The sequence below is a fragment of the Hesperophylax consimilis genome, chromosome 20, assembly GCF_061612785.1.
Source record: "Hesperophylax consimilis isolate HC1 chromosome 20, BYU_Hcon_1.0, whole genome shotgun sequence".
In the NCBI taxonomy this organism is placed as follows: domain Eukaryota; kingdom Metazoa; phylum Arthropoda; class Insecta; order Trichoptera; family Limnephilidae; genus Hesperophylax; species Hesperophylax consimilis.
This window is the reverse complement of record NC_142855.1, coordinates 29,247,822-29,319,910: the sequence shown is the minus strand read 5'-3', so window position 1 is coordinate 29,319,910 and position 72,089 is coordinate 29,247,822. Positions and strand designations below refer to the sequence as shown.

The following is a 72,089-nucleotide window of genomic DNA, read 5'->3' as shown; positions in this document are numbered from 1 at the left end:
AAGTAGATGTCCGATTGATAATAATCGTTCTGATGATAAATAGGAATCAGGTCATATAATTATATAATACATTATTTCGAAAATAATGGGTCGAATTTGTCATTAGAATTGATAAAAAGCGAAACTGAGAAAGATAATGAATTAAGTCAAATCAAAAGTCATCTTATCGAAGGTTGGTCGAAAAAGATATAAAATGATATTTAAAAAAAAAGGTTTTGAGACAAAATATTAGAGTTGTTTTTAACTAACGGATGTATTATATGTCAACATAGAGTTGTTATTCCAGAATTATTAAAAGAAGAGGTTTTGTAAATGTTGTTTGTTGGCAAATATCACTTAACGCACATACGAAAACCAAGATATCAGTGAAATGTGTGAGGATGTTCACAGATCAGAAAAAAGCATTTTACATCATCTCTCGCATAAAACTAATAAGATACTATTAAAAACTTCATAACATAGACAGTTTAGCAAAACACTACTTTCCACAATATGTCAAGAGATATCCGAAAAAGGACTAAAACAAGGTACGGTTCTCGGTCCGATATAATTCAATATATATATAGGTATATATTTTTTTTATTATTTTAATATAGATCATAGTTATATTAATACATACATATTTTGCAAAATATAATATTTGGGTTCATAATTGGTCATGTATACCTTATCAGAAAAGAGGAGCTCTTGTGCTTGATAAGGGAGCCACGATTCTTACTTAGATTCAATGTTATAATATTATGTTATGTGTAAAATATAAATATAATGTACTGAACGGGAGTCCACACAAGACTGTAGATTTGGGCGCCGGTTCCAAACCGTGTCTTCAACCGATGAGAATGCTCCTTAACGGCTGATGATGATGATAGGAGTAATATTTGATGATGAAATCTGCCTCCCGCACCCAGGCTTGGTGAATGTTGGGCACTGGGTGTGCTGTCGTCTCTGCTCGCTTCTGGCGTTGGCGGTTTTCCAGAGGAGGGCCGGCTGGTCTTGAAGAGGTAACACCAGAAGGATTGGAGCAGAAGACTTGGCGAGGTGAGGCAGATGTTGGGCAGGAGTCACTTGTAGATAATAAAAGGCTTGGTTTCGGTGGTAAAGATGAACTAATTTTATTTATTTAAGTGGCTGCTTATATGCAATAAGCATGGCTCGCGCCCGACATTGGGCTGGGGGCCCAAAAGTGGTGGGGGATTTTACCCGCGCCAGTAATGAGTTTATATACCCCGGCAAAATGTTGCATATTCATTTTGCCGGTAGCATAGTCGAAGGTAGTCGCTTAAATTTGCGAGTTAGAAAAGATTTTGAAGGCTTACATGAATAACAATTACATAGTTTAAATGCATAGTAGTTATAAGAATGTGTATCTTGACAACTAGATTTTTTGTTTGTCAAGATACGACAAAAAATAAAAAAAAGTTTAAAAATAAATGTGTAAAAATGATCTCAAAGCGATCAAATTTGTAAACTATTGTTAAGTTGGTATTTGATCAAATTTGTAAACTATTGTTAGTTGGTTTGGAAGGGAGATTATTGTAGTTTTTTATGGCTTGGTAAATATAATGGTTTTGAATTTGAGTTGTTTTAAAGATTGGCCTAATAAATTGATTTCCATTTCTTATCAGTTTGTAAAATTCTTGATATTCTGTGTTATTTTTTTCTTTACAAATTTTTATAATTGAAGTTTGCTAAAATATATCATCATAGAGTTGTATATTTGGTACTGGAAACAATTTAAAAAGCATTTGTGTTGGGAAAGTGGATTTTTTTAAAAGTATTACCTTTAAAATAATTTTTTTGCGAGACTTTTACTGAGTTTAGGTTGTTTTTATAAGATCCTCACCAACCTATGATTCCGTAAATAAGCAGAGAGTGGACAAGAGCATAATATACATTTTTTAGTATTTTCACATTTAAAATATTTCTTAACCTAACAAATATATATATATACATTTCCTTATTCTCTTTACTAACTCCGTAATATGGCTTTTCCATTTCAAATTTTCATCGATGATCACACCAAGATATTTAATTTCAGAAGAAGAGTTGATTACAGTACAAATAGGATTAACTTGTTTACAGTTGACATTGTCACAATTTTCATCATGGATTATGATATTTACTTTGTGTTTAGGTATTTTTTGTAGTGAAAATAATACATATGTTGTTTTTTTGGCATTAAGTGTGAGTAGGTTATTATCAAACCATGATTTTAAGATATTAATACATTCATTTGCAAGTTTGTTTACTAGTTCCCATGTTTGACCTTTTATTAATAAAACAGTATCATCAGCATAAGAGATTAATTCACCTTTGATTTTCTGTTGGAAAATGTCATTTACATATATTAGAAATAGTAATGGTCCGAGGACCGTGCCTTGAGGAATGCCAAATGTACTTGTTAGTGGTGTACTAAAGGTTTGGTTTAATTTAATTAAGGGCTAAGTGGTCAATGCCATTTTCTTTTAATTTTAATATAAGTCTTTCATGGGAAATGCTGTCAAATGCTTTCTTTAAGTCAATAAAAATTCCTATACATTTATTTGATTTGTCCAGGGCACTCTGAATACTAGATGAAATTTTTGCAATGGCATCTTGGGTACTTTTTCCCTCTGTGAAACCGAATTGATTTTCATTTATAATCGAGTTTTTTTTTAAGAATGCAGTTAGTCTTTTTTTAGCAATTTTTTCAAAAATTTTCGATATATTAGATAAGAGTGAAATGGGTCGATAATTAGAAATGTCCTCCGGGCTACCAGACTTAAATATTGGAGAGATTATGGTTTTCTTATACGTGCTCGGGAAAACTCCTATCTTAAAGCTATTGTTTATAATATGAGAGATTGGTGTAGAAACATAATTTTTAATGATTTTTAGTGTATAAAGCGAGACCGTCAAATGCCGGAGCAGAACCACCTCGCATTTTTGATATATTTTGTACAATTTCAGACGGATTGGTTGGTTCGAAGAGGTCAAGTTTAGTTTCTATATTCGGAATATTTTCAATATACATATTATTTATTTTTTTTACGGTAATTTTTTCTGCTAGACTCTTTCCGATGTTTGCAAAGAAATCGTTAAAAGCGTTTGCTCCTTTTTTAGGTTCTTCAATACAGTTAATTATGTTATTGTTTTGTATTTCACTCTTAATAGTATTACTTTTGGTTTTTTGTTTATTTTCCATGATTTCATTGATTATATTCCAAATTTTCTTACTGTCATTTTCAGAATCATCAAGTTTATTTTTATAACAATTTTCTTTCGTGTTGTTTATGAGCGTGGTTAATTTATTTTTGTATTCTCTAAAATGAACATTTAATTTAATGTCTAGTGGTTTTTTTTGTTTCTTTATAAAGCCATTCTTTGTGTCTTATGGACACAACAAGCCCATGTGTTATCCACGGTTTGATTTTACGAAATTTTGCTGAATTTCCTTTTGGAAATTTTTTTTTTGAATCATTTATAAAGTTCGTTAATCTATTTTCAAATATTTTACAGCACTCGTTGACGTTATCACTTCGGAGAATATCTAACCATAATTCAGATGACAATTTATTTTTCAAAGATTCGATATTAACAACAGATATTTCTGTCTTATTATTATCAGTTTGTCCGCAATGTTGGTATATCGCCTGAGGTATTATTGAATTGTAATGTAGCAAAGTCATGTAATGGTCGGTAATTGAGGTTTTTATATTTCCCGAGTTTAAATTATTTATATCCTTGATATTTGTGAAAATGTGATCAATGCATGATGGACGTTGCCCATTGACGTTTCTGGTGTAAGAGTTTATACACGACACACAATTCAATTCTGCCATCATATTTAAGTAATTATCTTTATCGTTCGATGTATAATCGTGCGATATATTTAAATTAATGTCACCTAAAACTATTGTATTCGCGTTTCTGTAGTTTAGTAGCACATGTCTTAATTCTTCTATAAACAAACAGACAGTAGACGAGTGCGTTCTGTATAGAGAGATAACATCAATTTTTTTGTTATAACACTTCATTTGTACATGTAGGCAGTTTGTTCCATTCACATTAATTTCTTCCTCGCACAATATGTCACAATTATTTTGTACGAACATAACGATTCCACTGTTTTTGTTAATTCGGTTTGTAGTAGATACAGGTATATCCCGGTATATAGTACGCCACTTCGCCACTTGAATGTGTTTCCGTTAACACAATGCAAGCGGGCTTCCTGAGATCATTTTTTATTGTTGTCAAAAATTCATCCATGTTTCGTTCTAAACTTCTTATGTTCATGTGTAGAATTAAAGGGCTGCAATTGAGATCGTTTTGGTGGGAACGGTATTCTTGATAGCTGTCATATGTTTTTTCGTCAATATTATTTTTTTCGTCTAGTGCGTTATATAAAAAAATCTGTCATTTTTCTTCGAAATCTATTTTGTCTCTTGCTACTTTGAGCATTTTATTTTTGTAGGGACATAAGTTGCTGAAAGCTGCGTGGTCTGTTTTATTTTTCTCGCCATATTTCTTATTTTGCGATGTGCAATTTGCACAAACCGGTGTTTTTTCTCTTTCAGGGCATTTAGCAAAAGTATGATCACTCGTGCAAATGCGGGCACACCGATGGATTCGTTCGATTTAGGCATATGGAGGCTGTGTGCATGAATTTGCAGCAGTGGTAGCACTGGGTTAAAGGATCACAATCCACTATGTTAACCCTTTGGTACTGGATATTTATCTTTTCTAATGATAGCAAATTTTTTCGTGTTGTACCGCTGGTTTCCACGATATAGTTCGAGAATTTGTTTTGTTCTTCATCTTCTTGATCCCGAGTACCACGTTGGTATTTCTTAGAATGTTTGTATTTTATTTCAGTAATCAAATTTATTTTATTTTCTTCGTTTTTTGTTACAATGTCTTGAATCCCTTTGTTTTGTGTGAGTATCCCATTTACTATTTCCTCTTCCGTCAAGTTCTATTTGAGTCCTTTCAAAATTAATTTGGGTTTTTTCTTTTTTATTTCATTTATTTCCAGGTTATAATTGAGTTTTTTAATTTCCTCCGTAAGAGTGTTGGTATATTCTTTTTTTGGGCAGGATATGATTACTTGCGCTTTATTTGTTTTTCTTAATCCATTTATTCCAATTTTAAGTTGGTCTAGTTTGAAGTCTTTCTGTATCTTATCACATATTTCTGTAGCTTTTGTTGTTTTTTTAGTTGATGATATTATTATAGAGAACCTCTCTTCTTTTGAAATTTCTTTTTTATTTGCTGCTAGAACTTGCGCGTAAGATGGTATTTTATTGTTTTTTTCTACGACTTTTTCTATTTTCTTCGTAAGTTCTTCGTAATTTTCGATAATTTTTTTTTGTAGTTTGATTATTTCTTTTTGGTGTTTAATTTTTTCAGTTTTCCAAAGCTCTTCTAATATATAAACATTTTGTTCTAGGTTCGTTTTTGCCTTTGAATCTTTCACTGTTGTAATTTTTTGTATTTCTGTTTTTATATTATCAATGGCCGTGTCCATAATGTGTTAACTCGCTGCGCTCGGCGCAAATCACTAGGCGCTCGGCAGCGCTTGTAATTTTTGCGACAATACTTTACTTCGCTGCGCGCGACCGTTCACGATGATTATAGAACTGATATCTATGAATAGAACTGATAACTGATACCCTGATAGAACTGATAACTGATACCCTGATGATATTATATATGAATTATATCGTACCGAGTACTGATTGATATGTTAACAGTCTTTCCGTTATTACATGGTAGTATCACCTCTTATGTAGGCGATAGATATTGTAGGTACCTACTCATTAAATCAGTCAATGATAGGGATACATTATAAAACCGATGTTACACCATTAGCAACACAATGAAATAAATTACATTCCACCAAATTTGCAAATAATTCTAGTATTCGTTTAGAAACCTCTTGTTTTTAGTAACGTTACGTAAGTCTCTTAATACGGTGAAATGCGGCTACTTTGATGGATTTTGATTTTATTTTAACAACAACTTGGAAATCGATAAAACAAGTGGTTGGAAAATGAAACTCTAAGATGACACAATTATTGCTTATCGAATAAGACCTGCCCTTGATGTTTGTAGACTTGAATTTATAAAAAATAGGGCTGTTGAACGCTTTGTGCCTCTTTTGACAGCTAGGTCAAAGACATAAATATACCACTCTCTAGATCAATATCTTCGGGCTTTTTGTATACAACAGAATTATACAGTACTTAACCACAGATATATAAGCAGTACTTACCGGGCGGAGCAAAGCAGTAGACAAGATAGAAAAAACTCAAGGCCATTTAAAAGTAAGATGCAACCATAGACAATATGACAATATAATTGCTCTCGGTCTACTCCATTCATTATCTAGCCAAAAAGACTATTTTAAAAATAAAAATTTCCTGGAAGCAGAAAAATGTCGAAATGTTTTCCACGGGCAAAAGTTCATCTGACTAAGAAAATAAACATTTACAGTTTATTTCCCTAAGATGAAACTTGTTAATCGGAGAAGAAGAAACCCAAAATGACGAGAAATTTGCAAAAAACACTGAAGAAAATTTCCAAACATGACTGTCCGACAGGACGACGATGAATTCCGACATTTTTCTGTCTATTTTGAAGTCATGGTTGCATATGTTTAAAAATCTTTAAGATAATACAGGATAACACTAATCAATAACATGAATAAGTTGGTCAATATAGTAAATAACATTTATACGTTGTGGAGGAAGACTAATCTAAAAACTGTCAATTCACTTTAAACATGAACATAAGTAGGTAGAATGAATATATGCTTGTAACTCGCTAACACTATACTGGCTTATATTCTATTTTTATCACGAACAACTTTAACACGCAATATTTTCGACGCGAAATTACAGTATTTCGGCAGCAAATAACAACCCGCGTGTATAAATAAGAATGATTTGAAAACAGTCAAATGACAAAATTCCGTCATCTCTTTCTGTTACACGAGTCATAATGGTAGAGAGCGAGAGATCAAACCAATCCTTCTGCTCTAACCAATGAGATCTGAGCTTTTAGCCATATTATTCGTTTTCCATAAGAATATTGAGGTGGGCGTGGCGGTTTCAAATGGGTTTCAAGACCAAAGCTTAGTTAAATGGGTGCGCCTGTTCTCACATTGCTGGAGGGTTGGGGGCGGAGCTACGATGTTTGCCGAGTGAACACGAAGGCTCAAAGCGGCTCGGAACTACGAAGTTTGCCGAGTGTACACGAAGGCTGGCAATAATCATCTTGATTTTGAATAATTTGTTTGAAGTCTAACTGTGGTTTGACGTTCGAAAATCTCTCAAGTATGAGGGAGATTTTGAGTTGAAAGAAACGAAACATGGAGGTCGTTATTAGTAAACATTTACAAGACATAATCAACCCTACGGACGAAAATAAGTATTATTCTGGATACTTCGACAGCCAGGAGAAATACGCTGCATTCAATACTGACTTGAAGGCTTCAGGGTTTTCATTCTCAACCAGAACCAGTTATGGTAGAAAAGGTATGTAGCCCTACCCTACTACAATCACAGAGCGTGCAGCGTCTAGCCCTGCCCTTTTGGCCAACATAAACTAATTTGTATTCCATTTTTTAGGAGAGAAAATCTTCTTTTCATCCCTTAATGGTATCGTTCCTATACCTTTCTTTGGTTCACCATTTTGCATCGAGAAGTCAGAACATCTTCAGTGTTCACAAGGCGAAAACTATTTTAAGAAGAAGAAAAACCTGATGATTTGGTAAGTATTGCCAGCTTAGGGCTTACGTAGGGCTAATTTAGTTGTCCTCTATATAAGATAAGCAATAGCCTATATATAGGCCATTACCGTGCATTTATGGCAGGTGTAATACGTACCTATGCTACACCTGTTCTATCTCTGTTTCTATCTCTGCTCTATATAGCCCTATAGCCTATATGCTGTGCCAACCTTGACCTAGCTAACCTAGGGCCTAGGCCTACCCCTGATAGCCCTATAGGCCTACAATCACATATACGTATGTATTGCTGCTTATAGACCTCAGAATAATTAATTAAAAGGTCCAGATCACACGTCAAATCTACTTCCTATACTGGCCTCCCGGTTGTAAATGCTGAATGGAAAGCGCCCGCATGAGCTATTATTTTGTAGAAAGTTACATATTTGCGTTATTTTTACAGACTGACCACCCGTCATCAGTAAAAAGACGATTTCTGATGCAACCGTCAAAGAAGATTGGGTGCCCGGCTTACCTTTCGGTGAAATGCATCCGTGTTTTTGATGGGTCAGAGTATTCCCTTCAAAAGCAGATTAAAAATGATATAAAAAAGGTAAATTTTCACCAAGAACACATACAGGGCGATTCCACCATTTGTGGTCCAGATACAGTAAATATCTAACTATATCTCCTATGCAAATAAGCAAATCCTATAGGAAATTTCCTGTTCTTTCCAATGAGACTAATTAGAAGAGTGTAAAAGAATTATTTCTAACAATATAAGACATATTGTTACAATGGTTGTTTTCGTGCAAACGAGCGAATTAAAGTAAATCCATGTTCTAGGACTAACAAATGGTGTAAAAATTAAAATAATTTCTAGCTTTGGTAATAAATCAAATTTTGATATACATATTATGTAAGGGACAAAAATATGTTTGAATTTTTTTGTAATATATAAATACTTGTTTTCTTATAAAAATGAGTTTTACTTTTTATCTGCGTTACACACGTAACTTTTATAGCATAAATTGTATGAAACATCCACATTAAGGGCTGCTTCACAAGGTTCATAATTTAATTTGAAAGTAAGTTACATACAAGGATAATGCCTGAAAAAATTACAACTTAAAATGTTTAGTCCTTTTTGACTTATGCCCTTTAGAATATCTGTCACACACGTAACGATGCCTTGTGACATAGGGTTATTTGCACTGAAACTCCCTAACATTTTTCAAATTAACTACCAAACTTATAAAAATACAACCCAGATTAATTACTAGTGTGATTTTAATGCCCTAGTGTATCATTAACAGTTCTCTTTAAATCACGGATCAATTGTAGATGGGTTTTACGTTATATTTACATAAAATCTATAATTTTGCACTTCAAATATAATGTAAGGTTAATGAACTGCAATCGGTGAATGTAGAACTAGAAGACTGGTGCTTCATTATGTTACAACAGTGTTAATAATGCCAGCAAAGTGATGACCGCTCACTGAACCGAAGTTGACGTAACCGCGTCATGATTCCCTCTGGGAAATACTGGAATCGGCCGTAGAAACCGGATTTTATCCTAATGAGAATAATCAATAAAATATCTCCGTTGGCTGTCATTGATTCCAGTGGGCCACAATTTACTTTCGCACTAAATTCAATAGAAAAACCTAAATTATGTTACATAAGCCTATAATTTGACATTAGCGTAGGTAGGCCTAGTCATATTATTATCTATCTCATACTAGGGAGTACTTTCTATATCAGGGCTGTCCAAACCACGGCCCGCGGGCCGCATGCGGCCCGCGGTTTAGATTATTGCGGCCCATTGAACCTTTTTTTAACCGACTTCAAAAAAAAGTCCGGAAACAGGAATTGATTTTTTGAAGCTCCTCGCTGAACGTTTCCCGAAACTGACGAATTTCGGGCAAAAAATGGGCTCGATGATGGGCAGTACCTACCTTTGTGAAAGTGCATATTCAACAATGAAGTTTATTAAATCGAAATACAGGTCTTCATTGACAGATACTTCACTTAAACATGCACTGCGCCTAGCTACCACTAGTATTGAGGTTGATGTTGACAGAATTGTAAAAGACAAATTAATGAAAAAGTAGATAATAAAATAACGATATTACGTATTATTACCAGTATTTTATTTTTATAAATATTTTGCGGCCCACCAATGTATTTAGTCTTTTTTATTGGCCCTGGGTCCCATCTAGTTTGGACACCCCTGTTCTATATCATACTAAAGCATACAAATTTATTTCACTTCCATGTTATCAATGTTTTCCTAAACAATAATGTTTTGGGTGGTCCACTGGTTCTGAATTGGTTCTTCAGACCAAACATTTAGAAACCAGTTTTCAGGAACCAGTATAATTATTAATTACTTAATTAGGCTATAAGAATTTTAAAAAAGCCTTTTTTTTAATATGACATTGATGATTAATTTGTTGATATAAATTTTAGATGTGATATTGAATTTTTACTTTGACATTGATTTTCAATTTCTACATCGAAAGGGAACCCTAATATACCATGATAATTCACACGCTCACACTATACCATGCTTATGTCACACACACATAACACTGTTAATTAATTTTATATCAATGTATTTTATTTTTTTTAAATTTAGGTAATCATTCCTATGTGTAGTGTATAGCCTTAACAGCGGCGTATTTAGGCCTAGGCAACATAGGCAATAGCCTGTGGCGGCAAGTTTCAGGTGGCGGCATTTCGCCGAATGGCGAAATGCGTTTTCCACAAGTTTCCCACAAAAAGGCGTTTTCCACAAACACCAGAAGACAGAAACTTGAAATGAAATTATTACCAAAAAAGAAAGAGTTTAGTCCACAATTCATCATAAGGTTGCAAATATGTTAACTGCCTTTACGACCCGCCACAATACCGTCTAGTTCCACAATATGTACGCTTGTGTCATCCGAAAACTCATTATATTTTGAATTGACTGTATTACCACAAAGCAGTCGAGTTTATAAGAAGGTTTATAAGAAAGTAAAACATTTATGAAAATTAGGACTAGAAAAAAAAAATGAAGGGGGGCGGCAATTTTTTGTTTGCCTATGGCGGCGAAATACCTAAATACGGCTTTGAGCCTTAAGCACCACAAATTTTCATACATTTTTATTCCCATAAACTTCACAGAGTTCTCAGTTTAAAGTCAAAAAATAAAAATACGTGGTTTTTCTGATGTCACACACGTAACGCCGACTAGAACTTTTATAAAAAAGTAAATAATGTATACAATACATTTCTCTTTGAATGTCAAACCCCAAATCCTTACCCTAAATGACAGAATTTTTATTTTAGGTCTGTGCACATTTTGTATGCCTGTTATATTGGACTGAAAGTTGGAAATGTGTGTGCCAATGTCACACACTTAAATCTTACTTGTGACTAACACTCAAACTTGTCTCACACAGGTATTGAAGAAACTCAACGAAGATTTGGCAGCAAGTGTTCCACTGAAAAGTACTTTGCGTTACATGATTGTAGTGTCACCTGCAGCGGAACATACACATGCAACTCTTTCGTCCAATTTGAACCAGACTTTGCACCCGAAGTTAAAGACAGAACTGAAGAACATGGTGAAGAGAAATGTTTGTTGTGTTAAAACCATGAAGTTTCATTTAAAGGAATTGGTTAGAAGAATGATTAAAGACAAAAACATTCCTCAACCCGACACACTGAACAGATGCTTTTATCCATCAGATAAAGTTATACAATCTCACACGTATAAGGCGCTCTTCCAAATAAAAAAGAGTAAGTTTGATCAAGAAGCAACAGAAGAGTTAATTAAAACTGGAAAGCGGACGCAGTAGACGACAACTTTTTCTTCCGCCCATATGCTGCGGAGGTCGAAGATGCAGAAGAGGACTCGACGCCGACTTCTTTATCTACAATTTTATTCTGTCACCAGACCAAATGGCAGCGTGAACTCCTGCGGCGCTATGGCAACAACATATCTCTTCTGGATGCCACGTACAAAACTACAAAATACAGTTTGCCACTTTTTTTTATAACAGTAAAAACCAATTGTGGCTATTCTGTTGTTGGCACTTTTGTGGTGCATAGTGAGGCATCTACGCTTATTGAGGAAGCGTTGAGTGTTTTTTCGTTGTGGAACCCAGAGTGGAAACCAATGTATTTTATGACCGACTTCTCAGAAGCTGAGATCAATGCTCTTGAGAGAACGTTCCCAAAATCGGTGGTGTACCTCTGTGCGTTCCACAGGGAACAATCATGGAACCGATGGTTGAAAAAGAAGGGTAATGTGCCTAACGATGCAGAAGCTACTTTGAAGAAATTGTGGAGAGGGCTGGCAAGTTCGCAGTCTAAAGATGAGTATCTCTGCAACTTGGAGAGCATGAATAACGATGAAGTGTATATGGAGTGCACAAATGCCACAAGCTATTTTCAGAGGGAATGGTTACCATGCTACCGTCGGTGGGTCCAGGCGTTTCATAGACCCGATTTCCTAGCCAAAGTCACCACCAACAATGGCGTAGAAAGCCAGAATAAGGTTTTGAAACACAGTTTCTACACACTTTCTAAAACATTGGTCCGACAAGTCTCTTTCTGGCATTTTAAGGATAATCATTGAGCAGTATTTACCTGAGTCATTGAAGAAATACACGGTGTCCAATGCTCAGCTGCATTCTTCATATAAGCCTTTCAATGAAGAAATCCCGCCTTTCCTTAGGAACCGTCCGAAAGAGTTTGTTCAACGTGTTATGAAACGATACATGGCTGCGAAGGATGAATATGACGCGTCGAAGATCGTTGATATGTGTGAAGGACTATTCATGGTTAGAAGTGAAACGGACTTTGATTGCTGGTACACTGTAGACTTCGCCGAATCGTGCTGTTCTTGTTATGACTTTAAAACATGGAGAACTCCATGTAAGCACATGTGCGCCATTTTTCTTTATACGGAGTATACTTTTGATCATTTGTCAAAAGAGTTCCGAGATAATCCATACATTTCTCTTGATGAAGAGTTTTCTTCGGGAATGCTTTATGACCAAGCAAATGAGACGACAAGCCTATCGCCAAGAGATGACTCTGCCAGTACGACATCTTGTGACGATGCTATTGATGGCATAGAAGCTGAGACTACGAGTAAGCCTTCTTCAGTGGAACACAACAGAAATCTGGCGCAGAAATACCGTGAAAGCTTGAAGATGATGGCCGATTACTCGTACCTCCTAAACGATGACCCCACGACTATGCTGAAGATGTTAAATTTCAATAATGAAAATTTGGCTGAAATGAAGGCAAAACTCCCTACATCCAATGAAGGGCTTATTTTAGAGAATTCTCAGAAGCAGGTTCAAAGGTCACGAACAAATGCAATAAAGAGCAAGTATCTGGAACTTCCACGTAATCAAAGAAAAAAGAAGAATGAAAACAAGTTTGTTGGGCGTGTTGGAGCTGTAGCTGACAGTTGGCGAACAGCCACAGACATTGTTATTCACTCGGATGATGATATGTGTTAGAAACAATCATATCGAGTCATTCCTCGCCACTTGCTATAGTGCAGTGCAACGTGTTCGCATGTTGTGCAACGTGTCCACGATTTCAAAATGTCTTCAAGTTGACCATGTAGGTCTTATGCTTGTAAATAAGCTATTTTAAAGTGAATTATATGTGAATTCTTGTTTGAGATGCAACAAGTTTAGTCTATACTCCTATAGGTCCTGTGCTTTTAAATTTTAATAAGTTATTTTCTGTGAATTATGACAATGTGAATTCTTGTTCGAAATACAACGTGTGTGCGTCCTCTACTGTATCTGCGTACTTATCCTGTTCATCGTTTGAACCACTTTGTAAATAATTTGGTGTTGCATGAAGGCATTATAGTGTACTTCTGTAGTTCCTATTACTTCTGTAGGTCTTCTGTAAGATGTGCGTGGGCTATAATGCTCTTCTTCAGACCGCAGTTTCAATAAACGGAAGTTTTCCGATGTGACGTCAAGCTGTCTGGCCAGGCCTACCGAATTTTAGTTGATAATATAAATAAATAAACAAATTCTTTATTTCAGTTGAACAATACATTGTTATATAAAGCGTCAAATTAAAATAGATTTATAAATATATTGTAGAAATATATTTGTTGCTGTTATGTTATGTTGTTGGTATATTGCCGGTTCAGTTAGGTCAAAGAGAAGTATTGTAGATAATCTAGCCTTCTACTTCCTGGTTACGAAACCATTACTAGGATAGGTTATTGTACTTTTTATTACTAACCTCCAACTTACCTAGCTCTGGTAGTTTGTATTGATATTTGAAGGTTATGTTTGTATTATTTAAGGAAGAAGGAGGAATCTGAACGAACTGAAAATGCTCAAATTATATCCGAGAACGTTTTCCACATGAAGCAAACTGTTCAGAATGCGTGTGGAACCGTCGCCCTGCTTCACAGCATCGCGAACAACACCGACAATATCCAACTCTTCGACGGCTGGCTGAAGCAATTCCTGGACGATGCCAAAGAACTGGACTCCACCGCCAGAGGTTCTCTGCTTGAAAACTGCGAGGGAGTAGTCTCTGCCCATTTCGAGCTGGCCAAGGAAGGCCAGTCCAACACTCCCGGAGAAAACGATCCTGTCAACCACCACTTCATCGCGTTTGTACACAAAGATGGCAAACTGTACGAGCTGGACGGGCGCAAGTCCTTCCCGATTAACCATGGAGACACGACCCCCGAGACGCTCCTGGAAGACTCTGCCAAGGTCTGCCGCACCTTCATGGAAAGGGATCCCAACAATGTCAACTTCACGGTGGTTGCTCTGAGCGCTGCCGATTTGTCTGAATAAATTATATATCTTCAGGATGACAAGAATCAAGCGTGACTGAATTTACCTCCACCGTATTTACCATTAACATTGAGCCAGTTGATTTTTATTATTTTTATTTATGTGATTCATTATGTATGTACGTAAATCACATTAGTTTTGCCATTATTTAAATGCTATTTTTAAGTTATCGCCATTGTTCAATGTTTGTGGCTTGGGTTCAAACTGCTTTCTGCTTGTCATCTTCAAACTCATAATTTTAAAAATCTCAATAATTATATCACTTTGTGCAAGTCACAATAGTTGTAAGGTTTGATGGCTATTCTTAGCTTTTTGTTTTATGTTGTGAAAAAAACTCTTTATTTTGGTTGGATTTCTGCATGATTCTGCTTAGTACTAGGAATATGATGGATATTGTATTTCATGGCATTGTGATACTGGTAAATGATTGTCATACTTAATATTATATTTTTTACATTTTCTATTACCTAATAAAGTCGCTTTTATGAATATGATTGATTATTTTATTTGTCTTGATATTTTCTGTAAACACTACTTCTTTTGAACAACTTGTAATCTACCGAATAAGTTGAACCACAACTCTGTCTTGGGACACGCTTCTTGCTTCTTTCACATTCTTACTTTTATGTTTTTCTGACTCTTGTCATGACCTGATTCAAGTGACTTCCTTCATTTATCCTTTTGACCTGTCCCAACCATAGTATTTAATGGCATCCCTTTTATAAACTTATTCATTAAGCTTACATTAGTTTTACATTCTGTCTGGATCTTCACAAATAGGTAATCAAAATTCGGAAAACAGCCTCAGGGACCTCATTTTATAACTTGAAAAATGGTTAGACAATAGTTAATGTGCAGTCTATCCTCTGATTACACTTTTGGCTCTTTGCACAGTAAGTACTGTGATGATGGATTTGTTTATGTAATCATCATAATATTGAATCCTTTTCAATCTAATCTAAACTAATATGTAGTATAAGAAAATTAAATTTCAGTAAGAAGCAGCTTTCCGAATGCACAAAATATTTGATTACAGAATGTTATTTACTCTGCCAAAATCATTTTCAGCAAGCCCACATACTTGATCAGCTATTTCAGTCCTGCTCTGCTGTTTACAAAAAGGTCACATTTTATCCGTTCATTATTCGTGGGGGTAGGCTACAACCAACAACATGCCATTTTAAAAATCAATAATGGAGTTGGAATGAATCATGTTTTCTTGGCTGACATGCATCATTCTCATTAAAAAATAGTTTGGATTATAGGAGTAGGTAGTAACCAGTTGTCATTGACATTAATATGATGAACTTGTATGTCTTCTTGAAAATATGTGTTAATAAGTTTACCTTAATGTTCTACCTACACATTCGATTGTAAAAGTTTTACTATTTTTTCAAATTTTTGTAAAATGGTCCATGTCCATAACATTATTGTCAATTCTATATCTACCTACAATAAGTTGTTTTATGTGACACGCTTCGTGTACACTCGGCAAACTTCGTAGTTCCGAGCCGCTTTGAGCCTTCGTGTTCACTCGGCAAACTTTGTAGCTCCGCCCCCAACCCTCCAGCAATGTGAGAACAGGCGCACCCGTGAAGGCGGGCAGGCGGGTGACGACCGCTCTGAAGTCCGCGATATTGCAGCAGATACTGAAGCCCATGCCCACGTTGGTGTTCTGCCAGTTGAGCCAACTGAATGCGGTGTTGCCGGCGCACCGGTCGGTGCAGAACGCCAGAGCTCGCGCCTCGGCAAGAGTCACGTGCGGGTTGTTCAGTCCCAGGAAGGCGGTGGCCTTGCCGGTGCTGGGCTCGTGTACTACCTGCAAATTGTAAGTAGCTTTTAATGTGATGTGAAATATTTCATAGTCAATAGATTGTAATTTACACAGTGTTTAATCTTCGAAGACAGGTGATAATGAAGACCAACAATATCAGGAATCTGTCATTTAGATTGTTCCTTCTATCTAGATTGCTATTGGAAATGCTTTCACAGAATTTGTGGATTTGATGTGTTCGACTACACGAAATGAAGTTACAAGAAGGCTGTAATAACATAACTCAATGAAACAGCAATATCAAGACTCGGTCATTTAGAAAGTTGCTTGTACCAAAATTGCATGCTATTGGCGATGCTTTCGCAGAAGTTGTAGATGTGTTCAACAGTACGGGATAAAGTTACAAAAAGGCTTTAATAAAATAACTCAATACCTCGTACAACATCTGTACCCCGCTAGGCGTTGCTGTGGCTCATTCTGTCTGTGCGAAGAGAAAAACAATAGCGCGTGTTGCTTTATATCCAACAGATTTTTTATACTTATTCATTTTGTTAAATAGCATGTCTGTCCAACAGATTACGCTGTTTTTTTTAATCGTGTTTTTACCGGTGACATCCATATTTTAAAAGCACATACGCGTAACGCGAATGCAACGTTGTGTCAAAATTTCAAAACAATCTGAAAAATAAATTGAAGCTATTTTTTTTTATATCCTGATAACAACGCCAACTATCAGGTCTAAAACTGTCATATCTTTCAATTTAGAACCAACTATACACGTTCACAAAATTTCATTAAAATCGGTTTGACGATTTCGGAGATAAGTGTGTATGAACGCAATGACACGTGATTTTTATATATTAAGATATAGGTAGATAGATATAAATGTACAGTTGTACTATATCTTACCTTTTAGTACCACAGTGGCACAGGGATCTTACTTCCTGAAGGACTGAGGTAAAGGTTCCTTGCAGTTCCACTGTTGTCCTTCAGTTGAAGGATGCCCCAAGTGCCGGTGTAAATCTTAGTCCTTACGTCTGCGTCCCCAATACGCAGTAGGGTGTATCGATTTTTAACTTTTTTTTTGTTTTCAAATTCCAAGTTGAGAAAAAGTTGCTACTAGGTACCACAACTTACGACAAAAAGTTTTGGATTTTTAAAAAAATGTTTAGGTCTCCCGCACAAGGCTTAAAGTTTTAATTTTTTTCAAAAAATATAAAAAAAAATTTAAATTTAAAAAAATAAAATCGTAACTTTTGTGTTCTGAACTCATTTTATGCCTTCTGTAAGAAAATTAAAATTAATTCCGGTGGTTTAAGCTTTAAAAAAAACACGGTTCATATACGTACACAAAATTAAAAAATTTCATCAAAATTAACAAACTTTAGGGCTTGTGCGGGAGACCTAAAATCCATTTTTTATAAAAAAAAATCGTTTCTTTCTTATTTTTATGCCTTAATATTACTGTTTTTTAACTTGGAATAAACACAAAAGTTTCGATTTTATTTAAAAAAAATTGTATATTTTTTGAAAAAAATTAAAACTTTAGGCCTTGTGCGGGAGACCTAAACATTTTTTTAAAAATCCAAAACTTTTTGTGGTAAGTTGTGGTACCTAGTAGCAACTTTTTCTCAACTTGAAATTTGAAAACGAAAAAAAAGTTAATAATCGATACACCCTAATACGCAGTCTCAAGTTCTGAAACGTTAAAATTATAATAAACGAAGTTAAAAGATTACTTGCGAGATTAACGTTTTTAAATTTTTGCGGTTTTTTAACTAATTCTTCAAATTTTGTTTAAAAAAATCCTTGGAACCACATTTTTTAGTATATTAACTTTGTTTCGTACAATATGCTTCTGTTGTCTCTGTTACTTATTAGATTACGCCTTGGTATAGCAAGCCCGAGCAACGCCGGAGACTTCAGTTAGTGCTGTACATTATATTTAATGAATAAGTTGAGAAATAACTCAAATTAATGACATTACATTAAATGATCGTAACCACGAGGGAGGCCGTTAACCCCTCTTTTAATTGCTGATGTGTTTAATTTATACCTTATTTAAAACAGCGAATGGTTTGAGAATGGTTGTTTTTTAACAAATTAAGGAGATTATCGCATCTGACCAGCGCTACATCCGGACCAGCATCCACCTAGACCACGCAGCATCCTCCCTGGTCTACGCACCTCCTGTACAACCGCCTACAAGGTCCACCGCACCTTCGGCTTTCCTGTCAGAACTGGAGTACCTGAAGACCCACGTTCTTCGCCAGTTCCTGACCGTCAACAAGTCCGGTCACCAGCAGCGGCGTTGACTCACTGACCCGCGCTTGACCAGCACATCACCGCCTGCATCCGGAGTGTACAACATCGGTCCTTAGTCTTCTCTCATCACGGCAACTGACTCAAATAAACACTGTGACCTTCACGACCTCTTTCATTTAGTATCTCCTCACCAGATCCCCAAAGAATTATCAATATAATCTCCATGTAAATGTGATTAAAATCTCTAATGATGGATGGCAGCTTAAGATTATTCTTTAAATAAACTGTATTTCGAGATGGCGTAATGATGGCATGTTTGGTGGGTGGTGTGTAAGAAGTTATGAAGTTGTTTTTATGATAGTGTAAGAAATGATTGTCGAAGGACCTTGGATGATTGAGCAATGACCACTGCACATACGACAATATTTGTTGTACGGATAAAGGAAGGACTCACCATTAGGAAAGGGCACTCGTTTCTTCCAGTCTTTTCTCCTCACAACAATGTCACTTAACACGGAGCGGCTTGCACGATATCGGCGCGAATAATTAGGTAATAAGATAAGGGAGATGAAATCTCGCGGATGCGGTTTTATTGTGAGCGGTTCGGGTTATTGCAACATACTGACTGATTACCAAAGGGCACATAAATTAGCAGGAATGGAAAGAAAGGTAGGACAAAGGACAACAATACTATCTCAGTACAGTGGTCGCAGGTATGTGTATATGTGTGCATGAGATGTATGTATAAATTAATGTCTATTGCGCATTGGCGCAACCAGTGGGTGTGATTTAAACAGAGCGTGCTTGCTTTGTGACTACGGGTCAAGTGTTCATTTTCAACAATCGCACAGATTAAATAAAAATAACTTAATCTTTAATCTTACGTTAGGGAAAATGACTGCGACCTTCAGATATCCGCAGAAACAGGCGGTGCGTTTGACACTTTCCCCATCTTAACAAACGAATTGCTATCTTTAGGGCATAAGCGTCAGGTGGAAAAAAAATCTGTACTTGTTCTACCAGTATTTCGATGGAAGATTCTCCGACGAACGGCGTTATTGATCCCATATTATAAGAAGTACTATTATATATTACTGAAGTACCAGTGTAAAGTCTGGATAAACGCTAAGCGCGCGCAAACGTTTGTACACTGTTAACATTAAATTGTCACATGAGAACGAGTCGTTTCTTCGACCAAAAGTTCTATTTTCAATAAGAGGAACTGATGCGTGGCCTTTTTTTTGTGCAAAAAATAAATTTATATTTGATTAAAATACCCAACCCAACCGAAAAACAAGTTTTTGACCAAAAGGTATAGAAAATATCTAGTACCGATATGTCCTACTTTATTCATTTGTGTTTTAAATGATCAAATATAGGCTATTGAATAATAATATTTAATCGTGATTTTGGTTAATGAACATAATTAAAAAAAATAATTTTGGCCTTTTTGCTATAGTATTAAAATTGTTTTTTGGGGATCTGGCGAGAGGCACGAAATGAAAGACGTGTCGTGAAGGTCACAGTGTTTATTGAGTCAGTTTGCCGTGATGAGAGTTGACGTAGGACTGATGTTGTATTCACCGGATGCTGGCTGTGACGGCTGGTCAAGCGCGGGTCAGTGAGTCGACGCCGGGCGTTGGTGACCGGTACTCGAAGACGGTCAGGCACTGGCGAAGAAAGTGGGTCTTCAGGTACTCTAGTGCTGACGGGAAGGCCGAAGGTGCGGTGGACCTTGTAGGCGGTTGAGCAGGAGCTGCATAGACCAGTGACGATGCTGCGTGTCCTCGTGGTGGTCATGGTGCATGGATGAAGCGCTGGTCAGATGCGCTGGAACCAAGGCGCTAGGATCCGATGGTGCGCTGGCCAGGGACGGTGGCCAAGGCGCTATGATGATGTCCCGATGGAGTCCATAGTTGGGCCGGGCGGAGCCGGGAATATTGTCCTAACGCGCGAGTAAGAGGAGCGGGACTCGTGTTGCCTTGTTAACTGACGGCGGATTGATGACTGACTGACTGCTCGCTGCGTCGGGCTTATTTATACTGTACAGCCGACGGCAACAGTAGGATTTTTTTTTTAGTTAAATTACAAATGATTCACGTTGATATACAAATTTATCGTTGATGAATTGAAATTTCAACCCAACAAAATAGGTAACGTAATGTTCCATCTTGGATACAAGAAGATTTTTAGAAGATTACCTGTTCCAGAGTGTTCCAGTTGCCTTCGTTGAACGGTAACCACTGCGGGGCCACGTTCACAAATGTAAAGGTAGCTCTCTGCGCCGGAGAGAACACAAAGTCGGTCTTGGCGGCGAGGTGTCCTCGAGTAAGGAAGTGGGTGGTGTTGATGTACTTGTCGGCGGCCCCAGAGCCAAGGATCGTGTCGAACGCGGCCTTCTGTGAGTTCTGGGTATACAACGTGTTCACGCTCAGGCCGGGGAAGTAGATGCCCTCTATGAACAAAGAAGACAAAGTCATTTGAAAAGGTTCACACTGTGGGAAAAAGGCAAACTCCAAGACTTTATGAGGTCTGCGAAAACCTAGTTTCCTATTGAGATTTTATAAAATCAGCTGTTCCGGGTCTGGCAAGGTTTGGGCCAAAGAGAACAGACCGTCTCCAAAATCGTCTCTGGAGGTCTATTCTAAGCCCTATTTCAATACCATATTGACAAAATCTGTCATCTATGGTCAGATAGCGATATTTGCGAGCATTGTCAGAGTATGATTCCGAAATTCGGTAGACAAAAGCCGCTACTTTTAGCGCGGCCTCCAAGGTGACGGATCCGCTGTCAATTTGCACAGTTCATTCACTCCGTTGCACACATTTAATTATATCCTTCGTTATGCAAAGTAGCTGTCTTATTATTGAGTGGGGGTGAACAAACTAAGTTCTTGGAACTGAAAGAAATCGTATACACAATCCTTAGCTAAGGCGTGATCAATTGATTCCGTTCGTTAACAGTTAATATTCGAAGTGAATGCCGGTACTATTAAAATAGGATTTGGTAGAAGCGGTATTGACTCCAGTTTATATGTTTGTAAATTTGCTACTAGCTGGCCCAAGAAAAGAGAGTAAGATAACCTTGTTTTCTATTTAGTCGACTTTTTTCCATGTAAATAAGCAACAATTTTTGGCATATTATGCTGAGTTTGCATTTCAGATTTCTTTATATTTTTTTATAAATACTAATAATTCAAAATAAACGGTAAAATATAGGTAAATTCATTGGCCATATAGCACCATAATCAGTTTATACGTATCAGTATTAATATTTGGAGGTATGGATTATTTTTAATGAGGGCACAAAATTTGAATGCCAATCACTCAACTCATATTCCAGTTATTGGTGCGAGCACTCGAGTGGTTAGAAAAAACCCCACACAACATCCCCAAAGATGACGTAGACTATGTGTAGAGTAATGCAAAAATATGATTTTTTAACTCACGTGAGAAGGTGAGAGGTCTATCTACACCAAGCATGTATTTAGCGTTATCAGGGTTCTGGTCGTAAAGCACATAGAACACCTCGGCCTTGGCCTCGTGGAAGCAGATAGTCATGATGGTGTGCGCCTTGCCTGCGGCGGCCAGACCCACAGTGATGATGGTGCCTCCGTCCACGCAGCTGCCTCCCCTGGCCTCGGTGGGCTTGGAGTGTGCTGTGCAGGCCACAGTGGAGAATAGATCGTGCCGGAAAACCAGCTCAACGCCGAGAAGAAAGTTCCTCCGTTGCAGACGAGATTCTGAAAATAACATTCAGTTATGCTAGTTTGGGGGTTGATGCTACAAGCTAGGTCAGCCCTAGACCAAACGCTAGTACAAGAGCTCTGTATTAGGTATTAGGTTCATGTAGAAACATGAGGTCTGCTAATCTATTAAGAAAACTAAATTAATCGTAAATCGTTTATGAACTGGATTTCTTTGATAGGTTTAAGCTTATAAACATTTAGTAAACAGGAATGTATTATCACAACCTCGAAACACATTTTCTTAGGTATTGGTAGGTTTCCTGATAAAGTATTGGTATAAACGAATTTATTATTAATAACATAGTAAATATATCATCTATCATTAGCGCAATCCCTAATACGATGTGAAATAACTACATTCGGATATAAAATATTAATTTAGTTAAAAACCTAAAATATTCTAACATTAATTAGGAATTCAAATGAATTCCTTGCGAAAATGTACTACTTTCCCTTGTACAACCCTTAATTTTTATTCCAAACTTGTTAATAATTAACATTTTAGATAGAAGTTTCAATGCTTAGCAAAACTAAAGAGGACTCAATGACTCCTTGAAAAATCTCTCTTTTAATTGTTCTACTTTACCGTACATGTGGAGAAGAGATTCACACTTATATATAGACAAATTAAAGAACTGAGAGTCTTCGGAAGAAAACTCTGCTATTTTGTCAGCATCCATCACAAATAGTCTGGAGTTGTCTTCATGCGCATCCAATTGCACCCGCACCAGCAGAAGGTATTTAAAACCCTTCAAACGTCACTGCTCTCCATTATCCCTTACGACGAACAAGGCAAACCGCTGAGCATTGGAGTATATTTTATACTTGTCTAGCATGATGTTGATGACCTCCTGGGTGGACACCAGCGAGGTGACCCACACAGACATCTGGCTGCCGTAGGGAGGGGTGAAGAAGGACGTCTCTCAGTTTTAGAAATGTCCATTGATGGAGCAGTGTCTCCTCAGTGCTGCTGCCCTTTGACTTATTTTGTCTGTTCTCCTTTTGATAGCCGTTGACCCCAGCCGGGAGTTATGAAGTCTTCTGACCACCACCGACCCCTGCGCGGGTATAATGATATGGTCATCGATAAGATACTCTTAAAGCTAACTTTCGTATAGATCCTAAGAAGATAAATGATTGGCTTAAATTATACAGTGATATAATTGTGAGTAGTATGACATCATCTCTATTAACATAAATAATAAACCAAAATAATTATAAAAACTACTCACGGCTTCCACCGGCTTGGTGGTCGCTGAGGGATGACTCAATGTGCTACCGGGGCAAGCCATGGTGACCACCTGTCCGTCAGAAAAGGCGATATTGCTAGTGTTGCCCGAGGGGGCCAGCAGGGCTCCACCAGTTGCGTACACGGACTGTGGTTCTGTCAGAGACGACACAAGCACTGAACACGAGGCTAAAACAGAAAATACACCCACAATTAATTCCACACTTGATCACATGATTAAATTAAGGACTTTCTCGCTAAAGTAGGAGATTTACGGATACTTATGACCAAAAAAATCATAAGTTGCCCTGGAGATGTGATTTTCGTGAAATTTCTTCGTAACCTCTCAAGTTCCCTCATATAATCCAATACAAATTGTGCTGGATGTTGGAAACATAAGTCAACATTTCATAGACGATTCAACTATTTCTATTTCCAGCATCAATATCATTCTAAAAACAACAGTCTCACTTCTCGGTGTCAATTTAGATTAGGACTTTTGGCTTAAAAGTCAAATAAATAGTATCTAAGACAACTGGTGGTGCGCAAAATCTTTCGTTCGCAATTGTGCGGAGGTTGCGGGAAGTGCGATAAAGTCTTAACAAAATAACAAAACGAAGTGAATTTGCCTTATAGTGTTTACAAGAGAGGAAAAGAGTGGAAAAGGCCAATGACTTACCCCTAGGTCTCGTCCTCCGTAGCCGCTGGTTCCTTTTACACCTATCAGTTTGCAAATAATTAAGGCAATTCCTTTTAACACTTGTTCACATAACATAAAAACAGTGACATTCACTGTGACGGGTAAAATGTTTCACTGGACGATGTGATGTTCCAAATAATCACAGCCGAGTTTAACAATTTTCGGATATTAACAAAAAATGACACGACAATGTTCGCGGAGACCAAAATGCAACGATAATAATGTTCCTTGTCGTTTGGCCCGGGTCAAGGAAAGGGGTCAAGGGGAAAAAAAGGGGGGGGGGGGTGAAGGGTACACATTTTACATTACAGGCACAGGCTATTCAATTAACCTCACGCGCAACTAACAACTATAGTCTGTCCGAAGAAACCTCCCTACAGAGGTAACAAAACTACTCATCAACTCTTGCGAAGTCTCACGTCTCGATTTCTGCAACGAAATTTATGCCAGCCTTCCAAAATATCAAACGGACGAACTTCAAACAATGTTTAATACAGCAGCACGGCTCATAACCGGGGTCTCTAAATAATCGCACATTTTAGAACAACTAAGTGGATCAAATGCCCTGAAAGAATCCAGTACAATGAAATGGCCCTATATCTCTGAACTATGCGTCCTGGAGAAGACTGGTCTGAGACAGTTGAAGCTTAGATCACAACGTCATCATCCGACTTATGGAACCTAAGCGCAAGCCAAAAACTAAGTTTGAGATCGCGCTTTCGGAGTATCTGGGCCGAAGGCATGGAATAAATTTCCAAGCTCATAATTTGAAATACTTTGCTCAAGAAACTGTATTAATGTCCAAGGCCTTTGCCATTATATCTCTAAAAGACGATGTCAGAAAGTCAAAGAATTTGAATGTACTATGTTTATTTCTAAATGTATTCGAAAACTTAAAACTGTTTTTGAAAGGTGATGAAATACACTTTCATATTCAATTATTAGATATATACAATTTTTGAAATATTCAAATTCTTAAAGAAAATTTAAAAAAAAATTAAACAATGGTTTGCCTTAAGTTTTCTCGTCGAAATACTGATCTAAAATTACTGATAATAAAATAAAATTGAATTTTCAACAAATATTCAATCAAATTACTAAATATACTTAAAATACATTTCCATTACATTAGAAAACAGAAGAAAAATAAATGACCAAACTGTTTTATTTAAGATTATTAACTCCAAACTAGACTGTTGTGAACTCCTGCAATTCATAGATTTCAGAGTACCTACTCGAGCAACTAGGCAAAATATATTATTCTGCAACAATAACTTTAGTACCAACTATCACATACATGCACCTATTTCTCGCTTTCACACACTTGGAAACAAATTTGCTCGGGCCAGTTATTGTTGCATAGTATTTGGTTCGAGTTGTTTCCCGCCCGCGTTCCGCGCGTTTACCTACATCAAGTCAGTTGTTAAAGTATCGCGCCGCCCGCAAGTACAACCGCTTTCCGCATAACCTATCTTGAGTTATTAAAACCACCGAGCCGCGCTGTTATACCGCAAAGAACGCCGTGAAATAGTGCATAAAAATAGCAATCTATAACGCATTGAACCATTTCGCAAAATCCAATATCACTATTCCCTTTCCTTGACCTCCTCCAATACTAACAATTACCCCACCGGTGATTACCGCAGTGCAGAGTGGAAAGGTGCCGACAGCTTGGAGATATTGGTAAGTCAATCAAACAATATCACAAATACCGCAATTACAGTCCAATCACGCCGCAACATTTGGTCCTATTCGAGCCGCATTATTTAAATTGAGAATTACATTTTGGTAATTCTAGAACCATATTTGTTCCTATTCAATCGCAAATTACATTCATTTTGTGTAAGAATTCAGTTAGCAATACTCGCCCGCTATTTGAAATTACATGCCTAGGTATAGGTACTCCTTGATATCTTGGGTAATTAAATTATTTATCGATGTTGTTGTAGCAAATTTATTCGGTGCAAATCGCAAAGATATTCCAGCGTAATATATTCGTCTATGTATTAATGCCAACCTAAGTACGTACGTAAACATCGCTTGAGTTTATGGCACAATATATTTAATTATTTGGAAAATAACTTCTCCACTATAATTCGTCAGTACAAATTGTCGCCCAGTACACTTGTGTTTCTTGCGCATTATTTTATAAATAATTAAACTTTTAGTTTGCAAATAATTCTAAAAATGGAAGACAAACTAAAAAGACAATTAGTTTTACTAAAAGGTAAAAGAGATATTATTCTAAAAAGGGTTCAAAATCTAGTTTTGCTTGCAAATAATTTGCCAATTAATTTCGAAGCGTCACGCTCAGGTGAGGCGTTTATGTCAGAATCTGAAAGTATTTTAGAAATTAAAAATAAATTTGAATTAATTATTGATCAAATTAACGAGAATACTCTTACGTCAGACCCGAATTCTGAACCAGATTATTCAAGCTGGGAACAGTTTGAAGAATTATACACACGTATTATTCGCGCACGAAATAATTTAAAACCAAATTTAGCTACAAAACCGCAAACATCTACATCTGCATGTGCTGCTACGACTAATAATAATAATTTTATTAAGTTACCCGCTATAGAATTACCTACGTTTGATGGACGGATGGAAAATTGGCACCTATTTTATGAAACATTCAAAACAAATGTTCATTTAAATTCACAACTATCTGATTCGCAACGCGTACAGTATTTAATTGGAAAATTAACTGGAACCGCGAAAAATGTTACGTCAGGTTTAGTGCCAACTGGAGACACATATAAAATAATCTGGGATACGCTAGTCAATAAATATCAAGATAAGCGATCTCTTGCCACTTATTACCTGAATAACATATTTCATTCAAAAACCGTAGCTCACAATGCAAACAATCTGACAGTTTTTATAGAAAAATATTCAGCATCTATCGCCGCACTAAAACAATTGGGAATAGAAGACCTTTCGGATTTTATATTACTACAATGCGCTTTGCAGAAGTTAGAGTCGCAAACTGCACAAGCATTTGAGCTCTCAGTTCGAGAAATTGAGATTCCCACCTGCAAGCAATTGGTGTCGTTTGTGCAAGATCAGGTCAAAATTCTGCAACGAACTTCAACAACTCGTGGACCTAACACCGCCAACACACATTCAACCAGTTCCGGTGGAACTGGTCGCACAGCTCAACTCCGCACACATCATACTTACACGAGTACGCAATCAAAATGCCTTTATTGTCAAAATGAGAACCACACGCAACTGTACACTTGTACACAATTTTTAAAATTATCACCAAAGGAAAGGTTTTCCTTCGCAAAGGAAAAATCTTTGTGTTTTAATTGCTTGAGCCCGCAACATACATCTACAAAATGTAAATCAAAAGGCACTTGTCATAAGTGTCATGGCAAGCACCATACTTTTCTTCATTTTGATAAACCCAGTCAAGCAAACGCCTCCACATCCAATGGAGAAACTCAACCTAACGATGCAGAACCGCCGATATGTACTATGTCAGCAACCACGCGACAAGGGGCAACCACTGAAGTTTTTGCTACCGCCAAAGTTCACACTGTTGATCGAAACGGTGAAGAGAATACCGTCCGCTGTCTTCTAGACCCAGGCTCACAAAAACATTATATAACTTCACAATGTTGTGAAAAATTAGGCCTGGCAGTCAGTTCAGGAACGCGCTTCGCAGTCCAGGGTTTAGGTGGCAAAACGCAATCAATAAGAGGAAGTGTCACATTGACAATTCAATCTAGGATTGATCCCTACTTCAAATACTCCATAACCGCTCTAGTTTTAGAAAAAATTACCGCTCATTTACCTACTTGCAAGGTGGACTTGACGTCATATAAATTTATAAATGTTCCGCTGGCAGACGACACCTGGGCAATGCCAGGCCCAATCGATTTGCTAATTGGCGTCAGTCTGTTCTCTCAACTGTTGCTACCAAATAAGATAATCACCCCCGGGTTTCCAGTCGCGATTCAAACCACATTAGGTTATGTTTTTATGGGTGACGCCCCAGTAAATTCTCAACCAAACACCGCATTAACTTTCTGCGCTACGCACGAAATTGAGAACTTAATGCAAAAATTCTGGGAAATCGAAGATATTGGTTCGGAACCAGTTCACAGCCTCGAAGAAAAAGAAGCTGAAGACATTTTTAAAGGCACCACAACTCGCCTCGAGGACGGTTCTTATGAAGTGGCTTTGCCATTCAAAAGCAACCCTTGTGACTTAGGTGATTCATTGCAAGCTGCGCAAAATCGGTTTTATGCACTAGAAAGAAAATTTAATCATCTGCCAGAACTAAAACCGCTTTATGATGAAGTAATAAGAGAACATATTCATAAAGGTTATCTGTCCCAGGTGGAAGCCTTACCGTCAGAAAACGCATACTACATCCCGAATCACGCAGTTAGGCGTGAAGATAAAATGACAACAAAGGTGAGAGTGGTTCTGGACGCAAGCGCAAAGACAAAAACTGGTTTATCTTTGAACGATATTTTACACACGGGACCAAGCCTACAGAATGATTTATTTTGCATTCTTCTGAATTTACGCCTTTTTCCTATCGCAATATCCGCAGACGTTCGTCAAATGTATTTATGTATAAATGTTCGCAAAGAAGATCGTCGTTATCAACGAATTTTATATAGATTCGATCCGCAAAAGCCGCTTCAGGCTTACCAATACAATCGCGTAACATTCGGTCTTAAATGTAGTCCGTTCTTAGCCCTTCGAGCAATCAAACAATTAATGTTAGATGAAGGCGCTCGCTTCCCTCTTGCAAGGGATATTATTAATAGAGATGTTTATGTAGACGACATCGCTAGCTCTGCTTTAAATGAGCAAGAAGCTATCCGCGCGGCTGAAGAGTTGATTGAGCTCTTCCAGTCAGGAGGTTTTCAACTCGCTAAGTGGGCATCCAATTCCAGCACAGTTTTAGAAAACGTTCCATTGGAACTTCGCCTGTCGCAAAGTGTAACTTTCGATAATGATGCATCGCTAAAAATCCTTGGGCTACGATGGCATCCCTCGGATGACATTTTCGCATTTGAAGTTACTCCAGACAATCGAACTTGTACGAAACGCAATATTTTATCATCTGTCGCTAGACTCTTTGACGTGATGGGTCTGGTAGCACCTATAATTGTACAAGCCAAGCTTCTAATAAAGGAGCTGTGGAATTTGAACATCGATTGGGACGAAATCCCACCCGCAAGGATATCACAACAGTGGCAGCAGTTCAACGCGGAATTGCCGTCAATATCGTCGATTCGTATTCCACGTCATATAGGAGTCACGGAAGGATGCACGTTAATACTTGTTGGATTTGCGGATGCCAACGAAAAGGCATATGGAGGAGTGGTATACGCTCATGTGACCACTCCTGATAACCGAATTAAGGTTCAATTAGTTTGCGCAAAATCAAAGGTAGCGCCGCTAAAAATCGTTTCCTTAGCACGCCTAGAATTATGCGCTGCATTATTGTTATCGCACCTGTTAAAAAAGGTAATTGATAATTACTCCGCTAGGTTTACTATTCATTCAACATTTGCCTTTTCTGATTCGACTGTAACTTTAAGTTGGATTCATTCATCACCTCACCGCTGGCAAACCTTTGTTGCCAATCGCGTAGCAAAAATACACGAAAATTTAAACAGTAGTCATTTTTATCATGTCGCAGGTGCTGATAACCCTAGCGACTGCCTGTCAAGAGGTATGCTACCATCGCAATTGATAGCAAATGACATTTGGTGGAATGGTCCAAAATGGCTTTGCCAGCCGCATTTCGAGTGGCCTATTTCACCATTTAAGCACGCAAATTCAGAACAGTTACCGGAATTGAAACCCAATCAGTATGAACAGCCAACTACTTTTGGCTTGTGCTCTCGTGTAGCTGATCCACCCGAAATGAAACCTAAAACCGATAATCGCCTCAAGACAATCGTGTCACCTTTATTATGCACGTTGGCTTCTCGCATTCATTCGTGGTCGAAATTAATTCGAATTGTCATTTACGTGTTTCGCTTCATTAGGAAATTGCCGCGTAAATTTGAGTTAAGCCATATTGACATTGCAGAAACCGCTATTATAAGGGCAGTTCAGCAAGTACATTTTTCCGATGATATGAAGTCAGTGAACGACGGCAAGAAAGTACGGCAAGTTCTTGCTAAATTAAATCCATTTATTCATGACGGTCTCCTAAGAGTAGGAGGCAGATTGAGAAACGCCGAACTCGAATTTGATAGTCGTCATCCTATTTTATTACCCGCTCATGATCATATAGTTGATTTAATAGTAGATTATTACCACACTAAGAACTTGCATACGGGACCCACCTTACTTATGTCTCTGTTGAGGCAAAGGTTTTGGATACTTTCTTCGCGCAATTTGATTCGGAAACGCGTGCATCAGTGCAATACATGCTTTAAAGTCAATCCCAAACCGCAATTCCCAATAATGGGAGATTTACCCGCTTGCCGCGTCCGCGAAGCTAAGGCCTTTCTGCACACGGGGGTCGACTACGCTGGGCCACTTCAAATAATCCCGCATAGACGTCGGGGTGTTAGAAGCCAAAAGGCATACATTTGCTTATTTATCTGTCTGGTGACCCGCGCGGTTCACATTGAACTCGCTTCAGACCTCTCGACTGAAGTCTTTCTCAACGCGTTCAAACGTTTTCTATCCCGTCGGGGGCCTGTAAATGTAATGTATTCTGATAATGGGACAAATTTCGTAGGAGCTAAATCGCATTTGAAGGCTTTATTCGAACTTTTAGAGTCACCGGACTACAAGAAAGAATTCTCAGAAAATTTGTTGGAAAACCGTATCGAGTGGAAGATGAATCCTCCACAAGCACCCCACTTCGGTGGGATCTGGGAGAGTAACATTAAGTGCATTAAATGTTACTTAAATAAAGTTGTGGGTACATCTCTTCTCACGTACGAAGAGATGCAAACGGTTCTTCATCAGATTGAAGCTATTCTAAATTCACGCCCATTATCAGTGCTCAGCGTTACCGATGTTTCGGCTCCATTTCCTTTAACACCCGCGCATTTTTTAACGCTCACTCCATTACAATCTTTACCCGCTGCTGATTTGTCAGATGCGCCAGTAAATTTGCTGCAACGAAAACATCTTGTCGATCGTCTCGTCCAGACTTTCTGGAATCGATGGCGAATGGAGTATCTGAACACGCTGCAATCGCGTCAGAAATGGAATACAAATTCGAATCCAATAACGAAAGGCACCGTGGTAATAATTAAGAGTGACAATATCGCACCACTACAATGGCCTATTGGCGTAGTGGTAAACGTCCACCCCGGCGTAGATGGGGTGATCCGCGTTGCGGACGTTAAGACTAACTCCGGAACATATCGCAGGGCAGTCGTTAAACTCTGTCCCCTGCCTACACAATAACTTTAACGTTATCTTAGATTTAGTTAATTTAGAATTTAGTTCTACCGCGGGTTCAGTATTGTTTATTGAATCCTTTCATAACGTGTTTTTGTTTTTCATTTTTTTTCTTTGTTGTATTAGTTACTTTGACCATTGGTCAAGGCGGGGGGCATGCTCGGGCCAGTTATTGTTGCATAGTATTTGGTTCGAGTTGTTTCCCGCCCGCGTTCCGCGCGTTTACCTACATCAAGTCAGTTGTTAAAGTATCGCGCCGCCCGCAAGTACAACCGCTTTCCGCATAACCTATCTTGAGTTATTAAAACCACCGAGCCGCGCTGTTATACCGCAAAGAACGCCGTGAAATAGTGCATAAAAATAGCAATCTATAACGCATTGAACCATTTCGCAAAATCCAATATCACTATTCCCTTTCCTTGACCTCCTCCAATACTAACAATTACCCCACCGGTGATTACCGCAGTGCAGAGTGGAAAGGTGCCGACAGCTTGGAGATATTGGTAAGTCAATCAAACAATATCACAAATACCGCAATTACAGTCCAATCACGCCGCAACAAAATTCATTATTTAATATAAGTTTGCCTGTGTTCAAGAGATACCTGAATGACATTTTTATGTAGCATATTTAAAAAGTAATGGCGTATGTTTGATGTTTTCTTGTAGATATGTTGTGAACTTAAAAAAATTGTTATTTTTGTGTTGATGTTTTAAAAATAAAAACCTTCTGTTGTCTCTGTATTATGCAGTAAATTATGTATAATGTAAAAGCTAATCAAGGCGTTTAAATTAATAAATAAATAAATTACGGCCACCTCCGTTTTTTATCAAATTGCTGTCGGAACCTTTGATTTGATAGAGGTGTGAATTTGAATTATTCGGTGGTTAATGTCGATATTTGAATTTAAAGCTTGGTGATTTTTTCTTTTTGACGGTAAGGGAGGTATAACGATCTCTGTGAGACCTTTAAAAAAGCGAACAAATTTACTCTACGGGTTCTAGTTGTTTGTGCTGAGGAGTTCAAAATTGACCAAGTTGTCAGGTAGACTAAAACTCCAACAACCTACAAACTTTACTACACACCAGTCAAAACCCCGTGCAACGACGGGACCACGTCACCTCGTAAATAAATAATACAAGTATTTTTTGTATTAATTTAACAAACAATCAATGATTAGACTAATCCCCGTATTAACAATGTCGGATATCTCCAATTTTAATAATTAATCCAATCTGAAAAAATTAAATATACTCGTAGCAATAACATCATTTTTATCAAATTAAACTGAGATTAAAAAACATATTCTCTAATTCTTACTTTATTTTGTTTGTATTGCTTGGTTACATAACTGCGGGGATTTGAAATATTGCTAGCATTGAAGTATTGGAAGCATGGAACAAACTTCAAGAATATGTCCTCCATTTTACCAATTTAAACCTATTTAAAGCTCTGTTTGATTCTTATTTGGAGATAAGAATTGGTTAACTTATTTTAAATTGAAATAACTCAATTACTGTTAAACTACTTGTGAAATCTGATATGAGTACATAAACAGGATGCTGCCTGCTTATTAAATTATAATATAAACCGTTCAACCCTGGGGACTTCAGCTAGTTTTAATATAATGTGATATAGAGCAACTGACCTCTCGAATCAACTTCATTCTGAATAATGGTACTTTTCAGAGTCAATTCCATCTTCTTTTGTAGCCAGAAGTCCAAATAGTCCTCAAATTCGTCTTCAGACAGTTCGAAAGCCAAGTCCGCTGGAGTCGGCAGTTGCTGGAAGTCCAGAGTGTGCCAGCCGAGAGCCTTGACAGTCTCAGGAACCTCGTATGCATTACACGCCACCAAAAAGGCCAAAAAAATTACACAATTCTTCGTCCACGTTTTGAAAATTGATATGTTTCGAAAACTAAAAGGCGGATATTTAGACTTTTACAAAAAAGTGATTTTAGTTTATTTTTGATTTTGAAACCATGGAAGTCGGATTCACAATGATGTAAATTAATATTGTAGCAGTTTTATATGTTTTGTTTGGAAAATTTGTTATCTTTGTTATCAAAATATGTTGTGGAGTGGATTTTATTCAACTTTCTCATTTGGTTTGTTTTATTGTGAATCTTAGAAATCGAAAGACAATTTTTTCTCTCTTTATTTATAATATATTTCATAAACAAGGTTACAACCTCAATATACAGGATACACGGTATCCGGAAACTTATAGTACAATTGGGAAACTGATAAATCTACATCACATTTGCAGTCGGTTTTGTGGAATGTCTTTTTATTACAGCTTTCCTTTTCGAGTAAATCAAAATGTCAGAAGTTTAAAATCTAATTTTTAGGGGGCTTATAGCGTGAATTAGACCCCAATTTTAACTTATGCACCCCTCAGTTGCAAAAAGTGAGAAAAAGTAAAAATAAAATTTAAAAATTAAAAAATTCTTTGTTTCTCTTTGTGACCGCGTATAGTATATTTGCAGTACGGTAGATACTTTCAGTGTCGTTCCGGTGAAAGACAACAATTCAGAATCGAAACGTTGCTTGAATTGACTTTACCCACTTCTGAAATCAGAATTGTTGCTTGAAATGGCTTTGGCCATGTTTGGTGACCAGCTCGGTACAGCTTAGTCGGTCATCCCCAGCTTCATTTATCCCATCTCCTTTTCCTCCCATTTACCTTCCGCATCACAAAATACCACAATTAGGGATTCCATAGTCGAATAAAATAATTAAAATAAACACTTCTATGAAACCAAAGGTTCCGACAGCAATTTGAGAAAGATTTATTAAATTTTGTTTTATTTATTTTTATATAAAATCACAAAAAAATGAGATACCAATAAAATATTTGTCTGATGAATTTTTTTTTTCATATTAGTTCAATGTTTAGACGAAAAAAGGCGAACCATGTAAACTTTTTTATGTTTGATTTCATAATATTCATATTACGAAAATTATGTTTATTTCCAATATTTAAAATTTAAAATCGTATTTTATCACCTTTCGAAAATAGTTTTTAGTTTTCGGATACGTTCACAAATATTCCATTTGGATTTTATTGAGAAACGGACGTACATCGGAAAGCATCTTTAATAAATCTATAGGACCTGAAGGTTACGTTTCAAGATGGCCTCATGACGATTTTGGTTAGGTTAGGTTATGAAACCGTAACAACTGTGGGTTGGATAAATTATGTTTTAGAAAAAAATAACATGATATCTGTAGGCAACAGCTTTTTATTGTTTTGAATGCAAGATTATAAAAAATATTAACTTTGATATCAGATCAGGTGGTCAATCTTAGAATTTGTAGTAGAAAACGCCTTAAAAATGTAAGGTTAAGTTAGGTTGTACAAACTTTAGGTCACGTTGCGCAGATGTCTACTAGATGTCCAATGAGAGCGGTGAGTAACCCTTAGAGTAATGAGTAACCTAATGACTGATTTCGGCGATGTTATTGTGAATGCTGAATACCCACGCAAAAATTTTGCCAGTTGGAAATGGAATTAGGTTATTAATTAGGTTGGGTTCCACAAATCTTAGTTTGAGTTGTAAAACGCTTAGGTTAGGTTGCACAAATCTGAAGTCAGGTTGCACAGACGTCTAGGAGAAAAGTCCGCCGTTAGCGGTGAAGGCGGGCAGGCGGGTGACGACCGCCCTGAAGTCCGCGATATTGCAGCAGATACTGAAGCCCATGCCCACGTTGGTGTTCTGCCAGTTGAGCCAACTGAATGCGGTGTTGCCGGCGCACCGGTCGGTGCAGAACGCCAGAGCTCGCGCCTCGGCAAGAGTCACGTGCGGGTTGTTCAGTCCCAGGAAGGCGGTGGCCTTGCCGGTGCTGGGCTCGTGTACTACCTGCAAATTATAAGTAGCTTTTAATGAGATGGTGACATGTTTCATTAAAGTTCAATCCAATAATATAGAAAGAGTTCAGCACTAATTTCTTAAGTACGAAAATTTTAAGCTCAGAATTCCTATTGATTACATTAATTATGTCAGTTTGGTGAATCAATTGCATCTAATAACACTGTCTGACAGGAGAATTATTTCAGACCTGGTTGTGTTACACAGAGTCATTAACAACTTAATTGATAATCCTTCCATCGTTGCCACTATTAAAGTCCATGTGCCGACTAGGAATACAAAACAAAATATAACATTATTCTGCAATAAATACTCGACCAACTATCAGAGACACTCACTGACCAATAGGATGCATGATCTGGGCAACAAGTATGGGGGTGCCATTGATTTATTTATTGACTCCATTTAAATAATTAAGCATAATCTACACCAACACTTTGTTGAATCCTACAAATTAGAGTAGCGTTGGTAAATTAGTTTTAATGTTTTGTCTTATATGTAGTGTTGTTGTAATTCCTTTTTTTTACTTTATTTTACTCTTACGTCTTACTAATATTGCTTCATATTTTTTTTTTAATTATTTCTTAATATTTTCGTGAGAAAATCACCTCAAGGGCGCTTAGAGAGTACACTTGTAATCACAATTGTGTATTTTGTACCTACTTCACAATGGATTACATCTATGTACTGTCAGTATCTCCTGTATAATACAGATATTCTCATATGTACACTGCATCGTGTATCACTTTTATGTATAAGCCTTTTTAGGCGTATATATAAATAAATAAATAATTTACACAGTGTGTTATCTCGGAAGACAGGTGTTAATGAAAACCAACTACCATTACTCCATCGAAACAACACTATCAGGACTCTAGATTGCTATTGGCAATGCTTTCACAGAAGTTGTCGAGTAAATGCGTTCAACAGCACGACATAAAGTTACAAGAAGGCTGTAATAACATAACTCAGTGAAACAGCAATATCAGGACTCGGTTATTTAGATAGTTACTTGTACCAAAATTGAATAATGCTTTCACAGAAGTTGTAGAGTCGATGGGTTCAACAGCACGGGATAAAGTAACAAGAAGGCTATAATAATATTACTTAATGAAACAAAAAAATAAGTTTAGCATAAAACTGTTCTTTTGCATGCACGGAGAAAAGTATTGCTAATTTATTAAGAAGTTAGAAATTTTATTTTTTTAAAAGCATGTCTGTCCAACGGTGACACCTTTATTTAAAAAAAACATACGCGTCTTCAAACGCAACAAAATTGCATACAAATTTCAAAAAAATCGGTAAAGAACTTTTTGAGATTTAAGATTTTAAACAAAAGAACGTTTACATTTTTATTTATATAATATTTTAATACATAGACCCAGGCAGACGATGTCCTGCCACAGACCGCCTTCTATGAAGGGAAGTTGAAAATTATAGTTGTATGTGTTTTTGGATGAGAAATCTAAAAAATATAAATGTTGAGAATTATTTTTTTTTAACTTGACAACATTACCAATTATCGGGTCCAAATTTTTCACATCTTTTAAACTTGAACCAACTAGGTATATACATTCACAAAATTTAATTGAAATTGATTGAGCGATTTTGGAGATTAGATTGTACGAACGTAGTGATGTGATTTTATAGATATAAATAGATGTGCTATATCTTACCTTGTAGTACCACAGCGGCACAGGGATCTTACTTCCTGAAGGACTGAGGTAAAGGTTCCTTGCAGTTCCACTGTTGTCCTTCAGTTGAAGGATGCCCCAGGTGCCGGTGTAGACCTTAGTCCTTGCGTTTGCGACCCCAATACGCAGTCTCAAGTTCTGAAACGTTATAATAACGACGTTAAAGGATTACTTGCGAGTTTCTCGTTTTTACAACTCGGTTGTTTGATTTGCTAACTAATTCTACAAATTTAAAAAAAATTCGTAGGAACCACATTTTTAGTATATAAAATTTGTTTCGTACAAGATAAACATCTTCTATTATCCATCCATAATAGCATGCTTGAAAAAAACCGGAAGACATATATAAATTATAGGTATTACTTTTTGGAAAATTTAATGTAAATCGTTCAGCAAGTATTTTTTGGTTTTTGTTATTGTTTCAGCTGTTTCGGCTTTCAAGGCCATTTTTAAACTGTGGTTATAACCACGTTTAGACGACTTATTTATATGATTCTATTTTACCCCCTACCAATTTAAAATGATTTATTACCGGTTAAGCCGATTTACTGATAAAATAATTGTGACAATAGATTTCATATTCTGTGAGGTAATTTGAAGTCTGTTTTCCACACAGTAATGTTATGTTTATTGTTTAATAATGATGTATCTGCTATTAATGTATTTAAATGTTTATATTGCTTAGGTTATGTGAATATGCTAAGAAGCGGGAAGTAAATAATTTTCTTTAGTTTTTAGTTAATGTAATATTAGTGTCTAGTAAATATAAACTATTGCCCTTTCTTTCTATATGCAAGTGTTTAAGTTCATTGTTGTCAAGCGGGACGTGATTATTCACTAAGAGATGTTCTGCGAATTTTGAAAAAGTGCTTTTATTATTATAGCATCTTATATGTTCTTTGAATCTAGTTGATTTAGCCCTTCCCGTCTGTCCGATATAAGTAGCGTTGCAGTCGGCGTGCGAACATTTTAATTCATAATATATGCCACTATTATTAAGTTTAGGATTTCTACTTTTGCAGTTTTAAAGGTTTGTTCCTATGTTATTATTGGTTAAGCTATATTTAGACTGCATTTTTTAATTTTTATTTAACATTTTTTTAATTCGAGACATGCAAATTTTTCTAATTTTTATTATTTACCGGATAGTTTGAATTAATTTTATTTTTATATTTCATGATTATTATAATTTTTTCGATGTTATTTATGTCATAGCCATTATTAACCTCGATGGTTTGTATCGCTGTCTTTTCTTTCTCATAAGTTTATTGTCCAAAGGAATGTCAATGAGTCTAAAGAAATGAATTCTTTTCTTTAGACTCAAAATCCTTGTGTAGCAACATCTCCAAGAATGTCTTATAGTAATTGAAAATATCCTGGAACAATCTAATGTCAGCCCGGTAATAAAGAATGAGTTATTCCAGCTCATAAAAATTTGCGTATAAACAAATTAATAACGTTGGATTGAAATATTAATTATTATATAAACAAACACACTATACAATGTAAACAAGCGCAGAAGACGAAAACGTTTCTTCAAACGAAGAGAATTAGACGAAAATCGTTTAGTCTTTTCTAAAACGGAAATATTTGTATTTTGTTTAAAATGTAAACCTTTAAATCATATCAATTTAACCGAATAATAACCGAGTGGACAAATGCGTAAGATTCCCACCCGGGCGTCTCGAGTTCAAAGCACTGCTAGATAAGTCCTCCATCTTTGCCCGAGCAATATTTTCCGCTTAAGGCGATGCACTACGTCGTTTAATATTGTAAATCGAGCCGCTATCAATAACACCCCTTACGTAGATGGCGATAAGGTTAAAATTCCCGCGTAACGCCATCCGCCTGTTTTGATTTATGCAAGAAAAAAACATGGCCAAAAAGTGCCTTTTATTTTATTTTGTGGATGTTCATTCATAATTTTTTTTTTCCGATCATTTTATAAATAACTTAATTTGCCACATTATACAATAAAATCATAACCGAAAATGGGTTCGTAAGTAGGAGATTTTGATGTTTAAACAGTTTTCATAGGCCTTATAGATTATTTTTTTCTGGGCTTATAAAAAAACCTTTCTCAAAAATACTCGATTATTTCAAAGGCCAAGATGTATTCTACTCGCAGTATTTAATTGAAGCATCTGAAACATTTCTAGGCGACCAAATTTTCAAACAAAAAACACATGATTTTGCATTAATACGTAGTGCATCGCCAATAAAAGTGTGAATAATTTTTTTCCTAGTACTATGTTGAGGACATGTGTGTATCGTTTCACGGTATAGTCCAACGTCTAGCGGGTCCAACTGCCTGACCTCTTTTAATTTCTAATATGTTAATATACGACTATGTTATATCTTATTTAAAACAGCGAATGATTTGAGACTAGACTATGTTGTTGTTTTTTAAGTTATTGATTGAATATAGAATTTCCAATATAATCTCCTTGTAAATATGATTAAAATCTGTAATGATGGATGGCAGCTTAAGATTATTCTTTGAATAAAGTGTATTTCGAGATAGCGTAACGATGGCATGTTTGGTGGGTGTGATTTAAACAGAGCGTGCTTGCTTTGTGACTACGGGTCAAGGGTTCATTTCCCACAATCGCACAGATTAAATAAAATAACTTAATCATATGTGAGGGAAAATGACTGCGGCCTTCAGATATCTGCAGAAACGGGCGGTGCGTTTGACACATTCCTCATCTTAACAAACGAATTGCTATCTTTAGAGCATAAGCGTCAGGTGGAAAAAATCTGTACTTGTTCTACCATTATTTCGATGGAAGATGCTCGAACTTGAAAAGTCTTGATAAACGCTCGTAAACGTTTGCACACTGTTAACATTAATTTGTCACATGAGAACGGGTCGTTTGTTCAACCAAAACCTCTATTTTCACTAAAGGGAACTGCTGAGTTGCATTTTTCATGCAAAACTTAAATTGAGATTTGACCAACATACCCAACAAAATTTAAAAAAAATGTTTGACCAAAAGGTATTGCAAATATCGAATACCGATATGTCCTACCTTATTTTTTGTATTTTAAGTTATCAAATTTAGGCTAAGAAATAATTACATACCTATATCATCATTTTGTTAAATGAGCATTATTTAAAAAAAAAAAATTGGCTTCTTTTTACTGGGGTATTAAAATTATCGAAAAACGTGAAAAAACAGGTAACGGAAATATCCATCTTGGATACAAGAGGATTTTAAGAAGATTACCTGTTCCAGAGTGTTCCAGTTGCCTCCGTTGAACGGTTGCCACTGCGGGGCCACGTTCACAAATGTAAAGGTAGCTCTCTGCGCCGGAGAGAACACATAGTCGGTCTTGGCGGCGAGATGTCCTCGAGCAAGGAAGTAGGTGGTATTGATGTACTTGTCGGCGGCCCCAGAGCCAAGGATCGTGTCAAACGCGGCCTTCTGTGAAACCTGGGTATACAACGTGTCCACACTCAGGCCGGGGTAGAAGGCACCCTCTGTGAAAAAAGAAGACAAAGTCATTTGAAAAGGTTCCCACTGTGTATAAAAAATCAAACAGACTTTGTGAGGTCTGCGAAAACTTAGTTTCCTATTGAGATTTCATAAGATCAGCTGTTCTGACAAGGTTAAGGCCAAACAGAACAGACCGTCTCCAAAAGTCTCTGGTGGTCTAGCACGGACGATGGTCAACACCATATTGAGGAAATCCGTCATCTATCAGTATTAAAATTCCAAAGAACGGTTGTTTAACTCGAAGCCAATCACTCAACTCATATTCCAGTTATTGATGTGAGTATTCGAGTCGTTAAAAAAACCCACACAGCATCCTAAAATACGACGCAAGCTGTGTGGGGAAGTAATGCAAAAATATGATGTTTTTTTAACTCACGTGAGAAGGAAGGTCTAGCTACACCAGACATGTATACAGCGTTATCGGGGTTCTGGTCATAAAGCACATAGAACACCTCGGCTTTGGTCTCGTGGAAGCAGATAGTCATGATGGTGTGCGCCTTGCCTGCGGCAGTCAGACCCACAGTGATGATAGTGCCTCCGTCCACGCAGCTGCTCCCCTTGACCTCTGTGGGCTTGGAGTGTGCTGTGCAGGCCACAGTGGAGAAACCGATCGTGCCGGAGAGCCAGCTCGACGCCGAGAAGGAAGTTCCTCCGGTGCAGACGAGATTCTGAAAATAAAATCGAGTTATAGTTTTTGGAGATAAAGCTACAAACAGGGTCGGCCCTAGAACAAACGCTAGTAAAAGAGCGCTGTATTAGATATTAAGTACACGTAGAAAATGATTATTGATAGGTTTCTTGATAAACTTTTAGTAAAAACGAATGTATTATTAAACAAAGTAAATATATCATCTATCATTAGCGCAATCCCTAATACGATATGAAATAACAAATTTTAGCTTAGATCAAAATTTACTTATTATTTAATTTATACCTAACATTAAGATAAACCAAAAAAATAAAATAAAAAACTTCTCACGGCTTCTACTGGCTTGCTGGTCGTTGAGGAATGGCTCAAGGTACTACTGGGGCAAGCCATGGTGACCACCTGTCCGTCGGAGAAGGCGATACTGCCAGAGTTGCCCGAGGGGGCCAGCAGGGCTCCACCAGTTGCGTACACGGGCTGTGGTTCTGTCAGAGACGACACAGTCACTGAACAGGAGGCTAAAACAGAAAATACATACATAATTAACTCCACACTTGATCATCTGATTAAATTAAAGATTTCCTCGCTAAAGTAGGGGATTTGCGGATACTTATGATCAAAGAAAATAGTTAGGTGCCCTGGAGATGTGCTTCTGGTGAAGAATTCATTCGTAACCTCTCTAGTTCCCTCATAGAATACAGTACAATTTGTGCTGGATGGTGGACGCGAACGTCAACATTTCAAATACGATTCACCTTTTTTCTATATCCAGCAGCGATATCATCCCCAAAACAACAGTAAAACTTCTCGGTGTCAATTAAAATTTGGATTTTTCGTATAAAAGTCAAATAATTAGCACCTAAGACAACTCTAGTCTGTCTGAAGAAACCTTCCTACAGAGGCAACAAAACTACTTATTAACTCTTACGAAGTCTCACGTCTCGATTACTGCAACGAAATTTATTCCAGCCTTCCAAAATATCAAACTGACGAACTTCAATAAATGTTTAATACAGCAGCACGGTTCATAACCGGGGTTTCAAAATATTCGCACATTTCAGAACCCCTTCGTTATCTTCACTGGCTCAAGTGCCCTGAAATAATCTAGTACAAATTGTGCTGGATGGTGTTTAAATCCATCAATGAAATGGGCCCACCCTACATCTCTGAACGTCTATGTGTTCCGGAAAACACTGTTCTGTGGCAGTTAAATCTTAAATCACAACGTCATCAGTTGAATACTAAGTTTGGAGATCGCGCTTTCAGAATATCTGGGCCGGTCTTAAAGACGGTGTCAAAAAGTCAGAGAATTTGTGTGTACTGTGTATATTTCTAAAAACTGTTTTTAAAGTGTGATAAAATACACTTTCAAATTGTATAATTATAAATACCTACACAATTTTTGAAATATTCAAATTCTGAATGAAAACAAGAAAAAGTTTTAAAAATTAACGTTGTCGCGTCTAAATACTGATCTAAAATTACTGATAATAAAAAAAACAACATTTTAAAAAAATTTCTCAAATTGCGGTCGGAACTTTTGGTTTGATAGAGCTTTACATTTTTATTATTATGTGGTTAATTTGTGTATTTGAATTTAAAGCTTGGTGTTTTCTCGTTTTACAGTTCATATTTTTATCTGTGACGGTAAGGAAGATACAAAAATTTCTATTGTTCCATAATATGTGTTGTTTAAAAAATCGAACAAATTGACTGTACGGGTACTACTTGCTTGTTCTCAAATGAACCTGAGTAGTTAAAAATTGACCCAGTTTTCAGGTAAACTAGAACTCACAACCTCCAAACATTACTACAAACCAGTCAAAACCCCGAGCGACGCCGGGACCACGTCACCTCATACAATACAAATCTGCTAAGTATTAATATCATTGTTAATAATCAATAATTGGATTAATCTCCGTATTTAAAATGTCGGGTATCTCCAATTTTAATCAATTGAGATGATAAAAAATATGTGATAAAGTTAAATATAGCAATAATATCGTTTATTAATACTTTTATCAAAATAATCTCATATTAAAAAACATCTCCTCTATTTTTTTTGTTTGTATTGCTTAGTTACATAACTGCGGGGATTTGATCTACTGTTTACAAAAAAACATCTTCTCTTATTCTTGCTTTATTTTGTTTGATTTTCTTAGTTACATAGCTGCGGGGATTTGAAATATTGCTAGCATTGAACTAGTGGATGCATGGAACATACTTCCACAATATGTCCTCCATTCTACCAATATAAATCTATTGAAAGCTCTGTTGGATTCTTATTTGGAGGGAAGAAAGGATTGACTTATTTTCAATGGCAATAACTTAATTACTGTTAAACATTTTGTGAAATCAGATATGAGTGTATCATCAGGATGCTGCCTGCTCATTAAATAATAATAAAAACCGGGCAACGCCGGGGACTATAGCTAGTTACAATATAATGTAGTATAAAGCAATAAAAATAACTGACCTCTCGAATCAACTTCATCCTGAATAATGGTATTTTTCAGAGTCAATTCCGTCTTCTTTTGAAGCCAGAAGTCCAAATAGTCCTCAAATTCGTCTTCAGACAGTCCGAAAGCCAAGTCCGCTGGAGTCGGCAGTTGCTGGAAGTCCAGAGTGTGCCATCCAAGAGCCTTGACAGTCTCAGGAACCTCGTATGCATCACACGCCACCAACAAGGCCAAAAAAATTACACAATTCTTAGTCCACATTTTTTTTGCTTCACCGTGGACCGTTTTGAAAATTGATATGATCCGAAAACCAAAAGGCGCAGATGTAGACGTTTACAAAATAGGTGATTTTAGTTTACTTTTGATTTTGAAACCGCGGAAGTCGGATTCACAATGATATAAATTGATATTGTAGCAGTTTTATATGTTTTGCTTTGAAAACTTGTTATCTTGTTATAATTGTTATCAAATAAATAAAAAGTAATATGTTTTGGAGTGGATTTTATTCAATTTTCTAATTTGGATTGTTATTCGTAAATCTGTCAATTTTTGGAAATGTCTGAATATAACTGAACGCGGTTGGCGCAAACAAAAATTGTCCAATGAAGCGATTTTAACCGTCCACAATGGAGTTCTGTTGCCTACCCTGTTTACCCTAATGTATGGCAATGAGGCATGGAACTGCCTCGGAAATAGACTGAATGCTGGAGAAATGAGATCCCTGAGACGTATAAGTGGCTTATGTAAGCGTAGTGAGAAAGATATACTTAAATGGTTTGGACATGTAGATCGAATGAACGAAGAAAGGAAAAAATATGTGACGAGAATGTGAAAGGTAGAAGAAGTTGGAGACGCCCAAAGAAGACATGGAACGATCAAGTTAACCAGATACTTGAGTCTGGCCATGTCAAGTGTCGGAATAGCAGAAGAGTATGTATGAGTGTGAATGAAGCAAGTAGTGTGTGCCACCGATCCGTTCTCTCTGCCTACCCCTGCATAAGAAACGGCGTGATTATCTACACTAGCGACGATCGGGGACGCACGATGAAGACATGGCAGGAACAAGTGAACCAAAACTTGAGTCGTGTCATGTCAAGAGTAAGAGGAATTATAGAAGAGTATATGTGGAACGATTTATTAATGTGAACAAGAAAAGAAGTGTGTTCCTAGATCGAGATATTTGGCCTCTCTGCTCACCCCTGTTACTTAGTTACTCAATTTTGTTTCACATTAAATCAAAAGCACACGAACGCCCTTGAGGAAAATAATTCCCTTCAGTGCCTGTGACATATTTAGGAATGCTGTGTGAAGTGTCTTTTGGGAGAGAGCAAGGAGTGAACATAGGTCTTGAAATGGCCCATATTGTAGGAGGAAGAAAACACAACCGAGCTGTTGAACTCAAGAACGAGTCGTAGAAAAGACCATTTTTCGTGTGAAACATGTCAACCGTGATGTCATGTCAAAAAATGTTGGGCAACAATCAGATCTGAATAGCCAGGTACATCCCAACCATCATCTTCCTCCCCTTTCCGTCCAGTTAATTCATATATACTGATACTATATATGTATCGCCTTGTAAAAAACGTTCATAATAAACAACCCGATCTGAGGTAGATACGAATGGAGACTAAAAATTATAAATTATTTAATACTTTCAGTAAAGCTTTTGTGTGAAGACACCGTTTAAAAAAAGAGGATTTTTTTAAATGTACCTAAAATTATAAACTCCTTCCGATGTGAGCCAACCATTGATAATAGAAAGAAAGGAGATGCGCCATATTATATGGCGGACTAGCAAGTGCTCTCAGTTATCTCCTTGGTGAAAGACCACCATTCTGAATCAAAAGTTCATTGAAATGGCTTTATTCGTGTTTGTTGACCAGATCTGAATAGACAGGTACTTTCTGACCTTCCTCTTCCCCATCTCCTTCTCCTCCCTACACCTTCAGCCTCAGAACATACATACGTCCTTCACGAACGAATTAATAGGTTTTCTGATAAACTTTCAGTAAAATACGAATGTATTAAAAATACTAATATTTTGAAAATTCAATATTTGCAAATGCAGATGCATTCATGTGTTCCCATATATTAGGAAATTACTAAAAGTGTATCAGGAAACGGCCTGCAATCCTGATTTTAACAGGATTACAAATAATTTGAAGAGATTTTCAATAAATTTGCATTACTCATTTTTCTCCGTGCAGTCTGCCTTGCTTCAGAAGTTTAAAATAAAATATAGCCATGTTTAGTGACTGAGATCTGATTTGCCAGGTACTTCACAACCTTTATCTTCCCCTCTCCCTCTCTTCACTCCAACAGCCGACGTGACCTTCATTCATTAGTAATTAATTAAATCGATTATGTTCCGATACGCATTGGTTTTCCACGTGAAATGAAGCCATCTGATTGTGTGTTCGTGTGATGCTCTGTTATCTCTTAAATATATTTTTTTAACATATTTATGTTAGAAATATTCTATTTTAACTCGACTATTTATTTTACCGAACATCATAATAACCAGTGATTGGTTTTTCAGAAAATTACGTGATAGATTACAAGATCTAGAAGCAGACAATCTATGCCAGTGGCGCACCCAGGGGCTTTTCATCTCCCAAAATAAAATAAAAATATAATAATAATAATAATCCAGTTTTTCAAGAAGAAAAGGTGTAGATCAAAAAAAGTATACTTCATTTTCCCCATTTTTTTCATAAAATAATTACATTCTATAATCTTTGGTAACAAAATATGTAAATGTACATTATAAAATTACATGTATACGAAATATTTATTTATTTATTTTACTCCTATTAAGGCTTTTACATACATATATTACAATATTTAAGAAATTATACTCCTAAATAGTGCAGGAAATGACTGTTTAAAACACATATATAAAAAAAAAGCATTGTTGAATTTGATCCACACAGTATGTAGATACAAAATATAAATATAAAAAATCCAAAATATTTTTTTTCTTTCAGCCGACAAAATACTGTAATACTGTCAATTTAAATAGTTTTATCAAAATATTCCCTAGATGAAAAAAACTTCAATAAGGTATGCTTATTGCTTATATAATGAAATTGATGTACTAAATATATCAACAACATCGGAGTATTTGTTTCCTAGCTGTTGAATCTGTCGCATAGGAGTGTGATATTGGGACGTTGATATAGAATTGCTACAATAATATGGTAGATACTGTCTTGTAACCGACCTGCTTGGAGTATGAAAAGAGATTACATGTAATAAATCAGGGGTATCAAACATTGCATTAATGATTTTATACAAACAGGTTAAATCGGAAATGATTCTACGATCAGATAATTTTATTAAATTTTATGAACAAATGATGTTATCGTAATTAAGGTTTTCTCTAGGAATGCCCATTTTAAAATTTACGTATCTTAAAAATTTATTTAGGATTCTTTCAATCACATGTGAATGAACCTTATAATTTGGGGACCAAACTGTGGAATTGTATTCTATATGACTCCTTACTAGTGACATATATAATGTTTTTACAGTATTGACATTGTTGAAATCATTAAATACCCTTAAAATAAATCCCAACATTTTCAAAGCTTTATATATAATATAATCAATCTACGAGGATACATAAAAATTAATGTTTATTTTTTCGTTTGTCCCCTATAGACTAAATAATTACTGTACCGCTGACGCTGAAAATAATGTTGTTATTAGTGTCAGGAGTGCTTAGAGAATGATAGCAGAAGTCGGGGACGCCCGAGGAAAACTGGAATAGGAGAGGGCACCTGGAATGAGACAGTCCAAACCATATTAGAAATAAAGATAAAACTAAATAAATGATAGAGTTAATACCTTTTTTAAGACAGTGTCAGGAACTCGTCCATTCCTTAAAGAAGGGTCCCTTTTAAAATAGCCAATGTTGAACACTGATAGTAAAAATGTATAAAGAATTAATTGAATTTATATCGGTGTTGCCAGAATTGTCGTTGAGCGAATGTGGTTCTAGTTTTAGGGAGCATGTATCCCAGGTTTGATGAAAAGCGGGTGTTTGTTTGATTTCGTGGAAAAACAAGCAGGTTATTTTTCAGTATTTAGCACAAGCTTGGCTTAGTAAATAACTGGCTTACAATAATAACTTACAAGGAGACTAAAAGTAAGCTTGGTTAAAATTACAAAAAAAAACTTTAATTTTTAAGTGCCAAAATTCAGGTTGCGCCTCTGATTTATACTATTTTAAAAGTAAATCAAATTTAACTCAGGTTTCAAATGAACTGATAAGATTTGAATTTCTCCTTACTTTATAGCTTGTACCCATATTTTTAAGATACTCGGCAACTAATAATTACTGTGTTATAATTTAGTGTGCACAGCATGACTTAGATAAGCTTAATGGAAGTCGAATGTTTGAAAGATGTACGTGAGATATTATAGTATTGGTACAAAACCTGTGCCTTGTGGAACACCGTTAATCGTGAGCTTGGGACAATTATAATGAGAGTTGGGAATTGTGAATTTTTCATACTTACCAAAAGAAATACATAATGCTTGACTAAATTTTTAACACATCTTACTTATACTGATAGTTTAACTCTCTGAAATAAATCTAAAAGAATAACACATGTAACAAAAGTTGAGTAATACTTAATATGAACTAACTGACATGTACCCGGCGTTGCTCGATTTTTTCTTCTATCAATAAATATAATATCTACGTATTATATATATATATATATACCTAACTAACTAACCACCACGCCGTTTCCCCGCAGGAGTAGGCAGAGAGGACGGTCCGCCAAACAACTCGGTCTTACATAGTCTCATACATACTCTTCTATTGTTCTCACTCTTGACATGGCTCGACTCAAGTATCTGATTCATTTGGTCGTGCCATGTCTTCCTCGGGCGTCTCCCACTTCTGCTACCATTCACATTTGCATCGTATATTATCCTTACACTCCTTTTTTCGCTTATTCGCTCTACATGCCCAAACCATCTAAGCGTCCCTTTCTTGATCTTACTCATTATGCTTACATCAGCCATGCACTCTTTGCGGATCTCCACATTCCTCACACGATCATACATGGTTTTACCACACATACACCTCATGGATCTCATTTCAACAGCATTCAATCTACTTTCATCCTATCTTTGCCAGTTCCATACCTCCATTCCATACATCAGGCTAGGTACCAGCACTCCATTATGGACTGCTTACTTCGCTTCTTTGGACATTTTTTCGTTAGCGCTAACTGCGTTCAGTCCTCCATTAATGGAGTTACCTAGTGAAAACCCTATCAAACTCCATTGTATAGTACAAAGCACACAAACAGACAGACGCCGATAGTGACTTAGTTTTATACTATGTAGAGATTAACCAAGTATCGTTGGGTTATTACTCATTTGGGCAATCGGTTCTTGAAGTGATCTATTTCATTATGAATTTATCCACGTTGAATGAATTGAACCTCACAATTGCTTAAAAGGTGTGAAATGGTAACACGAATATAGCTAAAAGGAAAATGAAAGAAAGTTTAAAAAGGCACAATGGTCCAAGTTCCTTTAGTTTAACCAAATGGTGTTTAAAAAAATGTTACAATAATGATTCTACTATCCTACATAATATTTTAAGACAATTTTATGTACATTTTACTTTCGCTTAACATTTTGTAAGGAATTTTATTTCTGAACATTAATTATCAAAATCGTTCGATTCCTAGTTGCAACCGTTATCTTTTTATGTTCTGTGTCTAGTTATGTTTCATGTTTCGCTTAGATTCATCAATGACGGGTATAACCTTCAAAATAAGTTAAAATAAAAAGTGATTCCTGAGTAAAAATTATGTGCGTTAAAAATTTAAATTATGTTAGACCATATTGGATGGTATATACTACAGTGTACTAACTGACTATTTGACTTAGTTCTCTAGTGATTTAAGAGAAAATTATATACTATTTTTATTTTAATAAACTAATAAAGTACTTACTAGTACAGCAAAAATATTATTATTAGTTTTACTAGAAATATATATATTTTTTTTATTTCATATTTGAAAAAAATATTTTTTTACATAGATGAGGGAATTCTAGTTCAATTATATATTATGTAAGTACAGGGTGCGCCAGAGAAACTTACTTATTTGAAAAAATTCCCGACCGTTGAGTTGGGCAGGTAGAGGGGCGGGAGGGGGCGCATCTGGAGGGGGACGTCCCCAAGTTTGTTTCCCATTTTCGTCAGTTGCCATTATGCTGTGGTCTAGAGAGCAGCGGGCCTTCGCCGTAGAGAACTTCTTTTGTAACGGTCGCTCAGTAGTTGCTACGCAACGTGCCTTTCGCGCTCGCTTCGAATGATTTTTCATGGATTTGACTCCATGTGATTTTTTTATGGGGTTATTTGAAATCCCTTGTTTATGTCGATCGACCACGGACCATAGATCACCTGAAGAACAACATTCGCGATGCTATTGCCAATATTCCGATTGATATGCTGAGAAGAGTGGACGAGAACTTCAAAAAACGATTTAACCAGTGTATGCGCGATTAGGGTCGCCATTTAAAAGATGTAATTTTTAAGACAGTATGAAAAAAACTTGGTACATTGCATTTTCAAATAAAAAAAGAATTACAACAGTAACTACAGTGCTTTTGTTTTTATTGAACTTTCAAATAAGTGAGTTTTTCTGGCGCACCCTGTATTAAAGTAAATAAATTATTAAGAAACCACACAAGATTTAAACAATATTACTTCTAGATGTAAGTAGTGAACGTATTTTGGATTTAAGGTGAAATTCCTGAATATTTTCGGTATTTTTTAAATTTAATGGAAGGTAATTAAAATAAATTATGCCTAGATAAAGATAGGTATTTTGAATGAACTTAGTGTTAAATTTTGGGATTTTAATAGTTTTCTGGTATCTTGCTGATGTATTGAATTGCAAGTTATGAGTATTTGACTGTATTTCTTTGTAAATTTGAAGTATTGAATATTTTTGATACATTTTGTCTACTGTAGGTACTTTGAAAATTGAAAAAAGGATTTCGGTAGAAATCTTTGAACTACTTGAAGTGGGTTCAAAATGTTATTATATGTTCCTCCCCAACCAATAATACCATATTGTAATATAGATTGAACAATCGCATACACTCTTTTTAGGTTTTCTAGTCTAAGAATATTTCTCAGTCTTATAAATATATAAATACATTTCCTTATCCCTTTGACGAGTTCACAAATATGTGTTTTCCATTTAAAATGTTGATCTATATATACACCAAGATATTTGATTTTGGATGTTGGACTAAGGATAGGACAAGTTTGATTGCAGTTAGTTCTGCTACATTTGCGTTGGTGTATTATAATGTTTAACTGTCTTTTAAGATGTCTTCTTTAAAAACTAGTATTTACCTTATTTTTTTTGTGTTATTTTAAAACTTTTGCATATTTCATGATTTAGTTTCTTGATTTGCATCTCTACAGTTACTCTTTTAAAATAACTTAAATTTATATTTGATATTGTATCTCCACAACCATAGAAATGAGATAAAAATACTTATAATACCCACACTCAGGCTTCGCCTTCGTGGGATTTTTTTTTTAATTATGAACATTTATTTCAATATTTTTTATACATTTTTCAATATTTTATGTAACCATGTATGTATAGAAAAAAAAATCAATAATAAATAAAAAAAATAAAAAAAACTCTTGTTCTGATTTAAATTTATTGATTGAAAATGGGATAAATTTTGTTTTTTCTGTGTTTAAGGAGAGAAGATTTTTATTGAACCAATTGCACATCATTTCAGAGTGGAAGATACTCTCAGTATCGCCCTGGTGTAAGACCACCATTCAGAATTGAAACGTTGCTTGAAATGGCTTTAGCCGTGTTTGGTGACCAGATCTGAATAGCCAGGTACTTCCCCACCTTCCTCTTCCCCATCTCCCTCCCCTCCCCAATACCCTCAGCCTCACATCATACCCCAATTGGGGATGCCATAGTCTCACTGGCTCCAGACGGGAGCAGTTGGGACTCTTGTGCGGTAATACTGTAAAAAAAAAAAAAAATCATTGTATAGGTTATATATGTTCTTATTTGTTTGATGTTAATACCATCATACGGGAATAAATTTCTCTAGTTAAGGGTATTAAAAAAAATTCTATTAAATAATATGTAACCATGTTACATTGTATATTTTATGATGCATTTTCATTTGAGTTTATTTCTTGGCTATTTTATATTTAATTGTCAGTTTTACGACCTTATGATTTATTGATTTTGGAGGGTGACAGATTTCGCTATAAGTTCAAAGCGTTTTATAGAACTCGTATTGTTCGCCATACAATCCCATACATACCTGTCACACCTAAAATATGATATTTATACGCGTGGCGAAGATATGCGCTGTGATCTGCTAGCCAGGGCTATATTTGAAAATTATACGATTTGTTAAGGGGCCAGAACAATTAACGGAGCGCCGTAATTACGCTACTGTCATTTGTCAAAGTGACAGATCCCATTTAAAGTAATAATTTTCGGCTGCATTTCCCTATTGATCTGACAAAAATATGTGCGCATAATAAAGCGTAATGTGTCTGAGGATTAAAAAAAATGTTATGAAACAATATTTCATAACTATAGAAATAGACTGAATTATTAGGAAATTAATTCAATACAGGCAACTCAGAGATGGGCGGAAGGGGGAAAGGCGGGCCGTTTCCGTTGGTACTCTTGTTACGGTTTTGCAGGACACCGAATCAGTAATGACATTCACGGGTGTAATTTCGAAGTAGCCTGCAGTGATGAGGCGTACTATGTAACGATTGGAAAGAATATTTTCCCTGATGGATACGGACGCAAATAAAACATTTTTGCAAATCTCCAACCTTTTGGGCGTTCGAGTTTTACGAGAGAGAAACGTAATGGGGTCATAAGCCGCGTGTCGGTACTTTTAGATTCTCAAAGTTATCACGGCCATGTCAGTGTTGTTCCTGGTGGAATTTAATTTTTTGCCTTCCTCTACCTCAGGGGAGTTATTACCTAAAATTCTGGGCGGAATCACGAATAATCCGGATGGCCGGAACCTGGACTAATTCGGCTGGGAAATCAACACGGAAGCCATCTCGCAGCCTACCGTTCCCCAAGGGCGCTGTGGTCCGCTTGGAGGCGGCCAACATCACATCGGCACATACGGAGACTTTCCATCATCATCAGCTTTCTACGGACCTCACCGATGGAGCTCGTCAACGCCAGCATTTTCCACATTCCTTTGCCAGGCCTACGATTATCATAGCTAGATAGATTAACACAATGCTGGATCTCGGGTGAGTCGATTCAATCAAATTATGAAATATGCAATTTTAACTATAATTTCTTGGGATCAATTTAAACTATTTTTCATTTTAAACCTGTTCCCTGACTCCTCTACACGGTGCCCTTAATGATAATCAGAACAGTGCCCTCCTCCTGAGAATGGAGTTAATTATTTTGCCCGATTAAAAATTGGGTTTTGGCGCACTAATTATAGGAAAGTTTGTCAGATGATTCGTCACCTTATAAAATCGCCGTAACAAAAAGATTAATTATGAGATGCTAATTCTCTACAGTTATGGTGTCAAATCACCAGAGATTTGCAAAATGGGTACCCAAAACCATTTGAAATGCAAAATGGAAATGGGTCAAAACTTTTCCATTTGAAAATGCAAAATGGTTTTTAGAAAAGCATTTCAAATGCAAAATGCAAAATACCTATTTTCAAAATGCAAAATGGTTTCAAAGGTCAAACAATTAAAATAATTATAGAATTTTTAAACCATTTTGTCATTTAATAATGGACATCAATGTAGAGCAAACATATTACATGATGGTAAATCCAAAAACACCACGACTACAGATTATGAAACCACAAAAAATTTGCGCGGGACTAATGTTGCCAACGTAACGACATAGAAATTGCTATCAAACATTTAATATTACATGGCCCCATGTTCAGTATTTTTTTGTAATGGTATCACTCAATTGCCAGGGCTCCTACCAGGGAGCAACTTGACAAATGTAAATTATCTCTCATAGCGAGGTTGAGGACCGACTGATATTTGGGGCTTATGAAAAAAAGATGAGTGGAGATAGTAGGAAGAATGTTGCAAAAAAGCATTTAAAATGCAAAATGGAAAATACCCATTTTGCATTTCCATTTGAAATGGATTTATTTGATATAAAGCACATCTCTGCAAATCACGCAGTATTTAAGTTGGAAACATATTGCTTTATAATTACATCACAACATCGATCAAGTTATCGATACATTACAAGTATTTCTTGCCGAGACCAATCATCGCTATTTGGTTGATGATAATGATAATACATATTTTATGATATTTCATCATATACCTCCGGCATGCCCAAGATGCTAAACAAAACTTATGCCATATTTTGACTAAAACTACCAACTCACTATCTTCATTTTCTCAACGCATATTTTTACTTGCGACCATCTTAATGTATGATTGAAAGATTCTTCCCAAACTAAATTAAGATCAAGATAGTGTCCTCGCTAAATATATATCAACTTTTATTTTGATATGCGACATCTATTGACTTTTTTATAAGTGTAGGATGAATATTTTTTCATTTTTTAAATAACTTAATCAGTAAAACCTCAAATTGTAATATTTAATCAATGAAGACAGTATTAACTACTCTCAAACGAATATTTGAAACAGAAAAAGATTCAGTCAAAGCTAGGAATTAAACCCAGGACCTCGCCCTTGCCATGCCGGGGCTTTGCTTTTGGTCCTGGGTTCAATTTGTAGATGTGACTGAATCTTTTTCTGATTTTCTGTATTTTCAAAAAGTTTCAATTTTTTTGTTAAAATACTATCTTTAATGCTTCAAAAGAACATTCTGAGGTTTTACTCAATAGGTTATTAAAAAAAGTATAAAAGTAGGTAAGTTTTTAGATTCTCACGGCCAAAAGCATTTTTGTTGTTTGTTTTTGGGGTGTTATGCCGTGTTGCGCTAACTCCTTCTTTAGCCGACGTTTCGGACAGCGTTGCAGTGTCCATCATCAGGGCAGATCCGGTAGATCACATATTACACATCTTCGGATCTACCGGATCTGCCCTGATGATGGACACTGCAACGCTGTCCGAAACGTCGGCTAAAGAAGGAGTTAGCGCAACACGGCATAACACCCCAAAAACAAACAACAAAAAAGTATAAAAGTAGTTTTGCAGTTAGGGGTTACTAATCTACTCCACGTATTTTATTATTTTAATTGCATTTTTTTTAAATTTATTTTAAAATTTGATAGCCATTTATTCATAAGGTTCGCACATTCCGTTTTGAGGGGTGGGTTTAGGTACCGTCGCCCCGGGAACCATTTATTGGACAACCAACACCTCTGCCATAGGTCACTTCAATAGGGGACCCGGGTTCATCCGTGAGGTGTATGGTGCGCCTTTCCAGCAGCTGCGCAACGTGCCAGATCCCTGGATTTGGTAGACCCTTTGACCTCTCCAACTGATCTCTCTTACCCCTTCACCTTCCGCCGTAGCGGGAGGTATTGGTCATTCGTCCGTTAATCCTTCAGAGATTCCTCTAATTCCATTACATACAATTTGTTCTTTTTTCCTGTTCTGATTTAAGTATTAACAGCAGAATAACAGCACGGTTGAATAACATTACAATAACAGCAGAATAACAGCACAAATTAATAACAGCACACCTGAATAATAGAAGAATAACAGCAGAATAACAGAAGAATAACATCAGAATAAGAGCACTATTTAATAACAGGAGTTTCTCTTATTGTCACCATTGATGATGCTCACTCCATGTTTAAATGCAAGTCTAAAAAATATTTCAAAAAACACCTATTTTATATTTAAGTAATTGTATTTTATCAGAACTCCTTATATTATATTGTTATTATCTGAGGTGTTCCTGGCGTTGCTGGGGGTTATCCTTATAATATAGACATATAGCAGTGTGGACTTTTCTGTAGGTATTTTTAATAAGTAATACATTATTTTTATGTATCTCATCAGGTTTAGCCAACGTTAGCAATGTACTTTCTATAAATATAATATGCATATATTATATAGATAAAACTTTCGGAAAAAAAATTCTAAATGATAGTGAAAACCTATCAAAATCCGATGTGAGTTTAGAAAAACTAAGCGCACAAAAAGACAGACGCGAATATCGATTTTATTTTATATTATTTAGTGATAAATTTTTCTCTTTTCAATTGGGACTTAGATTTATTGGTCAGCGATCAAATAATTTCTAACACTGTAAAATATGAATGTTTAAGACTGTTAAATAAATAAAAAACGTTTGCCGAATTTATCAAAGTTCATTTCGAAGGCTTATGTATAACTTCAAGAACTCGAAAAACTATTTCGACTCTCTTTATAAACTCTTCTTTATAAAATACATTTTCATAAAAAGGTGACCACCTCAATATCGTAATACACGGTATCTGGAAACTTATAGTACAATTGGGAAACTGATAAATCTACATCACATTTGCAGTCGGTTTTGTGGAATGACTTTTTATTAACTTGTAAAAGACTCAGATCAATTGCTGGCAGAATGTACTCATTTCATTTTATCCTTTAATAATTTATATGTCAGTGGCTGAATCTATTATAAGATATGGATTAAAAATATGGGGAAATACAACTTAAACCAATCTGAAACAAGTCCAAGTTGTTCAAAACGCTATTATAAAATTATTAGTCGTTCCTAATATTTTCAAACAAAGACATAATACACCGTTGCTGTTTCAGAGTGCCAAAATTTTACCTGTTAAGGCTATTCTATGGAAAAAAATTATAATTCAGCATATATTTACCCCGCAGCATAAATAAAAATTAGAACACAAATACAGTACTAGATTCGGAATGACGGGTTAATAGTTCAGAAATTTAATAATAAATGCGGACAGAGAACGTTTGAATACAACAAACCGAAGATATTTAATTTATTACCTGACACTATCAAACAATCTAAGTCTATGAATAAGGTTAAATATATGGTGAAAAATTGGCTATTGGAAAAAAAAAATTACTTTAATATTTATGAAAAATTGTATGAAAATCTGTAGATATAAGATGTAAATTATAACTTCTAAAATGTATATTTTTATTTTTATTTTTTATTTTTTATTAATATCAATAGCAAAATTTGTACATTATGTAGGTTTAAAGTATAATATAAGTATATTTTTTGTATTTTTTTCACAGTCCTCCTCACTAGGGTTTCCTGTTCTGAGGCGGCCTGTAGTTTTTCTTAAATTTTTGTATTTAGTTTTGAATTGTCTTTACATTGTCTTCATAATGTTTGTAAGTTGATTATTACTTTGATCTCTAAGCCATGTTTTGACTTTTGTTTTAAATATACTCATTTCGTTTATTTTTTTGGTTTCATTTGGTAAAGCATTGAACAATTTTATAGCATGGAATTTATTATTTCTCTGTCCAAAGGATGTGTTCAAACTGGGAGTAATCAGGATATTTTCGCTTTTTGCCCTGGTTGTGTATTTATGTTGGGCAGTGGAGTATTCGGATATGTTTTTTTCAGTTTAAATAAAATATTTTTTGAATATAGTTTCTGTACATTGTAAACATTGAAGTTTTTGAATATTTCTTCTGTCGGAGTTCTAAGCGGAACTTTCAGTATAGTCTTTAATACTCCTTTTTGTGCTATATTGAGCCGCTCTGTGTGAGTGCTCAAGGCAGACCCCCATCCAGTTATTCCGTACTCTATTTGTGATTGACACAAAGCATAGTATACTTTTTTAATATCGTTTATATTGAGGATATTGCAAATGTTTCTAAAGAAGTATATGTACCTGGTTAGTTTTTTTGTAATTACATCTATATGTGAGTTCCAACGGAGATTATCATCAATTTCAATTCCAAGATATTTGATGCTTTTGGAGTGTGCTATAGTGGGACAGAGGCATGATAAGCCTTGATTTTTTTGATAAATTCCTTGGCATGAATGTAATTTGAGATTAAGGTCCTCTGACGGCTGCCCTCTGGCTGTTTTAGAAAATGTCAGATATTTTGTTTTATTGACATTAAGCGTCAGGGAGTTTCTTTTAAGCCAGTTTTGCAGGAGACCAAGTCCGTGTTCAGCTTCTTTGTAGGTATTTATCCAATCTTTTTCTTTAAATAAAATTACTGTGTCATCAGCAAAACTAATGAATATGAAACTAAACTTTAATCACCTGTTGACAAGCCAATTCAATTGGATTAGCAGGACTTGTTTGTTTATATGTATTAACTATTCATTCAATAAAAAATAATAAAATTAAAATAAATTAATATTAAAATTAAAATTAAAGCTTTCTTTCTAGTAAATCCAGTCAGAAGTTTTAAAATCAATTTTTAGGGGGCTTATATCAATGGTTTGGTGTATTTTATAATGTTTAATTATTGAAGACAATATTAGCGATTCCTAAACGAAAATCTGAAACAGAAAAATGAGAAAAAGATACGGTCACATCTAGGACTCGAACCAAGGACACTTGCCTTGCCGGGGCACCGCTCTACCACTGAGCTAATGGGACCCTATCTCCTCCGGTCATATTTAACTGTATCATACTTCGAATAAGAACTATCAACATTGTCTTCATTTTTCTCACCGCACATTTGTATTGGCAACTATCTTTATTTGTGATCACAAGATTCAACCCGAAATAAATGCTATCTAGACAGGGACTTTAGATAAACAAATATATATTTTTTTAATTTTAATGTGCGACATCTATTGAATTTTTTGCAAGTCTAAGATGAATATTTATTTTTCGGAATAACTAAGAGAGTATAACCGCAAATTTTAATATTTAATTATTAAAGACAATGTTAGCGATTCCTTAACGAAAATCTGAAAGATAAAAATCTAGTATAGTAGTATATTTGCAGTACGGAAGATACTTTCAGTGTCCTTCTGGTGAAAGACAACAATTCAGAATCGAAACGTTGCCGTTGTTTGAATTGGCTTTGGCAGTGTTTGGTGACCAGCTCGGAACAGTCAAGTACAGCACCACCTTCATTTATCCCATCTCCTTTCCCTCCCATTTACCTTCCGCCTCGCAACATTTGACGGCCGGCATAGTCCAGTGGTAACGCATTGGACTGCCATTCCGAAGGTCGCGGGTTCGAACCCGGCGTGCGCAAATAAATTTTATTTGATTAATTTGTGTTATTTCACAATTAATTAATTAAAATAATATATAGTATATTTGCGGCACGTTCCAGAGTGGTAGATACTACCAGTATCGCCCTGGTGTAAGACCACCATTCAGAATTGAAACGTTGCTCCAAATGGCTTTAGCCGTGTTTAGTGACTAGATCTGAATAGCTAGGTACTTTCCCACCTTCCTCTTTCCCTTCCCCACTTACCTTCAGCCTCACAACATCCCCCAATTGGGGATGCCATAGTCTCACTGGCTCCAGACGGGAGCAGTTGGGACTATTGTGAGGTATTCACTATAAAAAAAAAAAAAAAAATACGCCAATTGGGGATTCCATAGTCTCACTGGCTCCAGAAGGTTGGGAACAGTTAAAAAGTAGCATAAAAAAATAAAAATATATACCAAGGTTTATAAAAACATATTATTTGTTTTATTTTTATTTTATTTTTAATACCTACAAACTTAAGCATCTTTAATGCAATCATAAACTATTAAAATTTTCATCCACGTCGTACAACGTATCATCCCCGTTGACAAAATCCTTTTGCAAATCCGTTGGAGGTAAAAAATACAACTTTGTAGGAAGCAAGCAAACAATGCTCAAAGCGATAGTCATGTGCCAAATAGAGTGGACAATGTAATAATTAGAATTTGTCTGCAGAAGCGTGAAACAGAGCAATCCAGTAACTACCAAAATGAGTCCAGCAGGTAGAAAAAACAACCAATACTTCTTAACTGGAAATAAAGCTCGGGTCTTTCTACAACGCAGTCCCCACGCAGTGAAAACAATTACTGAAGCAATGACGATGGGAATCAAAAACACAAGCATTGAGAATTTGTCTAACTCAGTGCCGAAAGCAATTATGACCGCGCCAAATATGTGTAAAACTGCCCCGATGCGTTTGTCTAATGATGCCATTGCTACAAGAGTAACCCAAAAAGACAGGAGTCCACAAAAGAAGTCACAGTACTGCAGGACTCCCATTCTGACGATGCAGAGGCCATAGGTGATGTTGTCACTCGCATCACATGCGTGGTAGAATGTGGAGAAAAACATAGTTGACAGGTAGACCAAGGCTTCTGCGTAGTAGGCTCTGCGGATGGCAAAGTAGACGGATGGTATGAAGAGGATGTTGCTGATGGTAAGGCAGAGAATTGCGGTGAGGGTTTCACTGGGAGGCGGCGCGTTGGTACCGTCTGAGCAATCTACGCCTGGAATTGAAAAAATACCGTTAAATTAGTGATTATATGTCCGGAATAACACCATTTCATACCACCATCCTGGTCACCTCGAGTGGTTTGCTACGTTTGATGACTGTCAGAGATGTCCGGAACCAAAGTGTTAGGTTTGTCTAGGTCTTGTGGCGGGCCGGATCGGTAGAGGACAGGAGGAAGCCGCTTTGACCGGCTAGCACTGCAGTGGAAGGGATGGATTCATACGTATCTCACGCCTGGATATTGACCCTCAGTTTCCTTTCTGCCCTCACACCTCCACACAGCATTTCAAAGATGACATACGACTTAAGTGAAATTATTTTTCTCAAAGCCTCCTGTGTAGAGTTAATGTGTAAAAAATACAGAGCTGTATGACGATATATCCTCTCTGCCTACCTCGGCGCAGAAACGGCGTGATGATTGATTGGTTAGTTGGCTTAGGCAATTTCCAAAAAATTAGTCTATTCTACAAATATTCGGTGTCGTAAGATGAGGGTGAAAGATAAATGTAATATTTGGATATCATACAGTTATTATAACTGTGTGTTGTATAATACTCGGTATTACCACTAAATAAAATTAAAAAAACTCACCGGAGTAGCCGCCCAAGCAGATGCATTGGGATAGCAGATATCCATTGAACACAAAGGCGGAACACTCTCCGTATTTCCCGCATGATCCTTGAATGCAGCTGGCCGAGAAAATGGACACATCTACGATGGCATTGCAGGAACCTTCCTCAAAGACTTTTACCAAACTATCTATGGCATTTTTATCATTGACTTTGATCCCCTTATTTATTGGCAATCCAAATTCTGTCATATTGGCATTGATTCTAACCTTTATTTCATCAGTTAATCCACTGGTACAAAACAGTCCAAAAGACACGTACCACGCTCCGGAATCTGGATAAGGTATATGCACCAAATCTTCGAAGGTACTTGCGTCACCAGGACTCAATATTATTGTAGCATTCGTTGAAATACCGTTGAAATCACAAGATCCAGTTTCTTGAGGAATCATTTTTTTCCCTTGAGCAATGCACACGACAATTTTTTTTGAATCTTCCACATTAACGCTTTGGTTCATACTTAACTTCATTGTTAAAGTGCCCCCGATATCGACAACTGGATTAACAATTAATTTTAACGTTTCTACAATTTCTGAATCAATTTGTAAATATGTTGGTTTGGCTGCATTAGAAGTTGACGGTAGATTGTAATCAATTGAAAAATAGCCTGTTTTCTTTTCTCTGACAAGTTCTGTTACCTTAATTTCCTCGATTTTATTAACTTTTAACACATTCTTACATAATTCTAATTGTTCCTCTTCTAGTCTAACATAGCCAGATTTGCTGTACGTTATAGATATATAATGCCATTTATTAGGAAAATGGTTGATGTTAAATTTAAAATCTAATACATCAGACAAATCTATAGTACAGTCAATTATGTTTTTGGCTTTGTCTTGACTCGGTAAGCTTTTTGCTTGAAATCTGAACACGGCCCAATTACAATTTGTGCATTCGGAAACGATTATCAGTTGCAGTTCTTGGTTCATCTCTTGGTGGTCCAGAAAACACTTATACACGTCTCTGGTATCGTTATTGGCATTATTTCTGAGTGTGAATTTCATGGGTTGTCTGCAATCTATTGTAGAAGTGATAGCTTTTTTCGCTCGTATGTCTGTGTATAGAATGGTCCTGCATTGGATGGTGAGACCTGAAAATAATAAATATTTATCATTATTGGTCATATAAAATAAGAAAGAATTAAATACTTTTTGTTCTTGTTAAAAGCATCTTTTAATATATATTTAAAATCATGAAATGTTAACAATATAAGCCAATGATTAATATATAATATTAAATTTCATCTTCTATCTTCATATTATAATCTGTTTTTTTTATTATTTAGATATTCTTCTGTTCTTTATTTTTCATACTCATTCCATAGTACATAATAATATAATGTGTACCCAAATCGCCTTCAAATATCCAACACCTGTAGTGTTTTAAATTAAATTACAAATAAAAATGTACCAACATCGATCCTTGTGGAAAGCCTAAGTTGTTTTTAATTGGCTCTGTTGATGAGTTATATACTACTGATAGTTTAAGAGACAGATTTGAATGAACAAAGTCCATTATTTTTATAATTCTATTGAATTTATTACACTGAAAAGAGAATGTCAGACATGGAAATTGACCGTTCCATTGGTACTCGATTATTGCTATTACGTTTAGGAAGGAGCACACAGCATCCCCAAAGATGACATAGGCCCTGAAGGAATTTTTTTTCTTCAGGGCCTCCTGTATGGAGTTAATATTACAAAAAAGCCATTTCGAGGATAATGGTGGTCTCACACCACGGCGATACTGGGAGTACTTTTCATTCTGCCACTCCCTTATAATATTGTTGTCAGTTTTGAATGAGAGTGGGATTTTACTGTAGAGTTTAGTACGATAGTATAGGCTTTTTTGAATAAATGTTTTGTGTGTAGTTGTTTGCTGGATAATAAATACCTTGCTGTTCAATTGGGTCCAACTTCGGGTTCGTCCAACTCACGAAGGTGGCTCCGTACCACTCTCCGGGCTCGGGTGCGACCAACCGTAGCTCCATCGTGTTGGTGTCCGAGCGCAGAAGCACCGCGTGCTGGGCGCGCCCGCCGAGCACGTGCGCCGGCGTGCTGCCGTTGGTAGGATGCACCGCGGGGAACGAGCGCCCTTTCAAGTGCACCTCCACGTCGCGCACCGGGCATTCTCCTGCTGCAAGTAAGTTACATCATTAATTATTAATATGTTTATTGTTTATTGTTTATTGTTTATTGTTTACTGTTTATTGTTTATTGTTTATTGTTTATTGTTTATTGTTTATTTTTTATTGTTTATTGTTTATTGTTTATTTTTTATTGTTTATTGTTTATTGTTTATTGTTTATTGTTTATTGTTTATTGTTTAATGTTTATTGTTTATTGTTTATTGTTTATTTTTTATTGTTTATTGTTTATTGTTTATTGTTTATTGTTTATTGTTTATTGTTTATTGTTTAATGTTTATTGTTTATTGTTTATTGTTTATTGTTTATTGTTTATTGTTTATTGTTTATTGTTTATTGTTTATTGTTTATTGTTTATTGTTTATTGTTTATTGTTTATTGTTTATTGTTTATTGTTTATTGTTTTTTGTTTATTGTTTATTGTTTATTGTTTATTGTTTATTGTTTATTGTTTATTTTTTATTGTTTATTGTTTATTGTTTATTGTTTAATGTTTATTGTTTATTGTTTATTGTTTATTGTTTATTGTTTATTGTTTAATGTTTATTGTTTATTGTTTATTTTTTATTGTTTATTGTTTATTGTTTATTGTTTATTGTTTAATGTTTATTGTTTATTGTTTATTGTTTATTGTTTATTGTTTATTGTTTATTGTTTATTGTTTATTGTTTATTGTTTATTTTTTATTGTTTATTGTTTATTGTTTATTGTTTATTGTTTATTGTTTATTGTTTATTGTTTATTGTTTATTGTTTATTGTTTATTGTTTATTTACATCGTATCTTTTTTTACGTTAGAATTTTTAACCTCACTAAGACAAGCCTGTGTTGAGGTTAATAATTTTACAAAATAACTCAAAGATTATAATATATTGAGAACAATATAGTTACATAAACGTTTTTACGAATTGGGTAAATATGAATCTAATTCCAACCAATTCATCACAGTATAATGTAGTGTGAACATGTAGGGTGACCATTATATTTACATATATTATATTGAAATTTAATTGCAAAAAATATAATAAAACTATTATTTTTAAAAGGAGAGCTAAAGAAAGAAAAACATATTACATAATAAAAGGAAAAGGATGAAAAATATATGTTACAACATATAATGCCACAATTTAAAAGGACAAAGTTTAAAAAATTGGAAATCCTCGATAGCACAAATAATAAATGTAACATTCTTTTAAAAGTACATTTGACAACTTAATGTGATCTCTAAGGCTATTGAATAGAAGTTAAGCCTGGTACAAATAATGTCTTTGCCCAAATGAGAATTTAGGGTGAATTGCAAAAATGTTAATTCTATGCCTCGATACAAAGGACTGCACCATCAAACCCATGGTTTCAACCACTCCCCCATTTAAAAAAAAATCCCCACTTATTAGAATGAGAACCACACACTGTTCTATTCCTTTCCATCTTTTTAAAATAACTTGCTTGACCCTCCTAGATTTTTCTTTCTTCGCTAAATAGCTATCCTCTCTTATATCAAGCCTTATTAATTGTCTCCTCTCCATCTCAACATCATAATTATGCCCATTTAAATAAAAATTATTATATGTATAATTAAATATTCACCTACTCTTTCTCCAAATGGAAAATGTCCTGTAATATACCTTCAACTTCGGACATTTCTCAACATTGTGATGGCATATGCATGATATGATACGGCCACAGACATAGGAATTAATAGACGAGAAGATAATGGCGAGGGGTAAAATCAACTGTTGAAGAACGAAGGGAGTAAGGCTGACTGTGATTCGTCAATAAATCAATCTGACAGTAAATAGGCATCTCGCATTATAATATCAGCATTTACTTCTTAAAAGTAAAATCTGCTTTAGAATGAATAGACATTTTTACATGGGAGCGCAAATTACTCGCCACGTTATGAACAAATTTGCGAAGTCCAAATTCGGCAAAAAAATTCGGTTGCATTTTCAGAGTCGAATATTTCGTTTAAGTATTTAGTTAAGACACTTTTATAAATGTTCATAATTTACTTCCCAGCAACCAACCAGCTTTGTGTTTCGCGTCCAGACGTTTCTCGATGTGATAGTATATGTTTCTAAAACTGATCTATATTATACGATGTGAATATGCTTAAAATAAAGTAAAATAATGCTTATATATGGAATGTAATACGACAATTGGGTTTATTCTCTTTTTGAAATCTATTTTTACAAGTTTTCATAGTACAAGTCAACATTTTGCCGTGTTATTTCGTAAAATGAACCGATGATGCCTCGACCATAGTTCGCACAAGAATGATGACGTCACGTTTTCAAATTTCACTTGAGGCCATATGCGAGCCCAGCCGGCTCAATGGAACCGGTATGGGGAGTGGGGATAATACGCTTTTAATCACTTAGGGCAGGTCTACTAATATTCATATGTCTATGGATACGGCATGATATGCTACACTAGCGATTTTTGTTTTCTTTCATACATTTTAATGTTTTTTATCTTTTTTTAAATTAATTCTTATTTATACATTAATAAATTAGAGAAATGGATACTAGACTTCGATTTGACCTCTTTTTTAAGTAAACAAATATTAAAGCGGCTGCTATCTCTGTCTTTGATGGCTTAGAAATTAAAAAAAAAGTTATATATTTACCAGTTGTATCCCGCGTTGCTGTGGCTCAGTATGTCTGTGCAGAAAGAGAAACAATAGCGCGTTTTACTTTCACATCCAAGAGATGACGCTGGTTTAAAAAAAAACTTGTTTTTATCTGTCACATGTGACATCTATATAATGTACGTAAAAACACATGCGTATTCGAACGCAACGTTGTGTCAAAATTTCAAAGCAATGGCTGAAGAGCTTGAGGAAATTTAAGATTTTGAACAAACGAACATATACATTTTACATAGATAGATAATTACGCTTTTCCTGTAATCAATAACATTTTGTTTGCTAAGATTTTACTAACTCTGTTATATTTCACCCAATAACCTATCAACGCATCCTGAAAACGACTTTGATTATGTTGGTTGTTTGTAATTATATAGTACAAAGAACCTACTTTTAGGGATAATTTTTGTTTTCAGTATTCAAATATGTGTCAGGAAGCGTCAACGTAAATATGTTACGCTAGCGCCCCTAGCGACCAGAGTTGTTGATACTGCCAATATTTTACTGGAGTTGTACGGATGCTTAATATTAGGGTATCTGGTAAAAACGAAGTTCTTTCTTTAATCCATAATAACCCCTCCTCTCGACTTCTCATAGGGTATAAAGTCTTAAACATACGACAACTCCACCTAAAATTTTCCTACATACATTTCCTGTTCAAATATCAAAACAAAACTCTCTTACAACACAACTGCACCACCAAAACAATAACCAACGGTCACTACAAAGTACCTTCACTACATACCACGTCAGCTCAAAGACAATTTTTGTATTTTGTTCCTAGCTCCTAAAATATTTATCCTTATCCCTGAAAACCTAAAAACCGCGATTAAACCCCATTCCTTTAAAAAACAAATTACGAAATGGATCCTTACACATGGAATACATTACTACTACAATACCCATTCATTCTACACTTTATAAATTTAATCACCTTCAGAGAAAACATAATATATCCTTATTCCCTAACTAAGAGGTATAGTATGTACGTAATTAATAAGTGTTTTTTTATATATGTTTATTCAGTTTTTTTTTTTTATTTGTACATTATTTTCTCTTACTTAGATCCTACAAAACTGATCAATCAGTTTAATTTTAAGAAATCTCTCACTTTTTCTATGTATTAGCTTATAATAATATATTTAATTTAAACTTGATACTTATCTTGATCCAAAATATTAATAGTTTTTATGTTTGACGGAGGTAGAACAATCTAATTTTCGTTTTTATTTTTGAATAACATGTCTCATTTTTAATATCTTCTGGTAATGAGTTAAATAATTCCTATGTGTGATCTATTTACTAATAATATTTCATCTTCTTATAATTCTCTAACTTCTCCATCCTCTTCTTGCAACCCAAACTATCTATACATCACTTATCTTATTTTTCTTTTTTTATATTATAGTAATGTATAGATTCTATGTCCGCAAACTGTAAAATTCACCCGCCATAACACAGGGTCATCCCTAGAATGGAGTGTGAAATATCACAAAAACCACATGTACTCTCTAAATCATGTATCCATAAAATAAAATAAATAAATAAAAATCACTAATCAATCAAATCTCTGTAAACCCAGATATTCTTAGTAAAATCTCTTATCTATAAATCGCAATGAATCATATTTATTATCTGAAGTGTTTTTATAAGTAACACATTAAAAAGAATATATATTATATTTACCAACAGAGTTGATTTTCTGTTCACGTGCCACAAAGGTGATGATGGACTCTTCCGTGTCTTGAGGAATAGAATAAAATAACAACGAAATATCAGAGTTTACTCTGAACTGACTTACAAAAGTCACTGGAATTTTGTCAACCACGTAAAAGTCTTCTAAAGTTTTCGAAAACCTTGGTTCCCAACTATCATTAATATGAATGGCATTTTTGTTTAACTTTATAGTCCAGTTATTTTCTTCTACTTCAGTAAATCTGTAATTTTCATTGTAGCACTCTTCACCGAAGACATCATAAGCGAAGAAAAACACGCAGAACGCAATTTTTAAATACATTTTTTGATAAAACACCGGCTTTAACTGTTAAAAAACCCAACTGAACTGTTAATAAAATCAGACGTTTCCAATAAAAATAGAATTCAGATTTTACATTACTTCAAATTACAATTTAAAATCACAATAACGATGTTAAACACCACTGAAATTCTGAAAAGATCACTGTCGAATTTATATCACTTATTTACTAGGAACTAAAAACCAATCCAAACACTACATAATTTGTTCTAGATGTTCTCAATTCATTCTAAACATACTCCAAAACAAACGTTTCTATTTTAAACCACTCTAAATGTACAATTTATCACTTTAATTGTAAAAATCACTTTTAAAATGTGTATTTTTAATATAAAATTCTTCGATTTAAGCAACGACCAAAAACTGACTAGAAAACCTACAAAATTTCTCGTAAAATTGCCAAAAACTGGAACAATTTTCTAAAATAATTTTGACACGTGAATATTACGTCGATGACGTTTTGTTTGACAGAAGGAGAATCGTACCTCCATTGTTTATTCTTGATGATTAACCAAATGATAAGGACCTTATCTGGTATCGCATGCAATTTTACCTACTTTAATCAATATAAAATTTTTATTTTTTTATCTTATCTCGTCTTGCAAACCTACCTTGAAAGAAATCGTCAATTTTGTTGATTAGTTTTTTTACAAAGAGAAAAAAATCAAGAATTTTGTTTTCATGGGACAAGTGATTTTAATTGAACTAACTAAACATCACGCCGTTTCCCCGCAGGAGTGGGCGGAGAGGACGGACCGCCAAACAACTTCTCGCCTCAATCACGTTCATACATCGTCTCATACATACTCTTCTATTATTCTGACTCTTGACATGACCCGACTCGAGTATCTGATTCACTTGATCGTGCCATGTCTTCCTCGGGCGCCCCCGATTTCTGCTACCATTCGCATTGTCATCATTAATTTTCCTTACACTCCTTTGTTCGTTCATTCGCTCTACACGCCCAAACCATCTAAGCGTCCCTTTCTGAATCTTAATCGTTACGCTTACGTCAGCCTTGCACTCTTTGCGGATTTCCACATGTCTCACTCGATCAAACATGGTTTTACCACACATACGCCTCAGAGATATCATTTCAACAGCATTCAGTCTACTTTCATCCTTTCTTTGCCAGTTCCATGCCTCACTTCCATACATCAGGGTAGGTACCAGCACTCCATTGTGGACTGCTAACTTTGTTTCTTTGGAAAAGTTATTTATGTTCCCTTAGTTTTAGCGACTTCTGTTGAACGTATTACTAAAATATCAAATGTTTCTGGAGGAATCCCCACTGACGTAAGTGTTATTTATATTTAAGATAAAATGTGCGATTCTGGCCTCGGCCCGCAGATTCAGAACGCCTGTTTGAAATAATCAATAAAATAATGACTACGATAAATAGCTTAACCCATTACCTCCATGACGATGTCTATAGGCATCAAAAAAATAGATGAAAAGTATGATTTTTTTTCACTGTGAATAAAGCTAAATCCCACCAAGTTGTTATGCAGCATTTACAGATTGGTATGTTAGCTTTCAATAATTAACATAATTTAATAAATTTTTATTAATTATTCTATATTTAATATTTTTTTTACTAAAACCCTGAAAATAGACCCATTTTGAAAAAAAAAAAATTTAAAACGGAAAAAAATAAAACATGTGTGAATCACATATTGTTATCAAAAGATGAAATAGTCGACAACACTGTTTCAACAAAGTATTATATGCATAAGATGACCGCTGGATGTCACTAAAATCAGGTGATGCCTGCGCGCAACGTTTGGAGGTTAGCTGTGACAGTGTTTTCATATGTTTTTGGTTAGCTTGCCTTCAAATAATACGGTTTTGTTGTGTTTTTATGGGTGATTTTTACTAAAAATAATAGTTAGTCTGCAGTTTTCGGATATTTTTAAACATAGAATTTTGATGAACAGACGGACGAAGAGCTGATTGACGATGATTTAATGGCAAATCACGACTTGATTGGAATCAGCCTTCGACATCCTATGATGCGAGTCGTAATACCTTGCGAATATCTATTTCAAATGCACCACCAGCCAAACAATAAAAAACTACAGTAAACTGTTGCGTTCCTGAACCGCTGAATGTGGTGCATAAAGATATGTACGAAAAGCTGAAGTCTTATAATGCTTTTCAAGTGTTTTCATTATTCTTTGATGACGAAGTGATTCAGTTTATTCTTAAGAGGATGATCAAACTAATACTGAATTCCAGTAAGATATATACTAATTGAAGCGTTTACTTGGTTTCTGTGTTGACCGGTTACAATACATTGCCATCTACCACAGATTAATATTCGTCTGACCCGACCTTGGGTGTAAGCGTCATCAAAAAAGGAACCAACGTCCACATTTCGAGCTTATAAAGCGCTATATACATTTTTGCGATAACAACAATTTAGATATAACCGACAGAATGGCTAAGGTTTAATAATGACTAACGTTCCATCTTTATTTGTATTTGATGTTTTTGCACACAAACTTTCCATCGACGAGCAAATGGTGCCATATTTCGGTCGACATTATTGCAAGATGTACATTAAGAATAAGCCAATCAAAGTTGGCTATGAGATTTGGTGTCTTGCTTCCTCCGAAGGCTACCTGTTTCCAAGCAATGCCATATTCCTGAGCATCTGATACATATGACCCCGTATTAGGTCAAAGATTATCCTTCGTACTGTCTATGATGGAATGTATAGAGTTCCCCGCACGCCATGAGTTATTTATGGACAATTTCTTCCCATCTCACCATTTGATGTGTATCCAGAATGATAAGAGAATGTGCGCTACTGGCATATATGTAAGCCAGTTTGCTTTCCTAACCTTGAAGCTTCAGGCAAGTTGAAGACAGGAAAGTAATTACCTAAAGGTAACATTTTCTTCTATATTTCCCTTGCGCATAGCGAACATTTACCTAGCAGGTAAATTTGATGCGGTGGTAGACGTAGAAAGCCAAATCCTCGTATGCCGTTGGTTAGGACAACCGTGAAGTAACAGTGGCCACGAACTATGATCGAATGGAGCCAGTAAGTCAAGTGCAGAGTTGGCAGAAATTGAAGAAAGACAAAAAAGGCAAAGTTTTGAAGGAAGCATGCAAAAAAAATCGGTTGCCCAGCGTCCCAACACGAAATTATAATTTGGGAATGGGTGGGGTAGACCTCATGATATGATAATGGTATACAAAATTATCGGGTCAACATTCGGTCAAAGAAGTGGTATTGGCCTTTATTTGCATCTTGCATGAGCAGCACTCTTTTAAATGGATGGAAGTTGCTATGCTTCTTTAGGAAGTACGAGCATGATATGGGAAACCAGATGACTAGGCGATAGAGAAAACCTTCCCAGAAGACATTCCGTGTGGAGGTTACCCGTACCTTTTATTGTCTTTTCCAAATCAGGTCAATGCCAAATTCGGAGATTCTCGTGTGAAGGAAGATGGGAAAGGTGTGCGTCGAATGAAAGAATTTCATTTGACATATCGTGGCGAATCTCGAATCCGTTGTGCTCTATGTAAAAAAAATCCAGCAGTCTATCGATGCCGGGCCTGCAACCGCGCCCTTCATTTTGACTGCTTCGAACGGTATCACTCAGATAATAATTTGGTTAGATTTGGTTAGTTTTCCTCATTCTAGAAGGTTTTTTCTAGTATTGAATTTTTTGTTATTTTGTGTATTTTCCATTAATAAATTGTATTTTCATTGAATTATAAACAATGGCAATTATTTATTTTAAATTATCAATATAAATCATACAGTTTACTGCATTTTACCTATACTTGACGTAAATTTTGCTTAGGGGGCTACCTCCAAGCGTTGCGTTTAGGCATCAATTTTCTAGACGCTCCGGTGAGAGGGTGTTTAAGTTTATACTATCGGGTTATAATGATGATTCAAGTTTATAAAAATAAAAAATAAATCATGGAGGTAATGGGTTAAACATTTTGAGAAATACGTAAATGGTATTTGATTAATTTAAAGTATTAGAAACCGTAACATGGGGCGACATTAATCATCCTGGTTATCTGCGTAATTCTTGCTACTACTCGGAAGTTACTCGATTCGTAATAATGCTTTTATTTCGAGCAACGTCGGTATGATTTGTGGATCGAAAATGCGTGTAAAATTAACCCAACGTGACTGAGGTCGGGTATGTCATACCCGAGAAGTTTTAAAACGCAGATTTCTTATGTTATTGTTGCCATGCAAATCCCGTCGTCACTGTAGCTGGATGTAAAGGATTCTGGGCCGAGGTGCAGTGATGTGTTTAGTGTCGCGCTTGCGCCAATGGATGGGGTCCGTCACATAGGGTTATTTGATTTATATTTAGACTTCATTATTTTTTTTCTATTTA

The 72,089-nt window shown here is 35.7% G+C and overlaps 1 protein-coding gene and 2 pseudogenes across 1 annotated transcript; 1 reads left to right on the top strand and 2 right to left on the bottom strand.

Moving 5' to 3' along the window:
• The first annotated feature begins 12,749 nt into the window (after window positions 1-12,749).
• Window positions 12,750-14,740, top strand: LOC149414508 (ubiquitin carboxyl-terminal hydrolase isozyme L3 pseudogene; annotated as a pseudogene).
• Window positions 14,741-15,696: 956 nt separating this feature from the next.
• Window positions 15,697-34,369, bottom strand: LOC149414507 (salivary endonuclease-like; annotated as a pseudogene).
• A 532-nt stretch (window positions 34,370-34,901) lies between these two features.
• Window positions 34,902-64,675, bottom strand: LOC149414506 (uncharacterized). Its single transcript, XM_089644209.1, has 9 exons — window positions 64,660-64,675; window positions 62,783-63,025; window positions 59,978-60,255; window positions 43,863-44,046; window positions 41,720-41,904; window positions 41,117-41,408; window positions 40,471-40,724; window positions 37,223-37,378; window positions 34,902-35,537 (listed from the first exon to the last, which is right to left on the bottom strand). The coding sequence occupies exons 1-9, from the start codon at window positions 64,673-64,675 to the stop codon at window positions 35,286-35,288; spliced, it is 1,860 nt and encodes a 619-aa protein (XP_089500335.1). The 3' UTR covers window positions 34,902-35,285.
• Window positions 64,676-72,089: the final 7,414 nt, after the last annotated feature.

Excerpts from the sequence above, each read along its gene's own strand:
- LOC149414506 (XM_089644209.1), bottom strand. Across the intron at positions 44,047-59,977 it reads GTGGACTCCTGTCTTTTTGG|GTTCCTGAGACTGTCAAGGC; the intron begins GTTACTCTTGTA and ends GATGCATACGAG. Across the intron at positions 41,409-41,719 it reads CCAGCAAGCCAGTAGAAGCC|AATCTCGTCTGCACCGGAGG; the intron begins GTGAGAAGTTTT and ends TTTTATTTTCAG.